Below are 72,089 nucleotides of genomic sequence, written 5' to 3' on the forward strand. Positions count from 1 at the left end.
TTCAAGAAATTCAGAAGAAAATTGAATTGAACCTGTTGAGAAAATGCAAGGGATGACTAAGAAAATTGTGAAAACACCAAGAAGTTTAATATTTTGGTTAACAAAGTTAAATTTCTTGCCACTTTCTCATATAACTCAAGCTGTTTCATGAGTTGTAAAGATTCTTTAAATGATTAAGGCTCAAATATTTATTTATCATCACATGACTTATACTGGTTTAGGCTTATAAACAATGCTTGCCTGTTTCCTTGCATAAGAAGGTGGTTGTGAATTTTCTGTCTATATGCTATTTAGTCCATTCATTTGCCATTATTTTTTATTTCAGTTGAAAAATCTTTTGTTTTGTTACCAAAATGCTAATAGTTTATTGCCTTTTGTTACCAAAATGCTACGTGGTTATTGCCTTTTTCATTGTTACCAAAATCTTTTGCATTTTGATCATTCCCTCTTGATGCGGGAGTTCTAGTGCAACTCTGGTTTTCCATTTTTTCTGGGGTTTGAAGTGGAAGTGGGAGTTTGGGTGATTTGGATTACACCCGAGAGAAGGGGCTGGTTGATGCAGCTTTTGGTTAAATAATTAAAGGTTCATTTATGCTCAGTTTTGAAGATGCTGTCTGATCAGAGAAAAAAGGTAAACTTACTCGGCTCATATGTCTATTTAGATTCATATGTATGTATCTTAATATGTTTTGGATTGGTTTTGACTTTAGAAAAGTCAAATAATGCGATTAATGTGATTGTGATGCTATTGATATGTTTCCTTTCATGGAGTTTTGCTTTGATGCATTACTTTAGTGTTTGTGAAATTCAGGGCATGGATTGGATCTATGTGTAGTTTGAACTAGCCCTACTTGAGCATTTCCTTTGGATGGTAAATGATTGGTTTTGTTTATCAGTTTATAAGAGTTTATCAATTAAAAATATTATCAGTTGGCATCACTTTTGGCGGTCCGGCAATACTCCGCTATAAGGATCGATTTAAAGAAGCTGTCTTCTTGCCTTTTGACTCACCATCCTGGAAGATTTTATTCTCTCTCAAGCTTGTTGATAATAGTCTACTAGTACATATCTGACCTTGGTTATTCTCATTCTCAATGACAGGTTAATGGGCTGCTGATCATCTTCTACGATCCCTTCTTGGAAGTTAGGTTCATTATTATCCAATAGATCAGTACAGGTATGTAGATAGCTGGTTGTGTGAGTTTTATTGTGTTTTATTAGGGTGTGTTTGCGAATTCTAGGGGAAAGAAAGTGCATGTTTGGTATCTAGTGAATCTTTGTATCTTTGCATTGCTTCCAGAATTACTCAGACCTCTGTCAGAAGGGTAATTTGTTTCCTAGTCTCTTGTAATATCTAGTGAATCTTTGTATCTCTGCATTGCTTCCAGAATCTGCTTAAGGGCTCTAAGATCCTTTCCTGAATTATTAAACTGAAGATATGAAATCCTTTTCTCAATTTCACCATATACAGAGTGGGAGGGTTTTGAAGCTGTTGTCAAAGTCTCACTTCCCTTGGAAACTTGTAAATCAGGATCTTGGCTTGCATCAGGTTGCCTCCATGGGATTGGTTCAAGTGAAAATTGTGAATTTCCGATTAAGGCATTGTCCCTTCTAGAAGTCCCCAAGCACTGGTTTCTTGTTATGGGGGAAACTGGACTTTGGTGTTGGTTATATCCATCACTCATGCAAGACATTTGCGAAGAAGTATCACAAGCTTGTGTGCAATCTAGGAGTTCTTCCAGTCCCATTAACTTTGCTACAACACTCGATGCTCTCTTAGGAGTTTCTGGTTCTTACTGTTGCTGCCTAAATATAACTGTATACAAATTTAAGTTGAGCATAAACAGGGAGCACTTTTATTTATCACAGAAACATGGGTGTCTATTGCTCAGAAGCTTTGAAATATTTGTGGAAAATCCCAAATCTTATATTTGATATATTATTGTTATTATTTGTAGAATCATGTATCACTTGGGAATGTATAAATTCTTCTAGGCTTTATAAGAACTTCAAGTGCTCAACACTTATAGGCAATCAAATCATTGAAAACTCAGAAACAGGAGAAACTTTTTTTTGATGCATATGTTTGTAGTTTTTATGCTTCAGCTTCATATGTTGTGATTGTGTTGGTGAAAGTGCATATTTTTAGATTTTGTTTTGCATTTGCTTTGATTACTATACACATTATTGATTTATTTGATTGCATTGGCAGCTGTCTCGCTTGAAAATTCAAACCCAAAAACCAAGAGCATTGCTGAAGTTAGTCTCATGTGGGAGATGTATCTCTTCAAAATCTCCAAGATAGTTTTGGGAATCTCTCAGAGGATCTATCCCACTGCCATTGTAATTTGTATTTGCCTGTATTTAGGCCAGTTTTTTTTTCCTCCTCGTGTTATAGGGTCCAATTTCATAAGGCTAATCCTTATTTTCATTTAGTCTAATAGAAAGCATATAGTTATATATCTAATGAAGAAAAATTAGGAATGTAGTTGATGTAGTTATTCCATTTTAGCGATAATATGTTGTATATTTTTCCTTCCAAGCATAAATTTGATGAGAAATTTAAATTTAGATTCAATTCAAAATTTTATTAACTACTGTAGTAGTATCTTTTGTTGGAGCTCTATTAACTGGTCTCAATTATTGCTTTGGTTGTTCTGTTGAATAGAAAATGTAAGCAAGAACTTGTCTTATTTCAGGACAAATCTGTGAGTTCAGTCTTGTGTCTTGAACCCATTTTTTTTAATTTGGTTTTATATCATATTGAGTAATGATAGAGGACTATAAAAGTGTGCATATAAACAGTGGAGTTAGATGACTCAAAATTATCCATTGAGTTTTTTTTTTTCAGAATCTATACTCCCCTTTTATAATATTTAACATGACTCAGAATTAGATGAACAAAATCAGAGAGTTATATTTATTACATAAATAAAAAACCAGGATTAAAAGGGATTAGGGATAGACTGTAATAAAATGCGAGTCAATCAGAAAATGGTTTGGACAAACTTTGCAGATTGAGCTCTTGCTTTCAGAGTATCCTTCTTTGATCTCGCCTCCTGTATCTTACTCTCCAGAAGCTACAGGCAATTAACAAAGCAAAAATGGGATAAACTTACATCACTAGTTATAACAAAAAATTTCTGCACTATAATTAAAATAGTCCAACCATTTTCAATAGCTTATAGGATTCTGGGAAGATGCAATTTCTTACAAAAACAAAGTTACTAGCACACTATAAATTTTGGTTTCCAAGCATACCAAAAACAAAGCTGCTGCTCTTTTTCTTTAAAAAAACAAACAAAACATAAAAAAACTGGAAGGGCAGAACAAAGTTTGTTTCTAAGAATAAGCATAGTCTAGAAGGAAACAAGAATTAATTTCAGTACAAGAAGATATCCCAGAACTTGTTACCTCAGGTACATAATGCATCAACATATTTTCAATGCTGAATTTCAAAGTCACCGAAGAGCTTGGGCACCCACTACATGCTCCTTGCATCTTAAGTTTTACTATTCCAGTATCCCTAGATAAAAACCACAATAAACAAATTAACTTGGTACAAATATAACTCTATAGTGCCCGTAGTTGGACGCTCTTCCTAAAAGTTTCATCCATGTGCTTCAAAACCAAAATAACAAACTATTAAGAACTTCCAGATCAAATCCTCGATATTCAATGTCTCCACCATCATCTTTAACAGCTGGCCGAATATGAGTCTCCAACAATTCCTTGATCATTGCAACAATTTCAGAATCATCCTGTACAAAACACATGCATACTACCATTTAGTTTAGGCCTCTCAAATATTGTTGAGTACATACTCAAATGTACTCCAGGGTTAAAACATTTTCATACTACAAGGTACTTAGATTAATTAGATACAAGTATAGAGTATGCTAAGGAAAAAACCATCTGAACTGAGTAGGTGAGGCACAAGGTAGTGAATGCCAATTTAGTGGGGAAATGGTGCCTTTATATCAAACCCAAGAAGAACAAAAAGAAAAAAGAAAGGTACAAGAACAGAGACAAGTTTTCTTCCAGTTGGCACAACACAAAAAATTACCAGAAGGGAAAACGATGCCTAACTTAGCAAAATGTTTGATGACTACAGTGATTAACCAAACTTAGTAGCATCTCATACATGATAGCAAGGAAAAGCAAAAGTTATTATATTATTGATATAAATCTAGCATTAGTCTTTATGCAACCAAGTGAAATAAAGGATTCAGTGACAAATACATAAATATTAATTTAAGGATTAAGTAACTAAAACAGAAGCATTAGAATAATTAAAAATAACAACAAAAATAGGCTTCTAAAGTGATGATTGAACAGCTGAGACATTATCTATTATCTCCTTGAATAGGATTGATTATTGGCTTATGCTATGTGTACCAGAGAGAGTAGCAGAAATTAAAGCTATGTAACAACCTGCACTGGATACCTATGAATGCAATCTTCCCAAGGAGACTTGGGTGAAGCCTTGACATGCCTAAGTGACTGCCACACTGCCCTGTTACACTTAAATCCACTTCCAAATGCAATCTGCCACACCCTATTCCCCTTCCTCATTCTTCCCTTGGCTTCAGTGTATGCCAACTCATACCAAATAGAGCTTGAAGAAGTGTTCCCAAATCTGTGAAGTGTCATTCTAGAAGCTTCAACATGCATAGGCAGAAGCTGAAGATTCTTCTCAAGCTCATCAATCACAGCTCTCCCATCAGCATGAATGCAGAAATGATCAAATGCAAGCTTGAAATCATGTATATAAGGCTTCACTTTTGCATTCAGATGCTTCTTAAAAACCAAAGTAGCAAAGAACAGAAGCTGTTCACTTATTGGAAGAACAAGAGACCCCAAAGTTGTGATGTTAGTCTTCAAAGCCCCACCAACAATAGCCATAAGATCCTTTGAGAGAGAAACACCAGTTTTGCCATCATCATCTTGTTCTTGATACACACACCTGAAAGCTTTATCATCAGCACCCTTATGAGTCATCACAACATGAACAAGCTTGTACTTTGCTCTTCTCTTAACAGAGCCTTTGTTGGACAAGAAAACAGCAGAACCACCAACACAGAACAAACAATTTGGGATCATCATAGATTTCTTGTTCCCAAAGTACCAATTCTGAGTAATGTTCTCAATGCTAACAACAACAGCATAAGTGTTCCTATGAACTTGAAGCATGTCCTTAGCAAGATCAATGGCTATAACTCCTGCACTACAACCCATACCACCCAAATTGAAGCTTCTAATGTTACCCCTAAGCTTGTACTTGTTCACAATCATTGCAGAAAGTGAAGGAGTTGGGTTAAACAAACTGCAATTCACAACAAGAACACCAATATCCTTAGGCTTAATCTTTGTATTAGCAAAGAGATTATCCAAAGCACCAAACATAACATTCTCAGATTCTTCTCTTGCAGCAGCCATGGAAGGAGTTGGAGGGATATGATGCATGACTTCGGGTACATACTGACTATCGAAGTCTAAGGTTTTGTTCTTGGTTGAGCTTCTGCTCTTTGAACTCGAAGGAAGGAAACTGGAATGGAGATGAGTTTTTCTACTGAGCAGTCTGAGAAGAGGGGGGCAGAATCGTGATGGAGACAGAGGCCAGGCGACGAACACAACTCAGAAGACAGTGGTGGGTTGGAAGAATCTGCAACGACCAGACGAAGACGATGGTGACTGAGCGCCCGACGGACGGTGGCAGGAGCGCGATGGAGCAGATGAATACCAGGAACTGACGCGCCGAGGTCGAGGAAGAAGAAGCTGTGATTCTTGAAGGAGGAAGAAGCACGGACGACCAAACGACGATGGTAGTGCCTGAGAGCGACGGACGGCGGCAGTCCTTGCGGCAGTGGTGGAGAAGCTAGGGTTTAGGGGAGAAGTTGTTAAGATAGGGGTATTCAAAGGGTATTTTTGTCTAATCAAATAAAGGAATGATGTTTAAGTCTTTTCATTAAAATTAAATAAAATTTATTTTTTATTTTTATTTAATTAAAAGGGTGTTTTAGTAAAAGTGGTGATATATTATATATTTAAAAAAGAAAAAATTAAATGCTGACGTGGAAAATAAATTCCATTTGTCTTATTGTTATTTGTCCACATTTTAAATGTATCGGTACGTATTAATTTATCATCGTACCGTAGCAAACACCTTAAATCAATTCAGATACATTCACAATCTCCTTCTTCGAGCTGGTATGCAACACTCCAAACCAATAAATACACCTATAATAAAATGGGAGCCACTCAGATAAAGACACCTAAAATGTCTTTTTTTAAAGATGTTTTTTAGTAATTAAAATTTAATATATAATCTATTAAATCGTATTATTTTTGTCAAAATTAAGCTAGACAAATTGATTTGACCCAAAAAATAGTAAATCAAATGTTGAACTGATCTAAATTAATATTATTTTTTATAAAAAATAACTACAATACCCTATTATAAAAAATGACTAAAATACTTCTATTATATATATATATATATATATATATATATATATATATATATATATATTAATTTTGAGAATTCTAAATTCTAGTCTTTTATTTTTTTGTTGTCATAGGGTTTGAATTTAGAATTTTTAGAATATATATATATATATATATATATATATATATATATATATATATATATATAAAATAGGAGTATTTTAGTCATTTTCTATAATAAGAGTATTGTAGTCATTTTCTATAAAAAAATCATATTAATTTAGATAAATTCAAAATTTGATTCATCATTTTTCATTCAAATTAATTTGTCTAACCTAATTTTGACAAAAATAACACGATTTAATTGATTATATATATTAAATTTTAATTATTAAAAAACATCTTTTAAAAAAGACGTTTTAAACGTCTTTATCTGAGTGGCTCCCATAATAAATACTTTAAGAATACATTTTAATAATGGGAACCCCTTTAAAAGTCCTACATTGTATTGTTCTATAGTAGAGGGGTTGCAGTATATAACAATCACAAGGTCAGATATTACTATATTAGTTACTCAGACTGAAAAGTAAACCACCCCGAATTCGTGGGGGATATTAAGATACAGAGTTATCAATTTCTTGAAATAATAAGAAACAATTTTTCTAGTATGTACCATATATGTTTTTACTTGTATAAGGTAAATACAAAGAGCAAATAATACTTTATCAATTCAATTTTCTTTTAAGTTTGGTTTTCAATTCTCTTTTCATCTCTTTACATTATTTCTATTTAAAAAAGTACTGAATTTAGAGTTTAGTTTATAAAGTTTATTTAATTATCTAAAACCTTTTAATATCTTTTAATTTTGTAAGAAAAAAAAAGACACTTATTTTCTTGAAGATTAAAGGTTAAAAAAGGCTTTCACATTTTTTAATTTCATTTCTTTACTTTGATGCGCTCATACATGCTTGCTAAAATGGCCACTCGGATTTTGTGTCAAAGTTGCCGGCATTACAAACAAATTACATAGATAATGACTGATTGCAATTTTCATTGACAATTTCAAATTTAAAAAATAAGAAGGCGGTGATAATGCTGTTGTCAAGTTCCCACTTATTAGCTGTACTATACTAATTAAAATTAACGCGTAAATCTTTAGCCTTTTTACTTGGTAATATAGATACGATTCTTCTTTATATAATTGATTGGCCTTTTTATTTGAAGTTTGAACGGCATTTAATTTTAGATACCATTTTTCTTTGGATTTGGATTTTCTGAAATTTAAATTTTATTTTAGAGAGTAAAATATGATTTTTTTATTATTTATTTTATAGATGAAATCAAAAATAAATATAAAAAAAATTATTCAAAAATAAAAGATCATATTTTACTCTCTAAAATACAAATTTAAAATTTAGAGAATCTACATTTTTTTTATATAATTAATTGGCCTTTTGTTTGAAATTTGTACTGCATTTAATTTGTCTGTTCTTACTTAGTTACTTTTAGAATTTTCCTTTATATTTGGGATTACGAACATGTGCTCAAAAGACATATTTTATAATTTTAAAAATATTATAAAAATTAATAAAAATTAATAATTTTATATTTTTAATATATTAAATACATAAAAAATTTATATATATATATATATAAGTGTTCACATGCAGATTGTCCAAGTATTCAATGACGATTTAGATGTGGGCAGCAAAAAGACCATATTTTTCTTCTCTTTTTATATCACATTTATTAGCTCTTTTATTTTACATCATATTTAAATATTTTAATATAATTTAAATATTTTAATTTATTGTAAATTTTTTTAGGTTGAGGTATTATTTAAAATTTAAGTGTGTTTTGGGCTTGAACGTGAAGTTCAAACGTCTAATAGTATTTTTTTCTAACATTTTTGTCTGGACGATAATAAAAGTGTAAAATCCAAAAAAATTATGAAAAGATTAATTGAAAAATTAATTATTAAATTAAAATAATTAAAACGCACTTGGACAGGATTGAAAATCAAAAATTAAGAATTCAAAAATTTAACGATAATAATTGGATTCAGTGAAATTTTTTTAGTGGGAAAATATAATTTTCTGCGAAAAAACGCGTAAAAACAAGTTCTGGTACTTTTGCCAGTTGTATTAGCTTAAATCTGCCTGTTACTATGAGTGAGAAAATTAATTTAGGAGTAAAATTTAAAGTTAAAATTTATAATTTGGAGAAGTGAAAATAATTTGAATACAAATTATAACACTAATCTTAAACAGTTTTGGTTCAAAATCAGGCCAACGGACTAAAACGAGTCAACTGAACTTAAATAGGCCCAAACCCACATATATAAACACTCATCCACACACTTAATACCATCACAATCCAAATTTCATTGAGAAAGAGAGAGAGTTCCACGGAAAGAGAGAAAGGAACTACAAAGTCAAATTCATTATTCACCTATAATTTTAATCACCTATAACTTTTGATTCGGAGCTCTAATTGATAAGTCATTTGCAGTCATGTGTTGCTCTCCTCATCCTCTTCAATTATATCTAGGCATTGTAGTGAGTCCTTCGAAGTTCTCTGCCCAATTTTATTTTTCTCTTTCAATTTGCATTTTAGTTTGGTGTATATTGAGTTAATGAGATTTTGGTTATTTAAGGGTTCTCTAGTAGGAGTTATTACTTGGTTTCATCATAAATCTCAGTGGGTAAGCTAAGAAATTATTAAACTCTCGTGGTTAGTTGAATTTGATAAATTCTAGTGTTTGATTTTGGTACAATATATGAATTTAGATTGAATGTATGCTAATTAGAGTTGATATGGTGAATTGGATTGTTTGGAGTTGAACTTTATGTGGCTAAACTTTTGAAAGCTTGTGAGGAAGAGGTCCTTTTTGGTGGTATTGATCTTGGAGAAAAATTGGCTAAAGTACGGTTTAGGTTTCATTTAAATATCATGTAATGTGACATGAAGTTAGGCTAGATGCCTCTAGGAATAAGTTTGAATTGTGTGATTGGGTAGAATTAAAATATTGTAATTGATGAAGTGTTGGTTTTAATTTTGATTTGGTGATTGGTTGTTTATAAGTTGTGAGAATGTGGTATGAGCTTGATGATTGAAATTATAATTTGATGAAATAATGAATTATTGAGTTGATGAGTTAATGAATGTTGGACTAGAGACTATAAATTTTGGACCTCAGGCAGTGACCAGGTAAATTTGGGTAAGTGTGATTGATTGGAGTGTATGAATTTGGTGAGATTATGTTTGGATTTGCTATCTATTGCATTTGGTATTAAATACGTGAAAAGTAGTTGGATTTTTGAGTTGTTGATTGAAGTGGTTTGCAATAAATGATTAGGCTTGGAATTGGATGGAAATGGGTGATTTGTGTTATAAATAATTTGATATAATTTGAGAGTGTTGATGGATTATTGAGGATGTTTAGAATGTAGTTTGAATTGGTTGTGGATATAATGAGGATTTCGTGGCTTTTGAATGGGAATTATTTGATGGATTGATAAAGTGGAAGTTAAATTGTTAGGTGATGAATGGTTAGAGAAGTAGAGAATGAAGGAATCTATGTTGAGATTGTTTAAGAATGAATGTGGTATGGCTTTGGTTTGGTTTGGATTGTGAACCTCTTGGAAATAAGTAATTTTCTATTTTTGGGTAAAAAACAAGTTTTTAGCCAACTTTGGCGGGCTGTAACTCGGTCCTCGGAGTTGAAAATTTAACAAAATTAGATTTTTATGAAAATTTTTTCAATATCTCTTCAATGGTTCAAGAATGGTTGAAAAATAAATTTTGCAGAAATAGTTATAAACGTTTGAAAATTTGGTTTTAAAACTGAATTCTACAGAAATTACAGAATTATGAGGTCATGCGTAAACACGACCCATGCGTATAATGCATGCGCATCTTTAGTAGTTTTTAATTGTTATTTCGTTAAATAGTGCTGGTGATTTAGTGTTTTATTTGGAATTTCATGTTTTTAATCTATGTTCTTAGCATTTCTTTTCTTAAATTCAAGTTAGAGATTTTTCTTACTTTAATTGAGATTTTTGGTGCTTTGATCAAAGCTCTTTGGAGTTGTTTTGTGCTTTGATAAGTGTAAGAAATGAAACAAAGATCAAAAGAACAAAGGAGGAAGCCAAGGACAAACTTTGGAAGAAAGGACACACTCTGAAGGCTTGCGACACACTTTTTCCAAAACCAAAAGTCAATATATTTAATCCTGGAAGCTTTGCCGTCCAACGTGGTGATAATGGCGTCCAACGGCATTTGTGCATACGCATGCCCCATGCATATGCACAAGTCGTGAATTCAACAAAGTCATGAGTACGCATGACCTCCGTTTCTTGTCCCACGCCAGTTTTGTGACTTCCCACGTTGAAGTAAAACAAAGCATAGTTTGGGCCATAAATTGGAGCAACGTTGCAGGCGTTTTACGCCCCTCTATTGGCGTACCACTGCAAAATAAACAGAGGCTAAATTAGGCTATTCTTTAAGAAGCAAAGTATGCCATTCAACTTGATTTGCATGCTACTCAATGGTTCATCCTTAAGCTCAACCTCCAATGCTCAAATTTCCTTATTCATTCTTCAATTATCCAAGGATCAAAAGAGTGGATCAAGCCTATGGAATCAATCTCCATTTAATCTTGAATTTAATGTAATTTGAATTTGTAATTTAGATAGGTTACAAATAGAGGATGAATGGGACACTTTAGGGGATCAGAAATCTCTCTGATCACTCTTCCTCCACTCTTCTTCTGTTCTTTTTTTCATATTTTGTAAGTGACTAATTTCCTGTTCATTGGGAAAAGAACTTTATTGAATTTAATGGATCTATTGTGATTTACTCTTCATCTTCAATTCATCTTTCATTTACTTCTTTAAAAAGAATCTTCGTCCTTCATTCCAAGGATTCAAATCTATTGAAAGATAGTTTGAATCTTATTTGAATTCTTTGAAAACTTGAGAAAGGGATCACAGGAATTGAGCTAAAAGGTCTTTCCCCCAATTTGGTGATTCTGGGTTTTGGAATTGATATGTGACATATAATTAACCCATTGATTGATTCATGAAATTGTGTTGCTCTAAATTAGAGACCAATCTTCATCTCTTCTCATGAGCAATTAGATCAAAGAATTGACAATTGATCAAGTTAAAAGAGATTCAATTACCAAGACATTGAAATTTAATCACTTATGAATTGCCAAGAGATCAATGATTGCATGATTGAAGTAGAGATGAAGAACTATTTGATCCAGAGAATTCAATATCTCTGTACCCCAATAATCTTCTCTTATTCTCTTATTTCCTTTTTTTTTATTAATTTCATTCAATTAATGCACATTTACATTGCTTCTTTTATATTCTTGCAATTTACTTTTTTTGTAATTTACTTTCCCAGTATTTATATTTAGCAATTTATATTTATGTTCTTTATTTCCAAGTCATTTCTTGCTTCCCTTTACTTATTGCTCAGGTCATTTACATTTCATGTTTCTATTATCAACTGTTCCTAATCAAATTAAGAATTGCCTAACTAGAATATTCAATCAATCATTGCTTACTTAATTCCTTAATTCTCGTGGGATCGACACTCACTCACCGTGAGTATATTATATAAAACGACCCAGTACACTTGCCGGTAGTTATGTCAGATTGTAAAATCCCATATCAGCATACGCATGATTGGCATTTCAGAATTAAAAAAATTTCGTACGAATACCATGCATACGCGCAAAAGTGGACTCGTACATACGCATGAGGCATGCGTACGCACAACCACCCAATTTTGTAAAAAATTTATTTTTGTGTTTTTAACTATTTTTTGAGTCTTTTAAACCTCTGTAAACCATGTTTTGAGCTTAGGACTGGTGAAATAGAGGGTAGAGAAACCAGAAATGAGATTGAATAAGTTGAGATAATAATTTGAAGAAGGATGGATCCTGAGATTGAGATATGATGATAATGGTTTATGATTAAGATATAATGAGGATGATTATGAGAATGAGAGAGGATATGAGAATGAGAGAGGATGATGATCGAGTATGAATGAGATATGGTGATGGCTGATGATGATTATGATTAAGAACGGAGTGAAATGCAATTGAGAAAGAAGTCGATAATGGAATTAACTCTGATTTGAGATGTACTTGCCTAGGTAGATGCAATAGAGTGATTCTACTTGCTCTGGGATGTGGTTGAGATGTACCTGCCTGTAGTAATGGCAATTGAGCCCAATACTTTAGAGATGGCTCTAAACCCTTTAAAATAATTTCAGCCCACAGCCCCATGAATTATAAAAACATATTTATAACCCTGGCTCTAATTAAGCCCCACAAAAAAATTAAAATAGGACTGGCCCTACAAGTCCTAAAAGCCCTTATTTTGGTACGCTTGCATTCAGCTCTTATTCAAGAATTGACCTCTTCCTCCCTCACTCCCTGAGACTTGCGCTAAACATGAAGACTGAAGATGAATTCGTGCACTGAAACCTGATGCAGTGAAGCCGAACGTGAATGCGATGCTTCTCGTCCGCCTTGACGTGGTTTTCCTCCTCCTCCCTGACGCGGTGCTCCTCTTCCTCCCTGACCTCGTAACGCGGTGCTCCTCCTTCTCCCTGACGTGGTGCACTTATTTTTGCTTTAGAGAGAGTGTGTTTTTGCTTCAGAGCCCTAAAGATGACTTTCTTCTTCTTCTCTCCTTCTCTTAGAGATTCTGCCTTTCTAGTTTGCTTATTTCTGCTTGATTTCAAATGGAATTTTTCAAATTAGTTTGCCATTGATTTTAGGGAAAAATTGGTCATTGATTCAGGGTACCCTATTCATAATGAAACCATTAAAGAAGAAAATGAATGCTTGTTGTCATTTACATTGCTTTTATTCTGAAGAAACCAATATGCTAACTAAATTTGGAATATTTAGTTTGTAAGTAGTAATGGAACAAAGTATTTTTGAGCCTCCAATATTCGGTTTGTGCTTTCTTTTGATTGTAATTATGAAATTTCTTCAGAACCAATAATGTCGTTTGTGAAAGCATCAATTGTCATTGGAGGGTATCACTGTATCAGTTGGTTGATAATCTTTTAGTCTTTGATTTGGATTCATCAAAATTAAGCTTCAATTCCTCACTATAATTTTGTACATTTTAAGTGAAAATGTTTTATTTTGAGAGTCAAAAAAGATATAGAATTCTTTAATAAGTAGAAATTATCAAGTTAACTTTGGATTTTAAAGTCTTTTATGCAGATGGAAAAATTTATGTGTTGATATTTTGGATCTATAAGGCTTGATTTATTCATTCTTTGTACAATTATATTCTCTTAAATGTCAAATTAGAGTTCCTTTGTTGTTTCTTGACTTCTTAGGATGAAAAAGGCTTGTTCAGTAAAATATTTAGAAACATATTTTGTTCTTATTTAGAACAATTGATTATAAAGTGCAGTTTGGTGCAAAAGGTTATAAAGTGGGTTGTTGTTGTTGTTGTAGAATTTTAAATTTTTAATACAAGTATTTCATAATCAATGAATGTTGTTGTTATTGCTATAGAATTTTAATACACATTATTTGGATATGATTAATTGGTTGATTTTAGATGATGAAATTGGTGAAATTCATGAAGAAGAAGTATCAACGGAATCGATGCATTTCCCTCAACATTCATGATTTTAGATGATGAATTTTTGTGTAAACTTTATTTTGATTTTCTAGAGACATTATTGATGGTGGATACTAAGGAGTAAGAAGAAGGGTGATGAGATAGTGAATGTCATGTTTGATTTCTTGATGTATATAGTTAAAAGTTGGATTTAATATGATCAATGCACATTATTAACATTTATTTTTCAATTTCTTTATTTTTTACACATAAAAATGACAAAGGGATAGAACAAGCTAATGACTTTTAATAAGTTTTATGTGTGTTGTTGAGATAGAGAACAATGTAAAAAAAAAGGACCAGGTGGCTCGTGGGTTGGCCCTAGAGCTTTTGGCTCGTGAGGGCTTTTGGCCTTAAGGGCTTTCTAAAAATTTAATCCTATTAGTTATAGCCTTTTATTCTTCTGGCCCTATAAAGTAGGGCCAAAGCCCTATAGGGCCAAAGATATTGACACCACTACTTGCCTGGGTAGATGCAGTAGAGTGATTCTACTTGCTCCAGGATGTAGTTGAGATATACCTACCTGTGTAGATGCAGTAGAGTGATTCTACTTATTCTGGGATGTGGCTCAGATGTAACTACTTGGGTAGATGTAGTGGCATGGTTCCACTTGCACTGGGTTAAGTGAGGACGATAGTTTTATCTCGCTCGTGGAGATTATGAGTTTTGACCTAGCAAGGATTGTAGTGGTGCACTGCTTGCCCAATGTCGTTATAAATATGGGGATCGTGGTGGTTTACTGCCTACGAGTTTTTCAATTAAAAATCTTATGAGGATCGTGGTGGTGTACTGCTCACAATGGTAGGGATTATGGTGGTGTACCACTCACCAGTTGGAAATTATGGTAGTTTACCACACACCAGTTTTAAAGAAGACAATATCCGGGTTAGTAATGCGTGAGCATCTTTTCACTATTTTTTTATTATTTTAGATATGAATTTATTGAGTTTTATTGAGATTTTAGTGTTTGAAGCCTGTTTGGATACTACTTTGAGGTGCATTGTGGTTTTATTTATTTCAAAAAAATCTGGGTGAGTTTGACAGAGTTCGTACAGAAGAAAAAGGAGAAAAATTGTTCTGCCAAGCTGGCACTAAACGTCACTACCTGGTGTTTGGTGCCAGGCATCTTGTGTTGCGTGCAAGGTCTCTGTTGGTGTGGCGCTAAACGCCCTAACTTGGCATTTAGCGCCAAGTGGTCCTAACTTGTGCAAGGATCTCACGCTAGTGGTGCTAAATGTCGAGCCTGGTGTTTAGCGCCAGGAAGACAACAATGCCACCAGTAGCACGAATTTGGTTTGTATGGAAGGCTTCATTTGTGGATTTAGATACTACTTAATTAATTATTTATTTTCTTTTCCTTAGTAGTTAAAACGAAGCACAGTCTTTTGGGCCTTTAGTAGTTATGATTTTATTTTATTTTCAAATCAATTAGGTTAGATATAAAAGGGGAAAAGATTTAGCCATTCGGCCTTTTCTATTCTCTCTTTCTCATTCCGCACTCTACACACCCTTTGAAACCCTAGATTTTCTATGAGTCATGAGCAACTAAACCTCCTGTGTTAAGGTTAGGAGCTCTGTTTATTCTATGGATTAATACTATTGTCACTCTATTTTAATCAATGTATTGATTTATATTCAAGGATTACTTTCATTCTTCATCTTATGAATTTGAGTTTATTGAAAGATAGCTCTTTTTCTACATAAATTATTGTTCATTCTTGGAAAAGTTAACTTACTTGAATAATAGCTTGAAAGTAAATCCTCCTAAACTACTAATCACCTGGACTTAACATGATACGTGACATATAATCATATTATATATGGGTAATTAGGATTTTTGTGGCTAATAAACTAGAATTGGCCTAACCCTTTAATCTTAATTAAGTGACCAAGGATTTGGCGATTGATTAGGTTAAAGGAGAAATCACTAAATAATTAGGGTTTAATCAATTAAAGTTTGCCATGAATTGAATTTTGCATGATTAAAGTAATTGGTAAGAACCATTAATCTAGAAAAATAAATATCTCTGAAACCTTAACTGTTCTCTCACAAAGTTTTCACACCAAATTTATTGTTTGCTTTCTTAATTCTTGAATTACTATTTGATGCTTTTGAAACCAAAACACTATTTTCTGCTTGTCTGACTAAGTGAATCACTCAATCATTGTTGCTTGATCCATCAATCCTCGTGGGATTGACCCTCACTCACTTGAGGTATTACTTGGTACGACCCGATGCACTTGCCAGTTAGTTTGTGGTTTTGAAAATCCGCACCATGTTTTTGGCGCCGTTGCCGGAAATTGCTGTGATTGACAACTATCTGTTGTTTGATTACTTAGATTAGATGTTTTTGCTTTAAATTTGGTTAATTTATTTCTTTAATTTCGAGAAATTAGCTTTAAATTATTTAAAATCTTAACTTAATTTCTGAAATTAAGTTTGGTATCCCTTTAGTTGTTTGATTTTATTTTTCCCAGTTATTTTCCTCTTATTATTTTTGAAATTGGTAGCTTATTTTTCTTTATTAATTTTTGAATTTTTTGTCTTAATTTATACAATTTATTTTATTTTATTTCCTTTACTCAGGTTATCTCACTAGAAATTCTCTTCACTATGACGTAGAGGTTTCCACTTTTTATTGTTTTCTGTTTGTTTATAAGCAGGAACAGGAACAAGAAGCCTCTTATTGACTTTGATCCTGAGATTGAGAAGACTTTGAGACGGCGTTTACAGCAGGCTAGAGCTTACAAGGCTATTGAGAATCTCAAGGATAATTTTGAGAAAGAATCTGGAGACGGCGTTTGCAATAATGTTGTTAATCCCAATGGTCTCAATGCTCCTAATATGCTTGAGCAACCTAGAAGGACACTGGTGCACGAAATTGTGATCATCAATGGCGCCATCAACATGGTACGCTCAATTGCAATCTCAACTCTTTATCACAACTTCGCACAACTAACCAGCAAGTGCACTAGGTCGTCCAAGTAATAAACCTTACGGGAGTAAGGGTCGATCCCACAGAGATTGTTGGTATGAAGCAAGCTATGGTCATCTTGTAAATCTCAGTTAGGCGGATTCAAATGGTTATGGAGGATTAATGATTAAAAGATAAATAAAACATAAAATAAAGATAGAGATACTTATGTAATTCATTGGTGAGAATTTCAGATAAGCGTATGGAGATGCTTTGTCCCTTCCGTCTCTCTGCTTTCCTACTGTCTTCATCCAATCCTTCTTACTCCTTTCCATGGCAAGCTGTATGTTGGGCATCACCGTTGTCAATGGCTACAGTCATGTCCTCTCAGTGAAAATGTTCAACGCGCTCTGTCACAGCACGGCTATTCATCTGTCGGTTCTCGATCATGTCGGAATAGAATCCAGTGATTCTTTTGCGTTTGTCACTAACGCCCCACAATCGCGAGTTTGAAGCTCGTCACAGTCATTCAATCCCTGAATCCTACTCAGAATACCACAGACAAGATTTAGACCTTCCGAATTCTCAAGAATGGCCGCCAATCGATTCTAGCTTATACCACGAAGATTCTGATTAAGGAATCCAAGAGATACACATTCAAGCCTTGTTTGCATGTAGAACGGAAGTGGTTGTCAGGCACGCGTTCATAAGTGAGAATGATGATGAGCGTCACATAATCATCACATTCATCATGTTCTTGGGTGCGAATGAATATCTTAGAACAAGAATAAGATGAATTAAATGGAAAATGGTAGTAATTGCATTGATACTCGAGGTACAGCAGAGCTCCACACCTTAATCTATGGTGTGTAGAAACTCCACCGTTGAAAATACATAAGAACAAGGTCTAGGCATGGCCGAATGGCCAGCCTCCCAAAGAGGGTTCAATCATTAAAACATGATCAAAAGATGATCCTAAGATTGAAAGATTTTCCCAAATACAATAGCAAAAGGTCCTATTTATAGAGAACTAGTAGCCTAGGGTTTACAGAAATGAGTAAATGACGTAAAAATTCACTTCCGGGCCCACTTGGTGTGTGTTTGGGCTGAGCATTGAAGCTTCCATGTGTAGAGACTTTTCTTGGAGTTAAACGCCAGCTTTTGTGCCAGTTTGGGTGTTTAACTCTCACTTTTGTGCCAGTTCCGGCGTTTAACGTCGGGAATTCTGAAGCTGATTTGGAATGCCTGTTTGGGCCATCAAATCTCGGGCAAAGTATGGACTATTATATATTGCTGAAAAGCCCTGGATGTCTACTTTCCAACGCAATTGAGGGCGCGCCAATTGGATTTCTGTAGCTGCATAAAATCTACTTCGAGTGTAGGGAGGTCAGAATCCAACAGCATCTGCAGCCCTTTTCAGCCTCTGAATAAGATTTTTGCTCAGGTCCCTCAATTTCAGCCAGAAAATACCTGAAATCACAGAAAAACACACAAACTCATAGTAAAGTCCATAAAAATGAATTTTGAATAAAAACTAATAAAAATATAATAAAAACTAACTAAAACATACTAAAAGCATACTAAAAACAATGCCAAAAAGCGTATAAATTATCCGCTCATCACAACACCAAACTTAAATTGTTGCTTGTCCCCAAGCAACTGAAAATCAAATAGGATAAAAAGAAGAGAATATACAATGAATTCCAAAAACATCTATGAAGATCAGTATTAATTAGATGAGCGGGGCTTTTAGCTTTTTGCCTCTAAACAGTTTTGGCATCTCACTTTATCCTTTGAAGTTCAGAATGATTGGCTTCTATAGGAACTCAGAATCCTGATAGTGTTATTGATTCTCCTAGTTAAGTATGATGATTCTTGAACACAGCTACTTTATGAGTCTTGGCCGTGGCTCAAAGCACTCTGTTTTCCAGTATCACCACCAGATACATCCATGCCACAGACACATAACTGGGTGAACTTTTTCAGATTGTGACTCAGCTTTGCTAGAGTCCCCAATTAGAGGTGTCCAGGGTTCTTAAGCACACTCTTTTTGTTTTGGATCACGACTTTAACCGCTCAGTCTCAAGTTTTCACTTGACACCTTCACGCCACAAGCACATGGTTAGGGACAGCTTGGTTTAGCCGCTTAGGCCAGGATGTTATTCCTGTAGGCCCTCCTATCCACTGATACTCAAAGCCTTGGATCCTTTTTATTATCCTTGCCTTTTGGTTTAAAGGGCTATTGGCTTTTTCTACTTGCTCTCTTTTTTTTTTTGAATTCACTGCTTTTTCTTGCTTCAAGAATCATTTTTATGATTTTTTCAGATCCTCAGTAACATGTCTCCTTTTTCATCATTCTTTCAAGAGCTAACAATTTTAACATTCATGAACGACAAATTCAAAAGACATATGCACTGTTCAAGCATACATTCAGAAATAAAAAATATTTCCACCACATCAAAATAATTAATCTGTTATAAAATTTGAAATTCATGCTATTCTTCTCTTTTTCAATTAAGAACATTTTTCATTTAAGAAACGTGATGGATTCATAGGACATTCATAACTTTAAGGCATAGACACTAAGACACCAATGATCATAAGACACAAACATAAATAAAATATAAAGCATAATTTTCGAAAAACAGAAAAATAAAGAACAAGGAGATTAAAGAACGGGTCCACCTTAGTGATGGCGGCTTGTTCTTCCTCTTGAAGATCTTATGGAGTGCTTGAGCTCCTCAATGTCTCTTCCTTGCCTTTGTTGCTCCTCTCTCATGATTCTTTGATCTTCTCTAATTTCATGGAGGAGGATGGAATGTTCTTGGTGCTCTACCCTTAGTTGTCCCATGTTGGAACTCAATTCTCCTAGGGAGGTGTTGATTTGCTCCCAATAGTTTTGTGGAGGAAAGTGCATCCCTTGAGGCATCTCAGGGATTTCATGATGAGGAATTTCCTCATGTCCATGAGTGGGATCTCTTGTTTGCTCCATCCTCTTCTTAGTGATGGGCTTGTCCTCATCAATGAGGATGTCTCCCTCTATGTTAATTCCAACTGAATTACAGAGGTGACAAATGAGATGAGGGAAGGCTAACCTTGCCAAGGTAGAGGACCTGTCTGCCACCTTATAAAGTTCTTGGGATATAACCTCATGAACTTCTACTTCCTCTCCAATCATGATGCTATGAATCATGATAGCCCGATCTATAGTAGCTTCGGACCGGTTGCTAGTGGGAATGATTGAGCGTTGGATAAACTCCAACCATCCCCTAGCCACGGGCTTGAGGTCATGCCTTCTCAGTTGAACTGGCTTCCCTTTTGAATCTCTCTTCCATTGAGCGCCCTCTTCACAAATGTCTATGAGGACTTGGTCCAACCTTTGATCAAAGTTGACCCTTCTAGTGTAGGGGTGTTCATCTCCTTGCATCATGGGCAAGTTGAATGCCAACCTTACATTTTCCGGACTAAAATCTAAGCATTTCCCCCGAACCATTGTAAGCCAATTCTTTGGGTCTGGGTTCACACTTTGATCATGGTTCTTGGTGATCCATGCATTAGCATAGAACTCTTGAACCATTAAGATTCCGACTTGTTGAATGGGGTTGGTAAGAACTTCCCAACCTCTTCTTCGGATCTCATGTCGGATCTCCGGATATTCACTCTTTTTGAGTTTGAAAGGGACCTCGGGGATCACCTTTTTCATGGCCACAACTTCATAGAAGTGGTCTTGATGCACCCTTGAGATGAATCTCTCCATCTCCCATGACTCGGAGGTGGAAGCTTTTGCCTTCCCTTTTCTCTTTCTAGAGGTTTCTCCGGCCTTAGGCGCCATAAATGGTTATGAAAAAATAAAAAGTAACGCTTTTACCACACCAAACTTAGAAGGTTTGCTCGTCCTCGAGCAAAAGAGGAAAGAAAAGAGTAGAAGAAGAGGAAATAGAGGAGATGGAGGGGGAGAAGTAGTGTTTAGGTTGTGTGAAAATGAAGGAGTGAAGTAGGGTTTATAAAGGGGTGGAGAGAGGGGTAGGGTGTGACCATTATGGGTGGGTTTGGGAGGGGAAGTGGTTTGAATTTGGATGGTGGGGTAGGTAAGGTTTTATAAAGGATGGATGTGAGTGGTGAAGAGAATGGTGGGATTTGATAGGCGAGGGGTTTTTTTTTTTTGGGGAAGAGGTATTGAGGTGATGGGTGAATGGGTGAAGAAGAGAGAGAGTGGTGGGGTAGGTGGGGATCCTGTGGGGTCCACAGATCCTGAGGTGTCAAGGATAGCTCATCCCTGCACCAAGTGGCATGTAAAATGCCCTTTCTACCAATCCTGGCGTTAAACGCCGGGTTGCTGCCCTTTTCTGGCGTTAAACGCCAGTTTGGTGCCCCTTTCTGGCGTTAAACACCCAGAATGGTGCCAGACTGGGCGTTAAACGCCCATTTGCTGCCCTTACTGGCGTTTAAATGCCAGCATGCTTTTCCTCCAGGGTGTGCTGTTTTTCTTTCTGTTTTTCATTCTATTTTTACTTTTTCAATTGTTTTTGTGACTTCACATGATCATCAACCTATAGAAAACATAAAATAACAATGGAAAATAGATAAATATAACATTGAGTTGTCTCCCAACAAGCGCTTCTTTAATGTCAGTAGCTTGACAGTGGGCCCTCATGGAGCCTCACAGATGTTCAGAGTAATGTTGGAACCTCCCAACACCAAACTTAGAGTTTGAATGTGGGGGTTCAACACCAAACTTAGAATTTGGTTGTGGCCTCCCAACACCAAACTTAGAGTTTGATGTGGGGGCTCTGTTTGACTCTGTTTTGAGAGAAGCTCTTCATGCTTCTTCTCTATAGTTACAGAGGGATATCCTTGAGCCTTAAACACAAAGGATTCTTCATTCACTTGAATGATCAATTCTCCTCTGTCAACATCAATCACAGCCTTTGCTGTGGCTAGGAAGGGTCTGCCAAGGATGATGGATTCATCCATGCACTTCCCAGTCTCTAGGACTATGAAATCAGCAGGGATGTAATGGTCTTTAATCTTTACCAGAACATCCTCTACAAGTCCATAATCTTGTTTTCTTGAATTGTCTGCCATCTCTAGTGAGATTCTTATAGCTTGTACCTCAAAGATCCCTAGCTTCTCCATTACAGAGAGAGGCATGAGGTTTATGCTTGACCCTAGGTCACACAGAGCCTTCTCGAAGGTCATGGTACCTAATGTACAAGGTATTGAGAACTTCCCAGGTCCTGTCTCTTTTGAGGTAATCTCTGCCTAGTCAAGTCATCCAGTTCTTTGGTGAGCAAAGGGGGTTCATCCTTCCAAGTCTCATTACCAAATAACTTGTCATTTAGCTTCATGATTTCTCCAAGGTACTTAGCAACTTGCTCTTCAGTGACATCTTCGTCCTCTTCAGAGGAAGAATACTCATCAGAGCTTATGAATGGCAGAAGTAAATCCAATGGAATCTCTATGGTCTCAGTGTGAGCCTCAGATTCCCATGGTTCCTCATTAGGGAACTCATTGGAGGCCAGTGGACGTCCATTGAGGTCTTCTTCAGTGGCGATCACTGCCTCTTCCTCCTCTCCAAATTCGGCCATGTTGATGGCCTTACACTCTCATTTTGGATTCTCTTCTGTATTGCTTGGAAGAGTACTAGGAGGGAGTTCAGTAACTTTCTTACTCAGCTGACCCACTTGTGCCTCCAAGTTTCTAATGGAGGACCTTGTTTCAGTCATGAAACTTTGAGTGGGTTTGATTAGATTAGAGACCATGGTTGCTAAGTCAGAGTGGCTCTGCTTAGAATTCTCTGTCTGTTGCTGAGAAGATGATGGAAAAGGCTTGCCATTGCTAAACCTGTTTCTTCCACCATTATTGTTGTTGAAACCTTGTTGAGGTCTCTGTTGATCCTTCCATGAGAGATTTAGATGATTTCTCCATGAAAGATTATAGGTGTTTCCATAAGGTTCTCCCACGTAATTCACCTCTTCCATTGATGGGTTCACAGGATCATAAGCTTCTTCTTCAGATGAAGCGTCCTTAGTACTGCCTGGTGCAGCTTGCATTCCAGACAGACTTTGAGAAATCATATTGACTTGCTGCGTCAATATTTTGTTCTGAGCTAATATGGCATTCAGAGTATCAATCTCAAGAACTCCTTTCTTCTGATTCGTCCCATTGTTCACAGGATTCCTTTCAGAAGTGTACATGAATTGGTTATTTGCAACCATTTCAATGAGTTCTTGAGCTTCTGCAGGCGTCTTCTTCAGATGAAGAGATCCTCCAGCAGAGCTGTCCAATGACATCTTGGACAGTTCAGACAGACCATCATAGAAGATACCTATGATGCTCCATTCAGAAAGCATGTCAGAAGGACACTTTCTGATCAATTGTTTGTATCTTTCCCAAGCTTCATAGAGGGATTCACCTTCCTTCTGTCTGAAGGTTTGGACTTCTACTCTAAGCTTACTCAATTTTTGAGGTGGAAAGAACTTTGCCAAGAAGGCATTGACTAGCTTTTCCCAAGAGTTCAGGCTTTCTTTAGGTTGTGAGTCCAACCATATCCTAGCTCTGTCTCTTACAGCAAAAGGGAATAGCATAAGTCTGTAGACCTCAGGGATAGAGATTTGCAAGAATTCAGCTAAAAACTAATGAGGATCTTCCAATGGAAGTCCATGGAACTTACAATTCCGTTGCATTAGAGAAACTAATTGAGGCTTAAGCTCAAAGTTGTTTGCTCCAATGGCAGGGATAGAGATGCTTCTCCCATAGAAGTCGGGAGTAGGTGCAGTAAAGTCACCCAGCACCTTCCTTGCATTGTTGGCATGTTGTTGTTTTTGGCTGCCATGTCTTCTTCTTGTTTGAAGATTTCTGTTAGGTCCTTTACAGAGAGTAGTGCTTTAGCTTCTCTTAGCTTTCGTTTCAAGGTCCTTTCAGGTTCAGGGTCAGCCTCAACAAGAATGCTTTTGTCTTTGCTCCTGCTCATATGAAAGAGAAGAGAACAAGAAAATATGGAATCCTCTATGTCACAGTATAGAGATTCCTTGAGATGTCAGAGGAAAAGAAGAATAGAAAGAGGAGGTAGAAGAAGAAGAATTCGAACTTATCAAGGGAGATATAGTTTGAATTGTTGATAGTTGAGGAGTGTTAGTTCTTAAATAGAAGGATGTGAGAAGAGGGGAAGAATTTTCGAAAATAAATTAAAAGATTTTGAAGAAATTTTGAAAAATTGAAGAATGATTTTTGAAAATTAAAGTTGGGAAAGAAATAAAGTGATTTTTGAAAAAGATTTTGAAATTAGAAATCAAAAAGATTGAAAATTATTTGGAAAAAGATGTGATTAAGAAGATATGATTGAAGAGTTATGGTTTTAAAAAGATATGATTGAAAAGATATGATTGAGAAACATTTTAAAAAGATTTGATTTTTAAAATTAATGACTTGGCTAACAAGAAATTTAAAGGATATGATTCAAACATTAAGCTTTTTTAACAGAAAAGGCAACATACTTGAAATGTTGAATCAAATCATTAATTGTAGGCAAGTATTTTTGAGAATGGAAAGAAATTGATTTTGAAAATATATGATTGAAAAGATATGGTTTGAAAAAGATTTGATTTTGAAAAATTATGAAAACTTAAAAAAAATTTGAATTAAAAACAAAATCTTCCCTCTTGTATCATCCTGGCGTTAAACGCCCAGAATGGTATCCATTCTGGCGTTTAATGATGACAAGTCATCATATACCCATTTTTCAAGCTAATTTCACTTGTTTCACTAGTCTTTATGCACTTTCTTGCATCCTAAGTAAGCAATTTGGAATGAAAATGCATAACTTCTTTAAATCAAACAACCACCATTAAATTGATGCTAAATCATGAGGTTTGAGCTAAAATTTATTGATTTTTAATGAATTATAAACCTTATGAGTCTAGAGATACTTTGATTGGTTGTTTTGGTTTCTTGTAGGTGAAGAAAGGAAGAAAAGAAGAAAAACATGGCTTAAGAAGTGTGGCCAAGAGAAGAAAAGTGTGGTGCAACATAGAAGAAGGAAACAAACACTGCCCTCCACGAGAGCACACTACCCTCCAGGAGAGCAGCATAATGAACCAAGCCTTTAAAAGCATCACTGCCCTGCCCACAACAAGAGCAGACCACAATTCTATTCCAAGGACCAAAGGAAGCAAAAACTCTGCCCTGCCCTTCTCAAGAGCAATATCGGGCTTTCATGAAAAATAATTCAAAGGAAATTGCTTCCTAGTGTTTCCTATGGGTTTCGAACCCAAGAACAAGGAGGAAAGGAGTAGCGCTCAAATACAAGGAAAACAAGCAAAACTTGGCTTGTTTTCAATCTCCAAGAATCAAACACAGCACCATGAGGAAGCAAGGAACTAGGCGTTACTTTGGTGCCAAGAAAACCAAGGAAAAAGGAGCAGCGTGTGCCTCCACCAAGTTTCGAACTTGGGACTTCACCAAGTGGCAACATTGCCCTGCCATCCAAAAGGGCAGGGCAGCATTTTTTTGGTGCATGGCCCGCACACAAATTGGCACGGGCAGCACACAAGGCGCGCACCAAGCACGCAGGGCCAGGAGCATCACGCGCAACTTGGAGGCACGGAAGGCGCACCATGGCAACACTGCCCTGCCCTCCACAAGGGCAGGGCAGCATCCTGACGCATCACACGCACCAAGCATGCACGCAATGAGGCCGCATGCACCATTTCCTGCTCTGCCCTCCACAAGGGCAGGGCAGCCTCCTGGAAGCTACTTTCTCATGGGCTGAAAAATTGGATTAAAAATCCAATTTAATTTATTTCTTCACCAAATCAAAATCCCATCCAAATTCCAAAAATCCAAGAATAGAAAGTGTATAAATAGGAGATAGTTTGATGTAATTAGCACCTTCTTTTTTATTTTTGAATTTTCACATCTTCAGACTTGATTTTGAGAGCTTGGAACTGAGATTTTAGAGAATTGGGAAGGAGAATTGATCTCTCTTCTTCCTCATTCTTGCTTGAGCACTTTTTACTTTTCTTGTTTGAGTCTTGGGTGTGAAGAATTGAGGAATTTCTGTCTCAATCTCCATTCAAGATCTCTTTAATTTCCCTTCTGCATAATTGAGTTGAATCCAATTTCCTTTACTGCTTCATCTTTAATTTCTTGTTAATTGCTTTGTGAACTTGGATCTGGGAAGGCAATTGAGATCTAGACTTTGCTATCTAGTCTTTGGAGTCCTGAGACCCAATTTTCTTTTTGGTTCTTCTGTTGAACCACTACTGCGATTACATTCTCACTTCCTGTTTGAATTCTAGTTACTTCCAATTTATCTTCTGCTTTATTAATTGCTGCAATTTAATTTTCCTTGCTTAAATTCTGAATTCTCAGTCCTCAAATCCTTTTTCCATTCAAGCAATTTATATTTCTTGCACTTTAAGTTACTGCAATTTACATTTCTTGCACTTTAAGTTTCGGTCATTTAATTTCTTGTCCTTTAAGATTCAACACCTTTACTTTCAATTCTCTTTAATTTCTGCAATCATTCCCTCCCCCTTTACATTTTCTGTCATTTACTTACTGTTGGATACAAAATCACTCAACCAATACTTGATTCGCTTGACTAAATCAACCACTAAACTAAAATTGCTCAATCCTTCAATCCATGTGGGATCGACCTCACTCCCGTGAGTTTTATTACTTGATGCGACCCGGTACACTTGCCGGTGAATTTTGTGTTGGATCATTTTCCACACATCATTTAACGCCCAAAATGCTACCCTTTTGGGCGCTAAACACCCAGCCAGGTACCCTGGCTGGCGTTTAAACGCCAGTTTTCCTTCTTCATTGGGCGTTTTGAATGCCCAGCTTTTTCTGTGTAATTCCTCTACTGCATGTTCTGAATCTTCAATTCTCTGTATTATTGACTTGAAAAGACACAAATTAAATTTTTTTTTTGAATTTTTAATGATGAGGAATAATCAAAATGCAACTAAAATCAAATAAACAATGCATGCAAGACACCAAACTTAGAAGTTTGTATACTATTGACACTAACAAATTGAGAATGCATATGAAAAATAACAAAACACTCAAGACAAGAGAATTTAAAGATCAGAGCAAGGAAATAATCAAGAACAACTTGAAGATCAATGAAGAACATAATGCATGTAATTTTCGAAAATTAGAAGAATAAAGACATGCAATTGACACCAAACTTAAAATTAGACACTAGACTCAAACAAGAAACATCAAAATATTTTTGATTTTAAGATTTTATAATTTTTTTGTGCTTTTTCGAAAATTGAGTGGAAAAGAAAGACAAGGGTTCAAAATTCTTAATGAGAATTCCAGGAATCATTGCAATGCTAGCCTAAAGCTTTAGTCTAAAGAAATTAGACATGGCTAGCCAAGCTTCAGCAGGACATTACATTCAACAACTAAATTGATGAGAATCAATCAGCTTTTGTGATGATAAGAACATCACTTTGAAACTCTAGAATTCATTCTTAAAAATTCTGAAGAAAAATACCTAATCTAAGCAACAAGATGAACCGTCAGTTGTCCAAACTCAAACAATCCTCGGCAACGGCACCAAAAACTTGGTGCACGAAATTGTGATCATCAATGGCGCCATCAACATGGTACGCTCAATTGCAATCTCAACTCTTTATCACAACTTCGCACAACTAACCAGCAAGTGCACTGGGTCATCCAAGTAATAAACCTTACACGAGTAAGGGTCGATCCCACGGAGATTGTTGGTATGAAGCAAGCTATGGTCATCTTGTAAATCTCAGTCAGGCAGATTCAAATGGTTATGGAGGATTAATGATTAAAAGATAAATAAAACATAAAATAAAGATAGAGATACTTATGTAATTCATTGGTGAGAATTTCAGATAAGCATATGGAGATGCTTTGTCCCTTCCGTCTCTCTGCTTTCCTACTGTTTTCATCCAATCCTTCTTACTCCTTTCCATGGCAAGCTGTATGTTGGGCATCACCGTTGTCAATGGCTACAGTCCCGTCCTCTCAGTGAAAATGTTCAACGCGCTCTGTCACAGCATGACTATTCATCTGTCGATTCTCGATCATGTCGGAATAGAATCCAGTGATTCTTTTGCGTCTGTCACTAACGCCCCACAATCGCTAGTTTGAAGCTCGTCACAGTCATTCAATCCCTGAATCCTACTCAGAATACCACAGATAAAGTTTATACCTTCTGGATTCTCAAGAATGGCCGTCAATGGATTCTAGCTTATACCACGAAGATTCTGATTAAGGAATCCAAGAGATACACATTCTAGCCTTGTTTGCATGTAGAACAGAAGTGGTTGTTAGGCACGCGTTCATAAGTGAGAATGATGATGAGCGTCACATAATCATCACATTCATCATGTTCTTGGGTGCAAATGAATATCTTAGAATAAGAATAAGATGAATTGAATGGAAAATAGTAGTAATTGCATTGATACTCGAGGTACAGCAGAGCTCCACACCATAATCTATGGTGTGTAGAAACTCCACCGTTGAAAATACATAAGAACAAGGTCTAGGCATGGCCGAATGGCCAGCCTCCCAAAGAGGGTTCAATCATAAAAACATGATCAAAAGATGATCCGAAGATTGAAAGATTTTCCCAAATACAATAGCAAAAGGTCCTATTTATAGAGAACTAGTAGCCTAGGATTTACAGAAATGAGTAAATGACGTAAAAATCCACTTCCGGGCCCACTTGGTGTGTGCTTGGGCTGAGCATTGAAGCTTCCATGTGTAGAGACTTTTCTTGGAGTTAAACACCAGCTTTTGTGCCAGTTTGGGCGTTTAACTCTCACTTTTGTGCTAGTTTCGGCGTTTAACGCCGGGAATTCTAAAGCTGATTTGGAATGCCTGTTTGGGCCATTAAATCTCGGGCAAAGTATAGATTATTATATATTGTTGGAAAGCCCTGGATGTCTACTTTCCAACACAATTGAGAGCGTGCCAATTGAGCTTCTGTAGTTTTAGAAAATCCACTTCGAGTGCAGGGAGGTCAAAATCCAACAGCATCTGCAGCCCTTTTCAGCCTCTGAATCAGATTTTTGCTCAGGTCCTTCAATTTCAGCCAAAAAATACCTGAAATCACAGAAAAACACACAAACTCATAGTAAAGTCCAGAAAAGTGAATTTTAAATAAAAACTAATAAAAATATAATAAAAACTAACTAAAACATACTAAAAGCATAGTAAAAACAATGCCAAAAAGCGTATAAATTATCCGCTCATCAGACACTTAGCTCATACACTGCTCCTAATCCTAACTTCTATGGAAATAGCATTGTTGTACCTCCTATTGGGGCTAATAAATTTGAGTTAAAAACTCAACTCATCTCTCTGGTACAACAAAATTGTCAGTTTTATGGACTCCCGCAGGAAGACCCAAACTTGTTCATCTCAAATTTTCAGCAAATTTATGATACAGTGAAGATCAATGGAATTCACCCTGATTTTTATAAGCTGCTTCTCTTTTCATTTGTTGTACAGGACAGAGCCAAGCAGTGGCTTAATACACAGCCTAAAGAGAGCTTGGATACTTGAGACAAGTTGGTTTATAGATTTCTGACCAAGTTCTTTCCACCTCAGAAGTTGACTAAGCTGAGGATTAATGTTCAGACTTTTAGGCAGAGAGAGGGTGAGTCTCTCTATGAAGCTTGGGAGAGGTACAAGTTGATGCTCAGAAAATGTCCTCCTAACATGTTTTCAGACTAGATTCAGTTACAGATTTTCTATGATAGAGTCATTGAGGTCGCCAAAATATCTTTGGATAATTCTGCAGGCGGATCCCTCCACATGACAAAGACCCCTGAAAAGGCTATGGAATTGATTGAGATGGTTGCCAACAACCAATATCTGTATTCTTCTAAAAGGACCTCTATGAAGAAAGGAGTCAGGAAATTGGATGCTTCGGATGTAATTCTTGCTCAGATCAAGGCCATATCTCAACAAATTAGTGCTATTACTCAACACTTGAGTGGGTTGCAAGTCTCAGCCATCAATACACAAGATACTTCCTATGACATGAGTGATGGCTTCCCTCAAGGTGAGAGTTATGATTATGCTTAATTTCCTCCTGAACAAGTTAATTACATTAGCAATTCCTCTAGAACCCCTACTAATGATCTATATTCTAAAACTTTTAATTCGGGGTGGAGGAATCATCCTAATTTTGGATTGAAAAATCAACCACATAGGCAATAGAATTTTGGCAACAATTCTTAGGGTAATTTCAATCAGAGCAACTTCAACAACAGTCAGTTTAAGCCCTTTCAACCTCAGCAACCCCCTTCTTATTCTCAGAAGCCATCTGACTTAGAATCTGTAGTTACAGAACTCTCCAAGAGCACTCATAGTTTTATGCAGGAGACCAGAGCTTCACTTAGAAACATGGAGACTCAAGTGGGTCAGTTAAGTAAGCAAGCACTTGAGAGGCCTCCTAATACTCTTCTTAGTGACACAGTGCCTAATCTAAGGGAAGAGTACAAGGCCATATATCTGAGAAGTGGTAAAATAGCAGGTTCAGAAGCAAAGATTAGTGAAGAGCCAGTTGAAAAAGAAGCTCCGAAGGAGGTACAAAGTAAGGAGGAGCACACCCCCTCTAGACACCCGGACAACCCCTTTTCGGTTGGTCTTGGGAAATATCCGACGTCGCCTAAGGCACCTGAGTATAAGTGGTGCACGAAATTGTGATCTCTACTTTTCACAACTCAAACAATCCCCGGTAATGGCTCCAAAAACTTGGTGCTCAATACCATGGTCTAAACATAATTTCACAACTTCGCACAACTAACCAGCAAGTGCACTAGGTCGTCCAAGTAATAAACCTTACGCGAGTAAGGGTCGATCCCATGGAGATTGTTGGTATGAAGCAAGCTATGGTCATCTTGTAAATCTCAGTCAGACAGATTCAAAGGGTTATGGATGATTTATGAATAAAGCATAAAATAAAGATAGAGATACTTATGTAATTCATTGGTGAGAATTTCAGATAAGCGTATGGAGATGCTTTGTCCCTTCCGTCTCTCTGCTTTCCTACTGTTTTCATCCAATCCTTCTTACTCCTTTCCATGGCAAGCTGTATGTTGGGCATCACCGTTGTCAGTGGCTACAATCCCGTCCTCTCAGTGAAAATGTTCAACGCACCCTGTCATGGCACGGCTAATCATTTGTCGGTTCTCAATCAGGTTGGAATAGAATCCATTGATTCTTTTGCGTCTGTCACTAACGCCCAGCCTTCAGGAGTTTGAAGCTCATCACAGTCATTCAATCATTGAATCCTACTCAGAATACCACAGACAAGGTTTAGACCTTCCGGATTCTCTTGAATGCCGCCATCAATTCTAGCTTATACCACGAAGATTCCGATTAAGGAATCCAAGAGATAAACATTCAAGCCTTGTTTGCTTGTAGAACGGGAGTGGTTGTCAGGCACGCGTTCATAAGTGAGAATGATGATGAGCGTCACATAATCATCACATTCATCAAGTTCTTGAGTGTGAATGAATATCTTGGAATAAGAATTACATGAATTGAATAGAAGAACAATAGTAATTGCATTAATACTCGAGGTACAGCAGAGCTCCACACCTTAATCTATGGTGTGTAGAAACTCCACCGTTGAAAATACATAAGAACAAGGTCTAGGCATGGCCGTGAGGCTAGCCCCCAAAACGTGATCAAAAGATTCAAAGATCTAAAGATGATCAAAGTTCCAAAGATAAAAATACAATAGCAAAAGGTCCTATTTGTTGAGAACTAGTAGCCTAGGGTTTACAAAGATGAGTAAATGACATAAAAATCCACTTCTGGGCCCACTTGGTGTGTGCTTGGGCTGAGCATTGAAGCTTTCATGTGTAGAGACTTTTCTTGGAGTTAAACGCCAGCTTTTGTGCCAGTTTGGGCATTTAACTCCCATTCTTGTGCCAGTTTCGGCGTTTAACGCCGGTCAGTTTTGAGCTGATTTGGAACGCCGGTTTGGGCCATCAAATCTCGAGCAAAGTATAAACTATTATATATTACTGAAAAGCCCTGGATGTCTACTTTCCAACGCAATTGAGATCGCACCAATTGGGCTTCTGTAGCTCCAGAAAATCTACTTCGAGTGCAGGGAGGTCAGAATCCAACAGCATCTACAGTCCTTTTCAGTCTCTGAATCAGATTTTTGCTCAGGTCCCTCAATTTCAGCCAGAAAATACCTGAAATCACAGAAAAATACACAAACTCATAGTAAAGTCCAGAAAAGTAAATTTTAACTAAAAACTAATAAAAATATAATAAAACTAACTAAAACATACTAAAAACAATGCCAAAAAGCGTATAAATTATCCGCTCATCAATAAGCCTAAGATGCCATAACCTCAGAGGTTTCAAAAGGCCTCTAAAGATAAGCAATTTTCCAGATTTTTAGAGGTTTTCAGGAAGCTTCAGATTAATATTCCTTTTACAGAGGCCCTTGAGCAAAAACTTGTTGACTAATAAGAGGAACTGGAAAGAGAGTTAAACAGTGGTCCTAACAAAGGAATGTAGTACAATTCTTCAACAGGATCTCTCTGAGAAAATGCAAGATCCAAGAAACTTTTTAATTCCTTGCACCATTGGAGACATCACTATTCAGAGAGCCTTATGTGATCTTAGAGCTAGCATCAACCTCATGTCACTTTCTTTGATGAGAAAGCTCCAAATTAATGAGGAAAAACCCACTCGTATTTCTCTTCAACTTGCTAACCGTTCAATTAAATTTTCTCTTGGAGTTGTTGAGAATTTACTTGTGAAAGTAGGACCATTTAGTTTTTCTGCTTATTTTTTCATACTGGATATGGAAAGGACAAAAATGCCTCTATTCTTTTGGGGAGACCCTTTTTAGCTACAGGGAGAACCCTTATTGATGTTCAAAAAGGTGAATTGACTTTAAGGGTCAATGAAGAGGAAGTTTTTCTTAATGTGCTTGAGGATTTGCAACACCTAGTGATCCTGAGGGGTGTATGAGAATTGATCATCTTGAGCCACTAATTCAATAGATATTTGAAGCTGAAGAGCTTGATGAAGTTTTGGAACCCCCTTTATAGGATGATTTAATTTAGATTGATGAATCACCATCTCAAAAGGGGGAACCACACGTCATTCATAAAGAGGAAGGGCCTCCGAAGCTTGAGTTGATGCCCTTGCCTCCCTCTTTGAAGTATGTATTCCTAGGTGAGCATAATTCTTATCTAGTGATTATTAGCTTCTTCTAAGACATGAGGAGGAGGAGGAATTACTTGAAGTTCTCAAGTGTATGCACAAGATCTTGCTTGAGGATGACGCTAAACCGGTTGTGCAACCATAGAGGCGACTAAATCCAGCAACGAAAGAGGTGGTCCAAAAAGAGGTAATGAAGCTTTGGGAAGCTAGGATTATTTACCCAATTTCTGACAATCTATGGGTGATTCCTGTGCAAGTGGTTCCCAAGAAAGGAGGGATGACAGTGATCAAGAATGATAAAAATGAGCTTATTCCCACAAAGATTATCACAGGGTGGCGTATGTGTATTGATTATAGAAAACTCAACAATGCAACAAGAAAGGATCACTTTTCCTTGGCTTTCATTGATCAGATGCTTGAGAGGTTAACCGGTCATACTTTTTACTGTTTACTAGATGGATATTTTGGCTATAATCAGATTACAGTGGATCCTCAAGATCTAGAGAAGACGACATTCACATGCCCCTTTAGAGTTTTTGCTTACCGAAGGATGCCGTTTGGACTGTGTAATGCCCCAGCAACTTTTCTGTATTTGGTAATTCTTTTAATTCTTGCCTTAAGCATCTTTCTTTAGTCTTGAAATGGTGTCAAGAAACAAACCTTGTTTTGAATTAGGAAAAATGTCATTTGATGGTAACTGAAGGTATTGTTCTTAGATACCGCATTTCAAGTAAAGGGATTGAGGTTGGTAAAGCTAAGGTAGAGGTAATTGAAAAATTGCTACCACCCGCTAATGCAAAGGCAATCCGGAGTTTCTTGGGACATGCATGATTTTATAGAAGATTTATAAAGGGTTTTTCTAAAATTGCTAAACCTTTAAGCAACCTCTTGGTTGTGGACATTCCTTTTAATTTTGATGATGATTGTTTTGCATGCCTTTGAAACTCTGAAAGCGAGGCTTGTCTTTGCTCCCATCATAGCTCCTCCCAATTGGGATTTACCTTTTGAATTGATGTGTGATGCCAGTGATTATGCTATAGGAGCTATCTTGGGACAAAGACAAGACAAGCTTATGCACGTCATATACTATGCTAGCCGTGTGCTAAATGATGCACAAAAGAATTACACAACTATAGAAAAAGAGTTATTAGCTGTAGTGTATACATTTGATAAGTTTATGTCTTATTTAATTGGTTCTAAGGTTATTGTTTATACTGACTGTTCATACCCTGGGTCTAGCTACGCGACCCGGGCCAACTGAAGACACGAGCGATCGACCTCTTCAGGTTGGTCACCACCGACCTTCCTAAAAAAGTTCGGTCAAATCACTATAGAGGCCCAAGCAGGCCCAATCCAAGGAACAAAGCCAACTCTAAAGACGGCTAGGCCCCTAAAAAGATAAGGCGGTTCACCTAAAAGATAAGATAAGATAACTATCTTATCTCAAGGAAGGCCACTCAACACTACTATAAATACACTGGAGCACCCAGGTATAACTCATACTCTGATTCTACACAAAATCCTACCTAAATCACGTGCTAACTTAAGCATCGGAGTCTCTTGCAGGTACTACCACCCTCCGGTGACAAAGGATTAGCAGCACCGCCAAGTCTAACAAGTCAGACACGACAGCTCCAGCCGCAACAGCAGATCTCATCCGAGATCGACCTTCAGTTTCAGGTAACCCTCGGAACATTAGCGCCGTTGCTGGGGAACCTGGAAGTCATTCCATCATCATGGCAGACAACCTTGACAACGACCGCAATTCTGATTTGGAAAATAGGATGCCGCATAAGAACGCGGACATCACACCGAAAGATACACCTTAACAAAACAGAGACAAACATTCTCCAAAATACAAAAATTTTAGATGCCCTCTGAGAATAGCAGGAACGTCTCAAGCAGCTCGAACAAGAGGCCGAACACCAGCGCGAAGCCGAAAGAGATCTCCGGAGGGAAACAAGATGACGTCGAGAGTTAGGGGACAAGCTCCTAAAGCTCGAGGCTAACCTTAAAACCAAAACCATTCGATCCGGTCATAAAGACAGCTCCCACAAAGATCAAGATCCATTCACCAAGAGATCATGAAAGCTAAAGTCCCAAAGGACTTCAAAGCTCCTGACATGACTCCATACAATGGTACATCGGATCTAAGCCATCATCTCAGCAATTTAGAAGTAGGATGTATCTCACGGATGCCTGATGTGAGATTTTTATGCCGGTATAGAAATGATCAATAAGTCCAATCGTGAGTATAGTCTAACTGACACGCAAATTTCACATCAAAGAATTCTAAAATCTATAACCGATAGTATTAGTCACGAGTCGTCTTCCCTAGGAATTGCCTTAGAATGCACATCATTGATTAGGAAGCCTTTTGTAGTTTTGAGAGTTTGGTGTAAGAATTTTAGCTAACAATAATGAACAACAATCAATCAAGATAAAAGCCTTGGCTAACGATGAGCATTGGAAGTTCCATCATTATAGCTTCCATCAATTGTGACAACAATCAATCGTTGCTTCACTTAGTTGACCTCTAATCATGGAGAAAAGTCAAGTGAAAGTAATTATCTTGAGGCACAAGTTCTAATGAAGTATAGCTCTAGTGGCCTACAAGTTAATTAACAATTCTCAATTGATAGTCAACAATTGATACTAACTATTCAAGTGTTTCCAACACTCAACCCCTAAGCCAAGAAAGAAGAATCTACTCCATAGTTAGGGTTGTCATTTCCTCAAACAATTGGTGAGCAATAGTAAAAGACATTATGAAATCAAGAAAAGGAATTGAATTCAAGCTATCTAATTCACATCAAACATCAACAATCAAATAATTGAATAAAATTCCTCACTTCATTGATCAAAATCAAAATAGCAAAGTCACAAACCAAAGATCCAAAGTGAATGAATCAAAAGAACACTAATTGAGAGTAGAAGAATTAGATCTACAACTTGAATCAAAGTAGAAGTGAATTAGCAATTGATCTCACCAAAGGAATCCAAGAGAAATTGGAATGGAGAGAGCAAAATCTTAGAGAGAGATGAGAGTTTCTCTCTCTACAAAATGTAACTAACTAAGAAAATATCTAAAATGTGTGTAAAATGAGTGAATGGATGTGGATCCCTCAATCCTTGGTCCTCTTATGCTTTTTCTGCCAGAAATTCTACTCCAAATAGGGTCTGTAACTGCTCTAAAATCGCTGGTCACGTTTTCTCTTTAAAAATCACGTGCGGCATCGACGTGTACGTGTCCCTAGAGCTTTACAATCCACGCGCATGTATCAAGCGTGCGTGCGCGTCCATGAGGTTCAGGCTTATCCATGCAAATGCGCCGACTTCTGGCTTTGGCTTCTTCGCGCCAATCTTGGTAGCACGCATGCACGCGTACGCGCAAGGCACGCGCACGTGTTGCTGCTCTAAACTCCCAAGCTCCATTTTCCATGCTCCCTTCCTTTATGCATGCTTCCTCCCTCTCTTCCAAGCCATCCTTGCCCTATAAGCTCTGAAATCACTTAACAAACAGATCACGACATCGAATGGTAATAGAGGAGGGTTAAAAGATATCTAATTTGATGTAAAAGAAGCATGTTTTCATCCATGAAGCAAAGTTGAGAAAGGAACACAAAATCATGCATTTTTATATGGATAAGTGTGAAGGACCATTGATAAAACCCTAAAAAATTCATACAAGATAAACCCTAAAAACGGGGTTTATCAACCTCCCCACACTTAGACTATAGCATGTCCTCATGCTGAAGGAAAGCAAAAGAACAAAGGATTACAAGAGAATGAGATTCATGAAATGTAATTTATCTATATGAATGCAACTAAAATGAGTGTTATTATCTACTTGGTCACAAGCAAATCAATCTTCCAAGAGCATATATAAGCACGTAGGGCAAAATGATGAGCAATGCATGAATTCTACCAATTTTAATCATCAAAGTGAAATACTCACAACTTGCATGAAGAACGTTTGTGAGGGCCGGGAACAAGGAATTGGGCTTCGAACCCTCACCGGAAGTGTTTGTACTCTATTCGCTCAGTGTATAGGGTTAATAACTCAATTCTCCTCTATTTCATGCTTTCCAAAATTTGTTCTTCCGCTAACAATCAACAATTATTATATGCATGCATACATATATCATGAGGTCTTTCCTTAGGTTGTAATGGGACTAGGGTCAAGGTAGGGTTATATATTTGGCTAAGTGGACTAAAATTTGAGTTCTTTGATTAACCTAAGCTTCCCACCTAACCTATATAACATCTTATACAATTATGTACTAACCTAACTACCCATTTCTCACTTTTTTACATACTCATGCATTCACTCTTGATCACTACACATATGCATTGATTGTTATTGAGTCATACTTTGGGCATTTTGTCCCCTTTTCCTTTCTTTCTTTTCTCTTTTCTTTTTCTTTTCCTTCTATTTTTTTTCATTATTCATTCTTTTTCTTTTCTTTTTGTTTTTCTCTTCTTTTTGTTTTTCTTGTCAATGCATACAATCTACATTTTTAGTCAACACATGAGTACGTATCCACTTCCCCATATTTTTAACACAAACAACAACATGCTCTTACCTCAACCAATATCCCCCCATTTCCCCACACTCAAATAACACACACAACTAGCCTAAGCTAATCAAAGATTCAAATAAGGACATTCATGGTTTTCTGCTTTTGGCTTGTAATATGCTAAAATTAAGAATAAGTGGGTTAAGCATAGGCTCGAAGTTGGTTACAAAGGTTGTTATAAGGTAAGGCAATTTGGGTAAGTGGCTAAGCGAAATGATGGCCTCAATCATATACATGTATTCATACATACAACAATGGACATATAGAGTCAAACAAATTAAGGATCACAATCATAGAGAGAGAACAATGCACACAAGAAGAAAGATAAGTGGCTATAAGATGTAGCCACGTAATTAGGCTCAAAACTCACTTGCTTGTGTTCTCAACTCAAAATCCATATTCCAAATTACATTCTTCAAACAAGCTTAGCATTAAAAATGTTCAAAATTGGTAGGGTTGCCCTAAAACTCTAGTTTCTTAGGAAAGAAGTCATTACTCTAACCAAGTAGACCTTAACAAGACAAAACCATCATGCAAATGGTGAAAGAAAAAAACAAAAACCTAATCATGCAATCTATCCTAATTAGCAAAAGGGATTTAAAGTTTATTCGGGTGTTACCTATGGAGATCGGTCGACCGACCTCCCCACACTTAAAACTTAGCACGGTCCTCCGTGCTATGAGTGATGCGCAATGGACGATTGGCTCTGGAATGTCCATCATCTCCCTCATCATTGGTACCTTCACTTGAGGTTGTGGTAGATTTGGAGATATCCGATTCCTCCATAGGTGGGGTGACAAAACTTAAAAGCCTCTTCACATAAGCACACCGGCGTTGGTTTCGCCGTTCATAACGATCTATCTTCTTGTGAAGATCCTTAATGTGTTGGTGGGGTGATCTTGGTGGTGCGGATGAAGCAGTGAAGACGCCCGCGAGGATGGCTATGTCAAGGTTACCGGTGTCTGCTGGAGGCTTGAGATATCTCCTGGTCGAAACAACATTACCATCAACCGGGATCATGGCTCTCCGATCCTTAGTCTCTCGGGAAACACCTGCCGCGGCAACTAACTCCGTCACTAAAGTGGGGAAGGGTAAGTTCTCTTTGGCATGGATACATCCCATGGCTTGACGGATGATAGATGGGATGTTGACCGATTTCTCGGTAAGAATGCACCAAATCAATAAGGCTAGCTCTGCGGTGATGGATGACCCATGGGTGTTTGGGAGCACATAATGGGCTAAGATTTGGGCCCATGCTTGAGCCTCTATAGTGAGATAACATGCGTCAATACCCTTGGGCCGGGGTCTCATCCTCCCTCGGATCCAAACCGCTTCAGGTATGGTGATGACCTGGAGAATGGCATCCCAATCAAAATCATATTCACAACGTGCTGATAAGACCTGTTGGTAAGCGTCAATCCCATCCGCTAATGGCCCGGTCCTAAGCACTCCTTGAATAGCTTCCTCCGTGATGGGAACTTGCTTCCGACGCACAAAAACTGATACAAGAGAATGTAAGTGGTAGTTGGAGTAAAACTCTACCACCCAGGATAGGTTGGCCTCCTTTGGTTGTCTCATGAGGAACCCCTATTGCCGCCGCTCGATGTGGGGTATCACGAACGGAACAACATGAGTCGGAGGGGCAAGAAGAGGCTCCGCGTGATAGTTCCTTTCAATTATCATGGGGTAGACAAGCTCACAGTACCGGTTGAGGAACTTGGTTTGATCCCTCGGAGGGTTATCCTTTTCTAGTGCATCAATATTAACAATGCTCCTTGCCTTCTTGAGGAGGGGCTTAGCCATAGGTGCTTGGTGCACCCTATTGGTGGGTCCTTGAGGTGCCTTCTTTGTGGCCGGTTTCTTCGGTGGCTTTCCCTTATCCTTCTTGATGACCATCCTATAAAAGTGGTAAAGGAAGAGACATTAAACTCAAAGAAACACTCACAAATGGTAATCATGCAAGTGAAGAAGAATGCCATAAGAGAATAAGTGTCTCAGGTACATGACAGCTGTAACATGTAACTAAGACAACAATGGTCACAATGGCAAGTCATTAGCATGTGATGCAAGAGTGATATAAGCATGCAAATAAGAGGCATGAGAAGCATATACTCAAACATCAATAACAAGAAGCAACTCATAAGGGTTGAGCATGTGAATATGGAGCATGAAGAGAAATAGGCTCAATGCACATAGGAATAAGCAAGTGAGTGAGAAAGGGCACTAAGTGGAAAGTATTAGGTCAAATTTGAAAGAAAAGCTTATATGTGCCTTTCGTTAAACACTTAGTGTGCAACCCTTAAGCAACATACAAATAGAGGTAATGCAACAATGTAGCATCTCACAAAGCATCAACAATCATCATAGAGCACCACATATTGCAAGGAAATCAAATACAACAATTGAACTCACTAATGCAAGAGAAATCTCTACCCACAACACCCATGAAAAATCGTAAAAGGAAAGAAAAGCAAACAAACATGTAAGCATGAATAAGAAATTAACTAAGAAAGAAAGCAAGAAAATGCAACTAAAGGAAGAAAGAGAAAGAAGTAGAACCAAGAAAAAGGATAGGTAAGAGTACCTTGAGAAGGAGAAGATGGTAATAGAGAATGTGGGTGAGAGAAGAGGAGAAGAAAAGTGGAGAAAGGGAAGAGAGAGAAGAGTGTGGGACCGCCGGAAGTGGTGGTCATCGGTGATTAGTGCCGCCGGTGAGAGGGGCTGAGAAGGGTGGTAGGAGTAGTTGAAGAGGGGGTTAGAGTAGAGAAAGAAGATGGGAGTGGAAAGAAGGGGAGAATGGTTTGAAAAAGGCGTGCTGAGGTGTTTTCTGCATCGTAGCATCGATGCACGCACGCCATCCACGCGTATGCGTGGTGTGTACGCGTGGATGGGAAGAAGACAGCAAGGACGCAGAAGCGTCTCCCACGTGTACGCGTGGGCAGCAAAACAAAGAGGGACGCGTACGCACTAGGTGCACACACGCGTGAGTGGTAGTTGTGCTAGTGGCACAATGCGGGCCTAAAACTTGCTAAACTCTCGGGAAAAATGTACCAAGAGTTGGCTGCAGTAGGATTAACGCGTACGCACACGGTGCGTGCACACGTGGATTGGTAAAGAGCAGAGGGATGTGCAAGCGACATGTACGCCTGCGCGTTAGTGGGGGTTGTGCTACTAGCATAGTCTCTCGGGAAAATTGTACCAAGAGTGCGAGTGGCGCGATCGGCATGGACGCGTCATGCACGCTCACGCGTCGATCTACAAAGTAACAGGAGGATGCGTACGTGTCAGGTGTGCGCACGCGTGAGCAGCGTTAGGCGCAAGGCATAATGTCTACCCAGAGTTTGCCTAACTTTCGGGAAAGACATACTAAGGGTGCAGATTGCGCCATCGATGCAGACGCGTCCAGCACGCGCACGCGTAGGTTGCGCGCTCAGAAGCATGGATGCGTACGTGCCAGGTGCGCGCACGTGTGAAGGGCGTCAGGCGTGGAGCTCAGTGTTGGCTCAATTCTCGCATAACTCTCTAGATTTTTGTACCAGGAGTTGTGAGGGCCATCGACGCGGACGCGTCTAGCACGCGTACGCGTGGACCCCCTCCCCCCCGGTCCCCTTTTTTTTTCTCATAGGCATGAGGAAATGCATTCTTATCACAAATTCAGTAGGCAAGTAAACCAAAGGGAACAAAAACTCCCAAAATATCATGCAATACCTAAAAATGGGGTGTGTTCCTCTACTTATCAATATTCCTACTTAAGGTCAAATGCAAATCTTCATGAACAACTTATCTAGAGCAACCAAAATCAAATCTATCCAAACAATTCTATAGCTAAGGTAGATCTTACCATGGTGGGGTGTCTTCCACCTAGCACTTTTGTTTAATGTCCTTAAGTTGGACTTTCACTAGCTTAATTTTCTTTGTCATGAGATGCATCTTCCAAAAGGAATATCTCAAGCTCTTTTTTTCTTTTCAACTTTTCATCGTGATACAACTTTAGACGATGTCCATTAACCTTGAAGATTTTGGAACTTGATGGATGGCGCAAATGATAGACCCCATAAGGTTCCGCATTCTCTACCTGATAGAGTCCTTCCCATCTTGACCTTAGTTTTCCAGGCAACAATCTTAATCTTGAATTGTAGAGAAGGACTACGTCGCCGGCTCTAAATTATCTTCTTCTTATACTCTTGTCATGCACGGCTTTCATCTTCTCCTTGTAAAGTCTAGAGTTCTCATAGGCTTCTAACCTCAAACACTCCAATTCCACTAATTGTAGCTTTCTCTCAATTCCGGCCCTTCCCAAGCTTGAATTGCATTCCTTAGTGGCCCAATATGCTTTATGCTCTACCTCCACCGGTAAGTGACAAGCTTTGCCATATACCAATCGAAAGGGGTCATGCCAATTGGCATCTTGTACGCCGTTCGGTAGGCCCAAAGCACATCGGAAAGCTTAGCACTCCAATATTTTCTATTAGGCTTCACAATATTTTCCAAGATGCGCTTAATCTCCCGATTGGGAACCTCGGCTTGGCTGTTCGTTTGTGGGTGGTAGGCAGTGGCTACTTTATGTTTGATGCCGTATTTCATCACGAGTACTTCCATTCTCTTATTGCAAAAATGTGAACCTTGGTCATTCACAATTGCTCGTGGCGACCCAAAGCAACAAATTATGTTATTGCTCACAAAAGAAAGGACTACATTAGCATCGTCCGTCCGGGTGGATATCACTTTCACTCATTTGGACACATAATCAACGGCAAGTAGAATGTAGAGAAAGCCATTAGAATTTGGGAATGGCCTCATGAAGTCAATACCCCACACATCGAAAATCTCACAAACTAGCATGGTTTGTTGGGGTATTTCATCCTTCTTGGAGATATTACTAAATCTAAGACATTGAGAACAAGATTTACAAAAGAGAGTAGAATCCTTGAAAAGAGTTGGACACCAAAATCCACAATCTAGGATTTTTATTGCCGTCCTTTGAGGTCCATAATGACCACCTCCTTCGGAGGAGTGGCAAGCTTCCATGATTGATTGGAATTCGGTTTGTGGAATGCACCTCCGAATTACTTGATCCGCACCACATCTCCAAAGGTATGGGTCATCCCACACATAGTATTTGGATTCACTTTTTAGCTTATCCTTTTGATGCTTGGAGAGATTAGGAGGGAAGGTGCGGGAGAGCAAGTAATTGGCTATTGGTGCATACCAAGGAATGACTTACGAGATTGCTTGCAAGCCCTCAAAGGGAAATAAATCATCAACAGGAGTGGAATCGCCCTTTGTGTGTTCAACGCGACTTAAGTGATCCGCCACTAGATTTTGTGAACCACTCCTATCTTTGATTTCCAAGTCAAATTCTTGCAATAATAAAACCCATCTAATCAATCTCGGTTTCGATTCCTTCTTAGCCAACAAATATTTTAATGCCGCATGATCCGAGTACACTACCACCTTGGAGCCAAGTAAATAACCTCGGAATTCATCCAAAGCAAAAACAATAGCCAATAGCTCTTTCTCGGTGGTAGTGTAATTGGATTGTGCTCCATCCAATGTTTTTTATGCATAGGCTATGACATATGGATTCTTACCCTCGTGTTGTGCTAATGCGGCTCCCACCGCATAGTTTGAAGCATCACACATTATTTCGAACGGCTGACTCCAATCTGGCCCTTTCACAATGGGAGCTTGGGTCAATGCAACCTTAAGCTTGTCAAAATCCTCCATGCATTCTTCACTTAGGTAAAATTCAATGTCTTTTTGCAACAATCGAGATAGTGGCAAGGCTACCTTATTAAAGTCCTTTATAAATCCTCGGTAAAAACCTGCATGTCCAAGGAACGAACGGACTTCCCTCTTTGAGGAGGGGTAAGGCAAGCTATATATAACATGGATCTTTGTTGGATCTACTGAAATACCATCTTTGGAAACAATATGTCCTAAAACAATGCTTTGCCTAACCATAAAATGACACTTCTCAAAATTTAAGACAAGGTTTGCTTTAGTGCATCTTTCCAAAACTTTCTCAAGGTTATCCAAGCAATGATCAAAAGAGTCCCCATAGAAACTAAAGTCGTCCATGAATACTTCCATGCATTGCTCTAGAAAATCTGCAAATATGCTCATCATGCACCTTTGGAAAGTTGCCGGTGCATTGCATAAGCCAAATGGCATACGCTTATAGGCATAGGTTCCAAAGGGGCAAGTAAATGTAGTTTTTTTTCTTGGTCCTCTAAAGCAATGTGTATTTGGAAGTACCCTGAATAGCCATCTAGAAAACAGTAATGAGATTTACCAGATAACCGATCTAGCATTTGATCGATAAACGGTAGTGGAAAATGATCCTTTCTAGTGGCCGTGTTCAATCATCGGTAGTCAATGCACACCCGCCATGTGTTTTGCACCCGTGTAGCTATGAGCTCCCCATTTTCTTTCTTGATGGTGGTCACCCCGGACTTCTTTGGCACAACTTGGACGGGACTTACCCATTCACTATCCAAAATGGGGTATATGATGTCCGCTTCTAATAACCGGGTGACTTCTTTTTTCACAACCTCTAAAATTATAGGATTTAGTTGCCTTTGAGGTTGTCGAATGGGTCTAGCTCCTTCCTCTAGGAATATTCGGTGCTCGCATTCTTGGGGGCTTATGCCCACTAGATCTACCAAGCTCCAACCTATGGCCCTTTTGTTCTTCCTCAAAACATGGAGCAAGTTTTTTCTTCTTGTTGAGGATTGAGTTCCCTTGCAACAATCATTGAGAACTTGTGGGCTTCATCAAGGTAGAAGTACTTTAGGTGGGGTGGTAGTGGCTTCAATTCCACATTTTGTTCTTGACTTGACACTTGAACTTCCGGTGGTTCCGGATAGGGTGAGGTGTTTTCTTCACTTGGTTCTTCAATCATACTCTTCTCATCCAGCTTTGCGTAATGCACTTCGGCCACAATGTTGTCAATTAAGTCACACCGGAATATGGAATGCTTTTTCGGTGGGTGCCTCATTGCTTCATCTAAGCTAAAACTTACGACTCTTCCGTCGATCTCAAATGAATAAGTTCCCGAGTGGGCATCCAATTTGAATTTAGAAGTCCTTAAAAATGGCCTCCCAAGTAGGATGGATGATGTCCTTTCGGATTCACTTGGTGGCATCTCAATGATATGAAAATCAATTGGGAATATCAAACCCTTTATGTTTACGAACACATCTTCCACAATACCCATCACAGTTATTATGCTTTTTTCCGCTAAGACAAACCTAGCCGCCGACCGCTTCAATGGTGGTAGCTTCAATATATGGTAAACGGAAAGAGGCATAATACTAACACATGCACCAAGATCATACATACAATCAATGAATTGAACACCATCTATGGTACAAGTAACGATGCACGGGCCCAGATCACCATATTTTTCCGATAATGCTCCCATCAAAGCCGAAATAGAACTCCCCAAAGGAATAGTTTCTAACTCATGGATTCTATATTTGTTTATAAATAAGTCCTTAAGAAACTTCGCATATTTAGGTATTTGATGGATAGCATCAAAGAGAGGGATTGTTACCTCAACTTTCTTGAAAATTTCCACTATTTTGGGGTCAAGTTCCACACGCTTCTTAGCTTTCCCGCTAGTGTAGAAAATGGGATTGGTTGAGCAATTTCTTCTTTCACAACCTTCTCATCTTTGGCGGCTTCACTTCTTGGCTGAGGGGCTTTATCTTAAACTATCTCTTGTGCCTCATCTTCCTCTTCAACTTCTTCTATCTCAATTCCCTCCTCATCTTGAGTGACTATTATTGGGCTTGGTCCCTTTGGTCTCTTTTCTTGCAATTTAGTTCCGAACCTCAAGGTAATGGCATTAATTCCACCCTTGGGGTTGGCTAGAGGTTGAGAGGGGATGGCACTAGAACTAGAAGCTTGAGGAGTGGAGGTAGAAGGTGGTTCCAAGTGGGCTACAAGGGCTTGAAGAGTGGATGTAAGACCGGTGAGACTAGATATGAGTGTATTTTGAAGTTCTCTTTGTCCTTGGAGGATGGAACGGAGGCTCTCTGATAAACCATATTTCATGGTTTATCTTGTACTCAATTGAGTGGTTTTTTATCTACTCTTTACCTACTTATTCATACTATTTGCATGTTTTATATTTTCCTTCCTAATTATGTGCTTTGATTGAAAACATGCTTCTTTGACCTTAATTTTATTAATATTAATTCTCCTTTTATACCATTAGATACCTTGATATGTGTGTTAAGTGTTTTCAGAGATTACAAGGCAGGAATGGCTTAGAGGATGGAAAGGAAGCATGCAAAAGTGGAAGGAATACAAGAAGTTGGAGAAACTGCTAAGCTGTCCAGCCTGACCTCTTCGCACTCAAACAGCGATAACTTTAGCTACAGAGATCCAAGCGATGCGGTTTCAGTTGCGTTGGAAAGCTAACGTCCGGGGCTTCGATTTGATATATAATTTGCTATAGCTGCCTCGACACCAGGTGACGCGAATGCGTGAGTCACGCGGATGCGTGACCTGGCAGGAACGCAACCCACGCAGCCGCGTGAGCCATGCGGCCGCGTCACTTTTCCGCGACCTGTACGGACCAGAAAGCGCTGGAAGTGACTTCTGGGCTGCTTTTGACCCAGTTTTCAGCCCAGAACACACAGATTAGAGGCTATAAAGTGGGGGAATGCATGTATTCATAATTATTCACTCATAATTCACTTTTCATGTTTTAGATGTAGTTTTAGAGAGAGAGGCTCTCTCCTCGCTCTCTCTTAGGATTAGGATTTAGGACTTCTCTTAGTTTTTAAGAGTGACTCTCGATCCCAGGTTCAATATTCCTTTTACTATTTAATTTCTCTTCTATTTTTGTTTACTCTGAAGCTTTTATTGTGTTTGATTGATGTTGCCCAATTGGCTGTTGATATTGTCCATGTTAGAATTGACATTTTTATTTAATATAATTTGAGGTATTTCAGTTTATGATTGTCCCTTTTTATTATCCCTAATCTGAAGATATTGTTATTCTAGTAGACTTAATTTCCTTCCTTTTGGTCTTGGTTAAGAAATCAGTAACTCAGGAGTTATCTTAGCTCAACATAATTGATAACTGTTATCTTTGCTAATTGAACTGAACTTCAATAATCCCAACCTTTTCTTAGAAAATAAATAGGATTTGAAGGACAATTAATTAGTCCCTTGACTTTCCTTTGCTTTAGCAAAGGTTGACTAAGTGGAATTAAGATTCAACTTTCATTATTATTGATAAGAATAACTAAGTCTGGATTTCCAATTTCTCGTACCTTGCCAAAGGATTTATTTTACAGTATTTATTTATTTTAATTGTCATTTAAATTATTTGCCATATTTATTCCTCATTCTCAAAACCCCGAAATCACAATTTTCATAGCCAATAATAAGAACATACCTCCCTGCGATTCCTTGAGAAGACGACCCGAGGTTTAATACTCGGTTATCAATTTTAAAGGGGTTTGTTACTTGTGACAACCAAAACGTTTGTACGAAGGGATTTCTGTCGGTTTAGAGACTATATCTACAAGGCGACTATTTTTATGAAATTCTTTACTGGCAAAAATCCCGACGTCAAAAATGGCGCCGTTGCCGGGGAATTGCAAACGTGTGCCTAATTATTGGTTATTGTAAATATTTTTCAAAAAAAAAAATTTTCAGATTTCTATTTTAAATTTTTTTTATCTTATCTTATCTTTTTCAAAAATCATATCTTTTTCAAAAATATTTTCATATCTTTTTTCAAAAATTATATCTTTTTCAAAATATTTTCTTTTTATTAATTTTTGTTTTTATTTTCTCTTACTACCATGAACTCTCACCCCTTTGGCTATGAGTCTGGTTACAATTATGTTACAGGAAGAGGAGATTATAATGACAACATGCACCATGGTTGGAACAATCAAAGATGGGAGGAGCCACAAGGATTTGATCAACCCTCTTGGCAACAACCACCTCCAATGGACTATCAACAACCATTCTGTGATGCATATCAAGATGATGGCTATGGTGAGCGCTCTTTTGATTATCAACAACCACCACCATATGCCTATGAACCCCTTCCTCAACATGACTTTAGACCACCATACTCACAAGCCCCTTTCCGCCATTCACCTCCATATAACCCTAACCCTCTGATAAACCCCAATTTGACGGTTTATCTTGTATTGAATTTAGAGTATTTTGATGACCTTTACCCACATTTATTCAATGAAATAGCATGGTTTTATAACTTCTTTTTTAATTGTGCTTAAGAGTGAAAACATGCTTTTTAGGTCTTAAAATAGTTAAATTTAATTCACCTTGATTCCATTAGATGCCTTGATATGTTTGTTAAGTGATTTAAGGTTTAGGAGGCAAAGATTGGATCAAGGGAATGAAGAAAGAAAGCATGAAAAGTTGGAAAACTCATAAAGAAATGAAAGAACCGGAAAGCTGTCAAGCCGACCTCTTCGCACTTAAATGACCATAACTTGAGCTACAGAGGTCCAAATGATGCGGTTCTAGTTGGGTTGGAAAGCTAACATCCGGGGCTTCGAAACGATATAAGATTTGCCATAGTTGCTACACGTATGGTGGCGCGCACGCGCATAGTACGCGCACGCGCCGTTGCTGCCACCTAGTTCACTTAAAGCAAAACGTGGCCAGCGAATTCTAAAGCCTTGTGGGTCCAATCCAACTCATTTCTGATGCTATTTAACCCAAGAAATGAAGAGGGAAACACATGTTAGTTACCATTAGCTTAGTTTAGAGTTTAGAAGTAGTTTCTAGAGAGAGAAGCTCTCACTTCTCTCTAGGATTAGGATTAGGATTATGTTTAGTTCTTAGATCTAGGTTTTAATTCATGCATCCTTCTACTTCTACCTTTCAATTCCTTGTTGTTACATTCATCTTCTTCTATTCTTTTGTTGTAATTTCCTTTATGTTGTTCTTACATTTTGTTGTAGATCTACTTTTGTTCCTTCCATTTTCTTCCAATTCAATAAGAGGTAATTCATAATAATTGTCCTTTTTTTGCTTTTCCATTGTTGATCTCTTATTTTTGTAGTTGTAGATTCCTTTAATTCTTGCATTTAATAATGTTTACTTCTATTGCACTCTATGTGTTTGTTGAAATGCCTCTTCTAGATATAGTGTAGATTTTGTTCCTCTTGGCCTAGGTAGAGTAATTAGTGACACTTGAGTTATCTAATTCCTTTGTTGATTGATAATTGGAGAGATTGCTAATTGGTTTGGAGTGCACTAAAGCTAGTCTTTCCTTTAGGAGTTGATTAGGACTTGTGGCTCAAGTCAATTCATCCACTTGACTTTCCTTTATTTAGTAAAGGTTAACTAAATAGTAGCAATGAACAATTCTCATCACAATTGAGAAGGATAACTAGGATAGGACTTCTAATTTTCATACCTTGCCAAGAGCCTTTTATAGTTGTTAGTTTATTTTCATTGCCATTTACTTTCATGCTTCTTATCCAAAACCCCAAAACACATTTCTAACCAATAACAAGACACTTTATTGTAATTCCTAGGGAGAACGACCCGAGGTTTGAATACTTCGGTTTATAAATTTTAGGGGTTTGTTTTAGTGACAAACAACTTTTTGTATGAAAGGATTAGTGATTGGTTTAGAAACTATACTTGCAACGAGAATTCATTTGTGAATTCTGAACTGTCAAAAATCCAATCATCACCCTCAACCACCATACCAACCACCTTATGAGCCATATGAACCATATATAGAACCACCCCAATTCCAACCCAATTACTCACAAGAACCACCACCTCAATATTCCCCATCTCCATATAATTATCAAGATGAACCACCTTCCTATTATGAACTCTTTCTCCCAACCAATGAACCCTCATATCCATCCCAACCTCCAATGGATGACAGACTTCGTGTTTTTCTTCAAAATACTTCAGAAAGGCAAGAAAAGATGAATAAGAGTATGCAAGATTTTGCGGACACCTTAGGCGAGTTAGTAAATACAATAGTTTCCCAATATCTGAGCACTCAAAAAACTCCCATGGCTACATGTGGAGAATCAAAAGAAGAGCAAAGCATGAAGGAGATACTCGAAACTTCGGCGGACAATGAGGAACATGGCTTTGTATTGGAACAAGAGGAGGAAGCCATAATAATTGCAGAAGAAGAAGTGGTTGAAGACTTAGGAGATACAGAACCTCCATGGGAAAGTCCAGTCATAGAACCCCCTTCCAAGACGTTTGAAATTGATGCTGAGGAGGGTGTACAACCTCCAAGGCATATCACAGTTGAAGCCTTGGAAGAGGTTGATCAAGAGATGGAGATTCAAGAAGAAAAGAAGCACAACCTCCCATGCCCTTGGAAAGCAATGAAGAGGAGATTGAATTGGAAGGGAGCTACCAAGAGGAAGAGGTTGAAATTGAAGAAGCTTGCAAAGAGGTGGCAGTTATCCGAAAAGAGCACAAGGGAGTAGAGCTTGCAATTTCATTAAAAATACCTCCCCCTAAGTTGCCATCATCCTTCACAACATTCAAGTGGGTAAAATTCGTATCCCTTAGCTTTCTAATTCCACTTGAATATGGGCTACTGGAGACGGATGGTCAACTTAGAGCTCTTTGTGACATTAAGAGTAAGAGGAAGATGGCCGGTGGTAAGAATTGTCCTGCAAGGTTCATCATGGTTGGAAGCTTTAAGTTTAAACGTAAAGGTTGGTATAGAGCTCAATTGAATGGGTCTAGGAAGTTGTTTGGCCGCTTACATGAGAATTCAGACTGCTTGCCACCCGGATGGAACAATATTGCTCAACCAAAAGACGGGTGCAAAGGCAAGGTCTGGGACCCCGGAATCCATTCTACCAATCACCACTCTTGGGACCTTGTCACTTGCTTTAACTTACTTGAAGGCCTTCTGCGCCTAGTTTGGGATCCCGGAGGACACGGGAATCACAAACATTGGTGGAGATTCCTCGATGAGTTCAAGCACAAGCCACCATAACAGGAAGCTCCTCAAATGTCCAACTTAAGGACTTTAACTAAAAGTGCTAGGTGGGAGACAACCCACCATGGTATGATCGTTCCTTTTTCATTTTTTTATTTAGTTTTATTTGTTTTCGAGTTTTATTTTATTTTATTATATTGAACCTGGAGTTTTGCATCACATTCATATTAACACTGCATCCTGCATTTTATATATAAAAAAAGGATTTTCGCAGGCGACGCGGACGCGTCGGCGCGTTTGGAAGAAAATAAAAACGAACAGAGAGTCACGCTGGAGGCGTGCCAGTGGCACAAATCGACCCACGCGATTGCGTCGCTGACGCGTCCGCGTCACATGGGCATAATGGCCTCCCACGCGACCGCGTGACTGATGAGCGGATAATTTGTACGCTTTTTGGCATTGTTTTTAGTATGTTTTTAGTAGTTTGAGTTGAGTTTTTAGTATATTTTTATTAGTTTTTAGCTAAAATTCACTTTTCTGGACTTTACTATGAGTTTGTGTGTTTTTCTGTGATTTCAGGTATTTTCTGGCTGAAATTGAGGGACCTGAGCAAAAATCTGATTCAGAGACTGAAAAGGACTGCAGATGCTGTTGGATTCTGACCTCCCTGCACTCGAAGTGGATTTTCTGGAGCTACAGAAGCCCAATTGGCGCGCTCTCAACGGCGTTGGAAAGTAGACATCCTGGGCTTTCCAGCAATATATGATAGTCCATACTTTTTCCAAGATTTGATGGCCTAAACCGGCGTTCAAAGTCACCTTCAGATTTCCCAGCGTTAAACGCCGAAACTGGCACCAAAATGGGAGTTAAACGCCCAAACTGGCACAACAGCTGGCGTTTAACTCCAAGAAGAGTCTCTAAATGAAAATGCTTCATTGCTCAGCCCAAGCACACACCAAGTGGGCCCGGAAGTGGATTTTTATGTCATTTACTCATCTCTGTACACCCTAGGCTACTAGTTTTCTATATATAGGACCTTTTACTATTGTATTTTCATCTTCTGATCTTTGGAATCTTTTGATCTTTAGATCTTTTGATCACTTTGGGAGGCTGGCCATTCGGCCATGCCTAGACCTTGTTCTTATGTATTTTCAACGGTGGAGTTTCTACACACCATAGATTAAGGTGTGGAGCTCTGTTGTACCTCGAGTATTAATGCAATTACTATTGTTCTTCTATTCAATTCCGCTTGTTCTTATTCTAAGATATTCATTCGCACTCAAGAACTTGATGAATGTGATGATTATGTGACGCTCATCATCATTCTCACTTATGAACAAAGTGACTGACAACCACTTTTGTTCTACAAGCAAACGAGGCTCTAATGTTTATCTCTTGGATTCCTGATACACGATGCATGGTTGATCGCCTGACAACCGAGCGCTCGCCTGACAAACGAGCCAGCCATTCCGTGAGATCAGAGTCTTCGTGGTATAGGCAAGAACTGATGGCGGCATTCAAGAGAATCCGGAAGGTCTAACCTTGTCTGTGGTATTCTGAGTAGGATTCAATGATTGAATGACTGTGACGTGCTTCAAACTCCTGAGGGCGGGGCATTAGTGACAGACGCAAAAGAATCACTGGATTCTATTCCGGCCTGATCGAGAATCGACAGATGGATAGCCGTGCCGTGACAGGGTGCGTTGAACATTTCCACTGAGAGGATGGGAGGTAGCCACTGACAACGGTGAAACCCTTGCATAAGCTTGCCATGGAAAGGAGTAAGAAGGATTGGATGAAGACAGTAGGAAAGCAGAGAGACGGAAGGGACAGCATCTTCATACGCTTATCTGAAGCTCTCACCAATGATATACATAAGTATCTCTATCTTTATCTTTATGTTTTGTTCATCATCTATATCCATTTGAGTCTGCCTGACTAAGATTTACAAGGTGACCATAGCTTGCTTCATACCAACAATCTCCGTGGGATCGACCCTTACTCGCGTAAGGTTTATTACTTGGACGACCCAGTGCACTTGCTGGTTAGTTGTGCGGAGTTGTGATAGAGAGTTGAGATTGCAATGAGCGTACCATGTTGATGGCGCCATTGATGATCACAATTTCGTGCACCAGTGACCCACGTGGCTGCATACCCTGATTTTCGACGTCAAAAAGGTGCATGGCCGAAAGTTGTGCTGGAATTGGGCTGGACTCGTGCTAGAAGCCCAAGCCCTCCCACGCGACCGCGTGCCCTACGCGACCGCGTCATTTTCCAAAAATGGCCATCCACACGATCGCGTCACCCTATTTTGACAAATAAATTAATTTAAACAGAGAGTTGTGCTGGCGCGAAGCTGCACTCGCGCCAGAAGCATAACATGGGTCACGCGACCGCGTGACCGACGCGACCGCGTGACCATACTTAAAGCGCATCCACGCGAACGTGTGCCCCACGCGGCCGCGTCGCTTGCGCCGCACAGCTCAACCTCAATTTGCCAAATATCTTATCTTTTCTTTCCCAATCCTAATTTTTCCCTTCTCCTTTCTACTCAGTTCTTTTCTCATTCTCCTTATCTTTCATTTTTTTACTTAATGCATTTGACAATTATATATTACTTTTTAAAAGGATTGCTTGCATGTTCAATTTAATACTTTCAAATAGCTTATTTATCGTGCATGCTATGTGTTTGTGAAAACGCCTGTATGGCATTGTGCACTATTTTTAAGATTCTTTTAATCTACTACTATAAATGCCCGCTTTTCACAAATTCCCTTTACTATTTTATTAATTAAAATATTGTTAATACAAAGGTTATTGTTAGTTTCTCACGACTAACAATACATTAAAAGATTTTGATGCTTGATCTATGCTACTCATGCCCTTGCCGGCATGCTAATAAACATCTTGCATCCAATACTCCCCATGCCTGCTGCTATATTTCCATTGATGAACTGATCACATGGAATCGCGACCATGTCTTTCATTCACTATTTCTTTTGCTTGGCATGATTATCACTCGTACCGCCCTCCTCTTTGCTCCACCCCTTTGACTTCATGTGCCTTTCTCTTCTCTCTTTTTCAGGCTGGCCACCAAAACGGGTTAAGAAAGCCTCTACAAGAGAGCACCAGCTGAGGAAACCACAACCCCCATCCACCTGCACATCTCAGCATGCACCGAGGACGGTGCAATCTTTAAGTGTGGAGAGGTCATACCGATCTCCATGGGTTAGTACTTTCTTGTCTCAACACCAATGTTTAATTTTCTTTGTAGATTAGTGTTGCATTTGCATGTTTAATTGTTTTTGTGCATATTTTACTACTTGGTTAAATTAATATTCTTCTTTTCAAGAAATTTTTATAGTATTTCACTAATTTGAATAAAACTTTTTGAAAAACTTGTTTGAAGAAATATTATTTTGGAACATAGTTTAGAGCTCGAACACAAAACCAGTGAGATTTTGAGCCTATTTGATTGGTTGCATTTTACCAACCAATAATTTATTTTTGGTGTGTGTTGTTCTCTCTCTAAAAATGTGATCTTTGTCTTGCTTAATTCTATATTTCCATTTATTTGATGTATGCATGCACTTACATGATTGAGGCCTTTGTTTCACTGAGCTTACATCCATAATTTAATCATATGCATTGAGATATATATTATATATATATATATATAAGAGCAAAATAAGTGAAAGGGACAAAATGCCCCAAAGTAAGCGGTGAAAGCAATGCATATGAGTTATACTTGAAATTAGAATGCATGAATATGTGGAAAACATGGTTAATGGATGGTTAGATGTTGTATTATGATTACATGGATTGTTTAAGTTAGGTGGAAAAATTTAAGTTAATTAAGGATTCAGATTTTAGTCCACTTGGCCAAATACAATCCTCTCTTGAATGCAATGTCCTGCTGAAGCTTGGCTATTCATGTCTAATTCCTTTAGACTGAAGTTTTAGACTAACATTACATGATTCCTGGAATTCTCATTAAGAGCTTTGATATCTTTATTTTCTTTTCCACTTAATTTTCGAAAAAAAAAAACAAAAAAAAAATTACAAAATCATAAAAACCAAAAATATTTTATGTTTCTTGTTTGAGTCTAGTGTCTTATTTTAAGTTTGGTGTCTTGCATGCATTGTTTATTTGATCTTGGTTCTATTTTCAAGTCAATAGTACAGGGAACTGAAGATTCAGAACATGCAGCAGAGGAATTATACAGAAAAAGCTGGGCGTTCAAAACGCCCAGTGAAGAAGGACAGACTGGCGTTTAAACGCTAGCCAGGGTGCCTGGTTGGGCGTTTAACGCCCAAAAAGGTAGTGCATTGGGCGTTAAACGCCAGAATGTGCACCATTCTGGGCGTTTAACGCCAGGATGGCACAAGGGGGAGGATTTTGTTTTCAAAATCAATTTTTTTTTCAAGTTTTCAAAGTTTTTCAAAATCAAATCTTTTTCAAATCATATCTTTTCAATCAAATGTTTTCAAAATCAATTTCTTTCCTCTTTCAAAGATACTTGCTAACAGTTAATGATTTGATTGAACATTTCAAGTATGTTGCCTTTTCTGTTGAGAGAGGTTTAATGTTTGAATCATATCTTTTCTTGTTAGGCAAGTCATTAATTTTTAAAATCAAATCTTTTTAAATTGTTTTCAAATCATATCTTTTTCAAAATCTTTTTCAAAAATCACTTGATTTCTTTCCCACTTGTAGTTTTCGAAAATTATCAATCAAATTTTCAAAATGTTTTTAAAATCCTTTTAATTTAATTTTCGAAAAATCTCTTCCCCTCTTCTCACATCCTTCTATTTATGGAGTACCACTCCTCCTCAATGCACAATTCGAACTCTATCTCACTAAGTTCGAATTCTCTACTTCTTCCTTCTATTTTTCTTTTCCTCTGACACCTCAAGGAATCTCTATACTGTGACATAGAGGATTCCACATTTTCTTGTTCTCTTCTCTTTCATATGAGCAGGAACAAAGACAAAGGCATTCTTGTTGAAGCTGACCCTGAACCTGAAAGGACCTTGAAGCAAAGCTAAGAGAAGCTAGGCACAACTCTCTGTAGAGGACCTAACAGAAATCTTCAAAGAAGAAGAAGACATGGCAGCCGAAAACAACAACAATGCAAACAATGCAAGGAAGGTGCTGGGTGACTTTACTGCACCTACTCCCGACTTCTATGGGAGAAGCATCTCTATCCCTGCCATTGGAGCAAACAACTTTCAGCTTAAGCCTCAATTAGTTTCTCTAATGCAACAGAATTGCAAGTTCCATGGACTTCCATTGGAAGATCCTCATCAGTTCTTAGCTGAATTCTTGCAAATCTGTGACACTGTCAAGACTAATGGGTTGACCCTGAGGTCTACAGACTTATGCTATTCCCTTTTGCTGTAAGAGACAGAGCTAGGACATGGTTGGACTCACAACCTAAAGAAAGCCTGGACTCATGGGAAAAGCTAGTCAATGCCTTCTTGGCAAAGTTCTTTCTACCTCAAAAATTGAGTAAGCTTAGAGTGGAAGTCCAAACCTTCAGACAGAAGGATGGAGAATCCCTCTATGAAGCTTGGGAAAGATACAAACAATTGATCAGAAAATGTCCCTCTGACATGCTTTCTGAATGGAGCATCATAGGTATTTTCTATGATGGTCTCTCTGAACTATCCAAGATGTCTTTGGATAGCTCTGCTGGAGGATCTCTTCATCTGAAGAAGACGCCTACAGAAGCTCAAGAACTAATTGAAATGGTTGCAAATAACTAATTCATGTACACTTCTGAAAGGAATCCTGTGAACAATGGGACAAGTCAGAAGAAAGGAGTTCTTGAGATTGATACTCTGAATGCCATTCTGGCTCAGAACAAGATATTGACTCAACAAGTCAATTTGATTTCTCAAAGTCTGTCTGGAATGCAAAATGCACCAAGCAGTACTAAGGATGCTTCATCTGAAGAAGAAGCTTATGATCCTGAGAACCCTTCAATGGAAGAGGTGAATTACCTAGGAGAACCCTATGGAAACACCTATAATTCTTCATGGAGAATCATCCAAATTTCTCATGGAAGAATCAAGAGAGACCTCAACAAGGTTTCAACAACAATAATGGTGGAAGAAACAGGCAATGGCAAGCCTTTTCCATCATCTTCTCAGCAACAGACAGAGAGTTCTAAGCAGAACACCTCTGACTTAGCAACCATGGTCTCTGATCTAATCAAAACCACTCAAAGTTTCATGACTGAAACAAGGTCCTCCATTAGGAATTTGGAGGCACAAGTGGGACAGCTGAGCAAGAAAGTTACTGAACTCCCTCCTAGTACTCTTCCAAGCAATACAGAAGAAAATCCAAAAGGAGAGTGCAAGGCCATCAACATGGCCGAATTTGGAGAGGAGAGAGAGGAAGTGAACGCCACTGAGGGAGACCTCAATGGGCGTGCACTGACTTCCAATGAGTTCCCTAATGAGGAACCATGGGAATCTGAGGCTCAAAATGAGACCATAGAGATTCCAATGAATTTACTTCTGCCATTCATGAGCTCTGATGAGTATTCTTCCTCTGAAGAGGATGAGTATGTCACTGAAGAGCAAGTTGCTAAATACCTTGGAGCAATGATGAAGCTAAATGACAAGTTATTTGGTAATGAGACTTGGGAGGATGAACCCCTTTTGCTCACCAAAGAACTGGATGACTTGTCTAGGCAGAAATTACCTCAAAAGAGACAAGATCCTGGGAAGTTTTCCATACCTTGTACTATAGGCACCATGACCTTCAAGAAGGCTCTGTGTGACTTAGGGTCAAGTGTAAACCTCATGCCTCTCTCTGTAATGGAGAAGCTAGGGATCTTTGAGGTACAAGCTGCAAGAATCTCACTAGAGATGGCAGACAACTCAAGAAAACAAGCTTATGGACTTGTAGATGATGTTCTGGTGAAAGTTGAAGACCATTACATCCCTACTGATTTCATAGTCCTAGAGACTGGGAAATGCATGGATGAATCTATCATCCTTGGCAGACCCTTCCTAGCCACAGCAAAGGCTGTGATTGATGTTGATAGAGGTGAACTGATCATTCAAGTAAATGAAGAATCCTTTGTGTTTAAGGCTCAAGGATACCCCTCTGTCACCATGGAGAGGAAGCATGAAGAGCTTCTCTCAAATCAGAGTCAAACAGAGCCCCCACAGTCAAACTCTAAGTTTGGTGTTGGGAGGCCACAACCAAACTATAAGTTTGGTGTTGAACCCCCACATTCAAACTCTAAATTTGGTGTTGGGAGGTTCCAACATTGCTCTGAGTATCTGTGAGGCTCCATGAGAGCCCTCTGTCAAGCTACTGACATTAAAGAAGCGCTTGTTGGGAGGCAACCCAATGTTATATTTTATCTATTTTCTTTTGTTCTTTTATGTTTTTTTGTAGGTTGATGATCATGAGAAGTCACAAAATCAGTTGAAAAATCAAAAACAAAATGAAAAACAGGAAGAAAAACAGCACACCCTGGAGGAAGATGTTGCTGGCGTTTAAACGCCAGTAAGGCTAGCAGTTGGGCGTTTAACGCCCAGTCTGGCACCATTCTGGGCATTTAACGCCAGAAAGGGGCACCAGACTGGCGTTAAACGCCAAGAAAGGGCAAGAACCTGGCGTTAAACGCCAGAAATGGGCACCAGCCCGGCGTTTAACGCCAGATTTGGCACAAAACGCAAATTTTCTTGCCACTTGGTGCAGGGATGACTTTTCCTTGACACCTCAGGATCTGTGGACCCCACAGGATCCCCACCAACCCCACCACCCTCTTCCTTCTTCACCCCTTCATTTTCACACAACCTAAACACCACTTCTCCCCCTCTTTGGCCGAACACAAAGCCATTCCCTTCTTCCTCATTTCTTCTTCTTCTACTCTCTTCTTTCTTCTTTTGCTCGAGGACGAGCAAACCTTTTAAGTTTGGTGTGGTAAAAGCATTGCTTTTTGTTTTTCCATAACCATTTATGGCATCCAAGGCCGGAGAAACCTCTAGAAAGAGGAAAGGGAAGGCAAAAGCTTCCACCTCCGAGTCATGGGAGATGGAGAGATTCATCTCAAGGGTGCATCAAGACCACTTCTATGAAGTTGTGGCCTTGAAGAAGGTGATCCCCGAGGTCCCTTTTTCACTCAAAAAGAGTGAATATCCGGAGATCCGACATGAGATCCGAAGAAGAGGTTGGGAAGTTCTTACCAACCCCATTCAACAAGTCAGAATCTTAATGGTTCAAGAGTTCTATGCCAATGCATGGATCACCAAGAGCCATGATCAAAGTGTGAACCCGGATCCAAAGAATTGGCTTACTATGGTTCGGGGGAAATACTTGGATTTTAGTCCGGAAAATGTAAGGTTGGCATTCAACTTGCCTATGATGCAAGGAGATGAACATCCTTACACTAGAAGGGTCAACTTTGATCAAAGGTTGGACCAAGTCCTCACTGACATTTGTGAAGAGGGCGCCCAATGGAAGAGAGATTCAAGAGGGAAGCCGGTTCAATTAAGAAGGCATGACCTCAAGCCCGTGGCTAGAGGATGGTTGGAGTTTATCCAACGCTCAATCATTCTCACTAGCAACCGGTTTGAAGTTACTCTAGACCGAGCCATCATGATCCACAGCATCATGATTGGAGAAGAAGTGGAAGTTCATGAGGTTATAGCCCAAGAACTTTATAAGGTGGCGGACAAGTCCTCTACCTTGGCAAGGTTAGCCTTTCCTCACCTCATTTATCACCTCTGTTATTCAGTTGGAGTTGACATAGAGGGAGACATCCTCATTGATGAGGACAAGCCCATTACTAAGAAGAGGATGGAGCAAACAAGAGACCCCTCTCATCATGAGATCCCTGAGATGCCTCAAGGGATGCACTTTCCTCCACAAGACTATTGGGAGCAAATTAACACCTCCCTAGGAGAATTGAGTTCCAACATGGGACAACTAAGGGTGGAGCACCAAGAATATTCCATCCTCCTCCATGAAATTAAAGAAGATCAAAGAATCATGAGAGAGGAGCAACAAAGACAAGGAAGAGATATTGAGGAGCTCAAGCACTCCATAAGACCTTCAAGAGGAAGAACAAGCCGCCATCACTAAGGTGGACCCGTTCTTTAATCTCCTTGTTCTTTATTTTCTTGTTTTTCGAAATTTTCATGCTTATGTTTGTCTATGTTTGTGTCTTATGATCATTAGTGTCTTAGTGTCTATGCCTTAAAGTTATGAATGTCCTATGAATCCATCACTTCTCTTAAATAAAAAATTTGTTCTTAATTGAAAAAGAAAAGAATTGCATGAATTTTGAATTTTATAACAGTTTAATTATTTTGATGTGGTGGCAACACTTTTGTTTTCTGAATGTATGCTTAAACAGTGCATATGTCTTTTGAATTTGTGGTTCATGAATGTTGGCTCTTGAAAGAATGATGAAAAAGGAGACATGTTACTGAGGATCTGAAAAATCATAAAAATGATTCTTGAAGCAAGAAAAAGCAGTGAATACAAAAAAAAACGAAAAAAGGGAGAAAAAGAAAAAGAAAGAAAAAGAAAGAAATAAAGTTGTGATCCAAGGCAAAAAGAGTGTGCTTAAGAACCCTGGACACCTCTAATTGGGGACTCTAGCAAAGCTGAGTCACAATCTGAAAAGGTTCACCCAATTATGTGTCTGTGGCATGTATGTATCCGGTGGTAATACTGGAAGACAGAGTGCTTTGGGCCACGGCCAAGACTCATAAAGTAGCTGTGTTCAAGAATCATCATACTTAACTAGGAGAATCAATAACACTATCTGGATTCTGAGTTCCTAAAGAAGCCAATCATTCTGAATTTCAAAGGATAAAGTGAGATGCCAAAACTATTCAGAGGCAAAAAGCTAAAAGCCCCGCTCATCTAATTAATACTGATCTTCATAGATGTTTTTGGAGTTCATTGCATATTCTCTTTTTTTTATCTTATTTGATTTACAGTTGCTTGAGGACAAGCAACAATTTAAGTTTGGTGTTGTGATGAGCGGATAATTTGTACGCTTTTTGGCATTGTTTTTAGTGTGTTTTTAGTAGTTTGAGTTGAGTTTTTAGTATATTTTTATTAGTTTTTAGCTAAAATTCACTTTTCTGGACTTTACTATGAGTTTGTGTGTTTTTCTGTGATTTCAGATATTTTCTGGCTGAAATTGAGGGACCTGAGCAAAAATCTGATTCAGAGACTGAAAAGGACTGCAGATGCTGTTGGATTCTAACCTCCCTGCACTCTAAGTGGATTTTCTGGAGCTACAGAAGCCCAATTGGCGCGCTCTCAACGGCGTTAGAAAGTAGACATCCTGGGCTTTCCAGCAATATATGATAGTCCATACTTTGTCCAAGATTTGATGGCCCAAACCGGCGTTCAAAGTCACCTTCAGATTTCCCAGCGTTAAACGCCGGAACTGGCACCAAAATGGGAGTTAAACGCCCAAATTGGCACAAAAGCTGGCGTTTAACTCCAAGAAGAGTCTCTACACGAAAATGCTTCATTGCTCAGCCCAAGCACACACCAAGTGGGCCCGGAAGTGGATTTTTATGTCATTTACTCATCTCTGTACACCCTAGGCTACTAGTTTTCTATATATAGGACCTTTTACTATTGTATTTTCATCTTCTGATCTTTGGAATCTTTTGATCTTTAGATCTTTTGATCACTTTGGGAGGCTGGCCATTCGGCCATGCCTAGACCTTGTTCTTATGTATTTTCAACGGTGGAGTTTCTACACACCATAGATTAAGGTGTGGAGCTCTGCTGTACCTCGAGTATTAATGCAATTACTATTGTTCTTCTATTCAATTCCGCTTGTTCTTATTCTAAGATATTCATTCGCACTCAAGAACTTGATGAATGTGATGATTATGTGACGCTCATCATCATTCTCACTTATGAACAAAGTGACTGACAACCACTTTTGTTCTACAAGCAAACGAGGCTCTAATGTTTATCTCTTGGATTCCTGATACACGATGCATGGTTGATCGCCTGACAACCGAGCGCTCGCCTGACAAACGAGCCAGCCATTCCGTGAGATCAGAGTCTTCATGGTATAGGCAAGAACTGATGGCGGCATTCAAGAGAATCCGGAAGGTCTAACCTTGTCTGTGGTATTCTGAGTAGGATTCAATGATTGAATGACTGTGACGTGCTTCAAACTCCTGAGGGCGGGGCGTTAGTGACAGACGCAAAAGAATCACTGGATTCTATTCCGGCCTGATCGAGAACCGATAGATGGATAGCCGTGCCGTGACAGGGTGCGTTGAACATTTCCACTGAGAGGATGGGAGGTAGCCACTGACAACGGTGAAACCCTTGCATAAGCTTGCCATGGAAAGGAGTAAGAAGGATTGGATGAAGACAGTAGGAAAGCAGAGAGACGGAAGGGACAGCATCTTCATACGCTTATCTGAAGCTCTCACCAATGATATACATAAGTATCTCTATCTTTATCTTTATGTTTTGTTCATCATCTATATCCATTTGAGTCTGCCTGACTAAGATTTACAAGGTGACCATAGCTTGCTTCATACCAACAATTTCCGTGGGATCGACCCTTACTCGCGTAAGGTTTATTACTTGGACGACCCAGTGCACTTGCTGGTTAGTTGTGCGGAGTTGTGATAGAGAGTTGAGATTGCAATGAGCGTACCATGTTGATGGCGCCATTGATGATCACAATTTCGTGCACCAGTGACCCACGCGGCCGCATACCCTGATTTTCGACGTCAAAAAGGTGCATGGCCGAAAGTTGTGCTGGAATTGGGCTGGACTCGTGCTAGAAGCCTAAGCCCTCCCACGCGACCGCGTGCCCTACGCGACCGCGTCATTTTCCAAAAATGGCCATCCACACGATCGCGTCACCCTATTTTGACAAATAAATTAATTTAAACAGAGAGTTGTGCTGGCGCGAGGCTGCACTCGTGCCAGAAGCATAACATGGGTCACGCGACCGCGTGACTGACGCGACCGCGTGACCATACTTAAAGCGCATCCACGCGAACGTGTGCCCCACGCGGCCGCGTCGCTTGCGCCGCACAGCTCAACCTCAATTTGCCAAATATCTTATCTTTTCTTTCCCAATCCTAATTTTTCCCTTCCTCCTTTCTTACTCAGTTCTTTCCCTTCTCATTCTCCTTATCTTTCATTTTCTTTTACTTAATTGCATCCTTTCATTCATTGCATTATTTTCATTGGTGTTGGAATTTTATTTGGGTCATTGATTTTCTATATTTTTGTGGATTATTTGACAATTATATATTACTTTTTAAAGGATTGCTTGCATGTTCAATTTAATACTTTCAAATAGCTTATTTATCGTGCATGCTATGTGTTTGTGAAAACGCCTGTATGGCATTGTGCACTATTTTTAAGATTTCTTTTAATCTATTACTATAAATGCCCGCTTTTCACAAATTCCCTTTACTATTTTATTAATTAAATATAATTGTTAATACAAAGGTTATTGTTAGTTTCTCACGACTAACAATACATTAAAAGATTTTGATGCTTGATCTATGCTACTCATGCCCTTGCCGGCATGCTAATAAACATCTTGCATCCAATACTCCCCATGCCTTGCTATATTTCCATTGATGAACTGATCACATGGAATCGCGACCATGTCTTTCATTCACTATTTCTTTTGCTTGGCATGATTATCACTCGTACCGCCCTCCTCTTTGCTCCACCCCTTTGACTTCATGTGCCTTTCTCTTCTCTCTTTTTCAGGCTGGCCACCAAAACGGGTTAAGAGAAAGCCTCTACAAGAGAGCACCAGCTGAGGAACCACAACCCCCATCCACCTGCACATCTCAGCATGCACCGAGGACGGTGCAATCTTTAAGTGTGGAGAGGTCAATACCGATCTCCATGGGTTAGTACTTTCTTGTCTCAACACCAATGTTTAAATTTTCTTTGTAGATTAGTTGTTGCATTTGCATGTTTAATTATTTTTGTGCATATTTTACTACTTGGTTAAATTAATATTCTTCTTTTTCAAGAAATTTTTATAGTATTTCACTAATTTGAATAAAACTTTTTGAAAAACTTGTTTGAAGAAATATTATTTTGGAACATAGTTTAGAGCTCGAACACAAAACCAGTGAGATTTTGAGCCTATTTGATTGGTTGCATTTTACCAACCAATAATTTTATTTTTGGTGTATGTTGTTCTCTCTAAAAATGTGATCTTTGTCTTGCTTAATTCTATATTTCCATTTATTTGATGTATGCATGCACTTACATGATTGAGGCCTTTGTTTCACTGAGCTTACATACCCATATGGCCTTACCTTTCATTATCCCTTGCAAACCAATGTTGAGCCTATTTTACCCCTTTATTCTTTACTTTAGCACATCATTAACTCTAAGCGAAAAATAATAATGTCCTTAATTTGAATCCTTGGTTAGCTTAGACTAGTGAGAATGCTTATGAATTAAGTGTGGGAAAAAGTGGGTTTGGAAACATTTGGTTTGAAAATTGAGTATGTTAGAATTTTCTAAAAAAATGTGAAAGAAATGTTTGGGACATAATTCATGCATCCAATAATTTAATCATATGCATTGAGAATATATATATATATATATATATATATATATATATATATATATATATATATATATATATATATAAGAGCAAAATAAGTGAAAGGGGACAAAATGCCCCAAAGTAAGCGGTGAAAGCAATGCATATGAATTATACTTGAAATTAGAATGCATGAATATGTGGAAAACATGGTTAATGGATGGTTAGATGTTGTATTATGATTACATGGATTGTTTAAGTTAAGTGGAAAAGTTTAAGTTAATTAAGGATTCAGATTTTAGTCCACTTGGCCAAATACAATCCTACCTTGACCCTAACCCCATTACAACCCTTAAAAGACCTCTTGATATGTGTATTTATGCATTAAATTTATGTTGATTGTTAGATGAAGAGCAAGTCTTAGAAAGCAAGGTTAGTAGAGAATTGAGAGAATCGAACCTAAAACACTTGAGTGATTAGAGGGATATACACTACTAAGTGAGGGTTCGATGCTCGATTCTTTGTTCACAACTTTCATGAGCTATTTTCTTCTACAAGTCTATTTGTACTTCATTTTTATGATTTGAATTAGTGAAATCCAGTTCATATTTATTCTTGGGGATTTATTTGCTTTTAACCAAGTAAGTAGAAACATTTTTCATTTAGTTGCATTCATAGGTTGCATCTCATACATTCTATCATTCCTCTTCATCTTTATAGTTTCTCTTGAGCTTAGCATGAGGACATGCTAATGTTTAAGTGTGGGGAGGTTGATAAACCCATATTTCATGGTTTATCTTGTGCTCAATTGAGTGGTTTTTTTATCTACTCTTTACCTACTTATTCATACTATTTGCATGTTTTACATTTTCCTTCCTAATTATGTGCTTTGATTGAAAACATGCTTCTTTGACCTTAATTTTATTAATATTAATTCTCCTTTTATACCATTAGATGCCTTGATATGTGTGTTAAGTGTTTTCAGAGATTACAAGGCAGGAATGGCTCAGAGGATGGAAAGGAAGCATGCAAAAGTGGAAGGAATACAAGAAGTTGGAGAAACTGCTAAGCTGTCCAACCTGACCTCTTCGCACTCAAACAGCGATAACTTTAGCTACAGATGTCTAAACGATGCGGTTTTAGTTGCGTTGGAAAGCTAACGTCCGGGGCTTCGATTTGATATATAATTTGCTATAGCTGCCTCGACGCCAGGTGACGCGAACGCGTGAGTCACGCGGACGCGTGACTTGGCAGGAATGCAACCCACGCGGCCGCGTGAGCCATGCGGCCGCGTCACTTTTCCGCGACCTGTACGGACCAGAAAGCGCTGGAAGTGACTTCTGGGCTGCTTTTGACCCAGTTTTCAGCCCAGAACACACAGATTAGAGGCTATAAAGTGGGGGAATGCATGTATTCATAATTATTCACTCATAATTCACTTTTCATGTTTTAGATGTAGTTTTAGAGAGATAGGTTCTCTTCTCTCTCTCTCTTAGGATTAGGATTTAGGACTTCTCTTAGTTTTTAAGAGTGACTCTCGACCCCAGGTTCAATATTCCTTTTACTATTTAATTTCTCTTCTATTTTTGTTTACTCTGAAGCTTTTATTGTGTTTGATTGATGTTGCCCAATTGGCTATTGATATTGTCCATGTTAGAATTGACATTTTTATTTAATATAATTTGAGGTATTTCAGTTTATAATTGTCCCTTTTTATTATCCCTAATCTGAAGATATTGTTATTCTAGTAGACTTAATTTCCTTCCTTTTGGTCTTGGTTAAGAAATCAGTAACTCAGGAGTTATCTTAGCTCAACATAATTGATAACTGTTATCTTTGCTAATTGAACTGAACTTCAATAATCCCAACCTTTTCTTAGGAAATAAATAGGATTCGAAGGACAATTAATTAGTCCATTGACTTTCCTTTGCTTTAGCAAAGGTTGACTAAGTGGAATTAAGATTCAACTTTCATTATTATTGATAAGAATAACTAAGTCTGGATTTCTAATTTCTCGTACCTTGCCAAAGAATTTGTTTTACAGTATTTATTTATTTTAATTGTCATTTAAATTATTTGCCATATTTATTCCTCATTCTCAAAACCCCGAATTCACAATTTTCATAGCCAATAATAAGAACATACCTCCCTGCAATTCCTTGAGAAGACGACCCGAGGTTTAATACTCGGTTATCAATTTTAAAGGGGTTTGTTACTTGTGACAACCAAAACGTTTGTACGAAGGGATTTCTGTCGGTTTAGAGACTATATCTACAACGCGACTGTTTTTATGAAATTCTTTACTGGTAAAAATCCCGACGTCACTCTCATCTTGGTTGGGAGGGGAAGGATAGGTGAGTTGGGGATTTTGTGATTAGTTGGGTTGAGGTGGTTGTCTTCGGTATGGTGGTTGGTAGATTTGGTAGTTTTTTTCCTTGGTTTTGTTAAGGGTATGGTTGGTTTTGTGAGTATCAGTTTTGTGACTTGTTGTTGTTCTATCTTTGGTTGCCTCCATTGTCCCTACCCCCTTGTTGATAATTGTCCCGTCACCCTTGGTTGGCATTATCTCTCCAACCTTGGTTATAATTGCTACCCCCTTAATTGTAATTGCTTCCTTGTTGAGGATACCCTTGGTTGAAATTGCCCCCTTGTTGGTAGAATCCTTGATTCGGGCGGTCATAGAAATTATGGGTAGCCGTGAGGGTATTGTCTTCTTAGAGGTTTGGACACTCATCCGTGTAATGAGAGTAACAAGAGCAAATCCTGCACACACGTTGGAGAACCAATTGTTGACTTGATTGGTGTCGAGGGGATGGAGGTTGAGATTGTTGTTGAGGTTGTTGTTGTTGGCCAAGCTGGAGTTGCTTAAGAATGCTTGTCATCTCACCCAAGGATTTGGCAAGGGCAGCGGTCTCACTACTAGAAAATACTTCATTTACGGTCTTTGGATGGTAGGTCCTCCGTCTAGCATGTTGAGTGGACTCGGCCAAGTCGGTAATGAGTTGCCATGCCTCCTCCGCCGTCCTATACTTTGACAAAGAACCATTTCTTGAAGCATCCAATAGAGTCTTGTCTTGTGGTCTCATTCCTTGACACACATAGCTAAGCAAAACTCGATTATCAATCATGTGGTTGGGACATGAATCTAGAAGCTTGCGAAACCGCTCCCAATACTCGTATAGAGTTTCCGTATCGCCTTGGACAATGCATGAGATCTCTTTTCTTAGCTTGTCTGTTGCTTCCGAGAGAAGGAATTTATATAGGAACTCCCTTCTAAGCAAGCCCCAATTGGAAACAACCTCACTAGGTAAAGTATAGAACCACTCCTTGGCTCTTCCCTCAAGAGAGAATGGGAAGGCAAACAACCATATGGCAACCTCATCGGATCCTTCTCACCTAGTTTTTGAGCACACACCATGAAAGTCCATGAGGTGTCTAATAGGATTTTGTGCGGGAAGTTCGTGGAACTTTGGTAAAAGATTGATCAAGACGGTCTTAAGTTCAAAGTTTGCATTCAAGTTTGGGTGAAGCACATGAAGAGGTTGGAGAACAAAGTCTGGTGCACCCGCTTCCTTGAGAGTCACTCTCCATGGAGCGGCCATAGTGTCGGCACCTAGATCAAGAGAAGAACTATTAGTAGTATCAACGGAAGAGTATATAGTGCCTTCTTCAAATGACAATTCGGAATTGACCTCAGATGTGGTTGGTGAATTGGTAAAACCCTTTTCACCTTCCTCAAAGGCTAACCGCCTCCGAACTTGCCTAATGTGAAGCAAAGTTCTTTCAATTTCCGGATTAAATGGGGCTAAGCTCGGATCCGGTAGTGAATGCATCATACAAGGAAGGAGATATAGAGCTCATGACAACGAATTGAACTAAACAAAAACTAATCCTAACTATCAATCAAACAAACAAACAATCAAGAGAAAATGCAAGTATTCACATATTAACATATTCACACTAACCAATAACATGGCACACATATGCAATTCCCCGGCAACGATGCCATTTTGATGTGAGATTTTTATGCCGGTATAGAAATTATCAATAAGTCCAATCGTGAGTATAGTCTAACCGGCACGCAAATTTCACATCAAACAATTCTAAAATCTATAACCGAGAGTATTAGTCCCGAGTCGTCTTCCCTAGGAATCGCCTTAGAATGCACATCATTGATTAGGAAGCCTTTGTGGTTTTGAGAGTTTTGTGTAAGAATTTTAGCTAACAACAATGAACAATAATCAATCAAGATAAAAGCCTTAGCTAAGGGTGAGCATTGGAAGTTTCATCATTATAGCTTCCATCAATTGTGACAACAATCAATCATTGCTTCACTTAGTTGACCTCTAATCATGGAGGAAAGTCAAGTGAAAGTAATTATCTTGAGGCACAAGTTCTAATGAAGTTTAGCTCTAGTGGCCTACAAGTCAATTAACAATTATCAATTGATAGTCAATAATTGATACTAACTATTCAAGTGTTTCCAACACTCAACCCCTAAGCCAAGAAAGAAGAATCTACTCCATAGCTAGGATTGTCATTTCCTCAAACAATTGGTGAGCAATAGTAAGAGACATTATGAAATCAAGAAAAGGAATTGAATTCAAGCTATCTAATTTACATCAAACATCAACAATCAAATAATTGAATGAAATTCCTCACTTCATTGATCAAAATCAAAATAACAAAGTCACAAACCTAAGATCCAAAGTGAATGAATCAAAAGAACACTAATTGAGAGGAGGAGAATTAGATCTACAACTTGAATCAAAGTAGAACTGAATTAGAAATTGATTTCACCAAAGGAATCCAAGAGAAATTGGAATGGAGAGAGCAAAATCTTAGAGAGAGGTGAGAATTTCTCTATCTACAAAATGTAACTGACTAAGAAAATATCTAAAATGTGTGTAAAATGAGTGAATAGATGTGGATCCCTCAATCCTTAGTCCTCTTATGCTTTTTCCGCCAGAAATTCTGCTCCAAACAGGGTCTGTAACTGCTCTGAAATCGCTGGTTATGTTTTCTCTTTAAAAATCACATGCGGCATCGACGCGTACGCACACAGCACGCGTACGCATCCCTGGAGCTTTACAATCCACGCGCACGCATCAAGCATGCGTGCGCGTCCATGAGGTTCTGGTTTAGCCATGCAAATGTGCCGACTTCTGGCTTTGGCTTCTTTGCGCCGATCTTGGTAGTTCGCATCCACGCGTACACGCAAGGCACGCGCACGCGTCGCTGCTCAAAACTCCAAAGCTCCATTTTCGATGCTCCCTTCCTTTATGCATGTTTCCTCTCTCTCTTCCAAGTCATCCTTGCCTTATAAGCTCTGAAATCACTTAACAAACAGATCACGACATTGAATAGTAATAGAGGAGGGTTAAAATATATCTAATTTGATGTAAAAGAAGCATGTTTTCATCCATGAAGCAAAGTTGAGAAAGGAACACAAAATCATGCATTTTTATATGAATAAGTGTGAAGGACCATTGATAAAACCCTCAAAAATCCATACAAGATAAACCCTAAAAATGGAGTTTATCAACGCCTCAGATGCAATCCGCTGTAAAGCTTTCCCGACCACCTTAACCAAAGCGGCAATAAAGTGGTTCGACAGCTTGCCACCAAGGTCAATAGCAAGCTTCGATGACCTCGCCAAGAAGTTCCTAGCCAGGTTCTCCATCCAAAAAGACAAAGCCAAACATGCCCCAAGTCTGTTAGGGATTAAGCAAGGAGATCGGGAGAGCGTCCGCAATTACATGGAAAGATTCAACAAGGCATGTCTAGACATACAAAGTCTGCCAACAGAAGCAGCCATCATGGGTCTCATCAATGGCCTATGAGAAGGATCTTTTAGCCACTCAATATAAAAAAAAAAACCAATCTCTAAACGAGGTTCAAGAAAGGGCTGAAAAATACATCAACATGGAGGAAAACTCCCGATTAGGACATAACTCAAAGGCCGGATTCTCCTACCCACCTCGGAACCAGGATAAAGAATCCAGGAAGAAAGGAGACGAACCCACTGAGAAACCACAAAAATACCATAACTACACCCCTCTTCGGGTGTCTCTTGTGGATGTTTACCGAGAAATATGCAACACTGAGAAGATCTCACCACCTCGTCCAATAAAACACAAAAGAGGAGGGGGAAGTCATACAGAGTACTGCGAATACCACCGAATCTACGGACATTCTACCAACAAATGCTTCGACCTAAAGAATGTCATAGAAAAATTTGCAAGAGAAGGGCGACTAGATCGGTACTTAGCCAATAAAGCGGATGAACCGAGAAAAAGAAGAAGGGATGAAGAGGTCAGATGAGTTGAACGCCCACCTCACACCCCTGAGAGATATATTCATATGATAAATAGGGGATTCGTAGGAGGAAGAATCTCTAAATCATCTCGCAAAAGACACCTTAAAGAGGTATATCATGTCGGAGAAAGGGATAGGTCACCCGACCTCCCCACTATTACCTTTACCCAAGAAGACGCAACAGGCATCATCCCAGGGCATGATGATCCCATGGTCATTACCATCATACTCGCCAACGCTAATCTTCATTGAACGTTGGTAGACCAAGGAAGCTTCGCAGATATCTTGTTCAAATCTGCCTTCGACAAACTCGGCCTACAAGAAAAAGAGCTCAGAGCATAGGCAAAGCTGAACCACTTGTGTAATGCTGTGGCCACCTTGAACCCCAGATATCCAACATTCATACAAGGAATGGAAGAGCAAAGTGCTAGGCAAGAAGAGATATTAGCCAAGCACAAAGAGGATGAGAGGACCTACATGAGAAGGCTGGGTTTTTGGAAGCCCAAAGGCACCAAGGCACAAGAAGGATCCTCTAAAAAGGATAGTGATGTATCCTCTTCCAAGAAGAAAGACAAAGGAAAAGGGCCTATGCCTTGAAGCTGCTCCAAGAAATCAAAGGTTGTTGAGTCCCATGGTTGCAAAATTTCAATTCTGAATTTCTGTATTTTTGTTTAGTAGTTTTAGTATTTTGATAGTTGTTGCTTAGTTTCTTTATGTTTTTGAAGTATCTTTATGAGTCCTTTATGTTTGAGAAAGAAAATGTTGTTTAAGTTTTAGCACAATCAATAAAAGTAGTTTATTTTCATGAAAATCAATGGTGAGTTGTGCAAAAACAAGAGCAAAGAGACTAAGACCAAGTGAGATCATTCAAGGCTAAGAGATGAGGAAACAAGTATAGAACCTTGAATGAATTTGGAAGAAAATAAGTCATAATGAACAATTGGACTTAGAGGATATGACAAGTAGATGCTAAGGATGACCCTTGAATATCCATAGAACCAAGAAGTAGTAAGCAAAAGACCCAAGGCTCTGAGCATCAACTACTGGGATAAAAGAAAGAAATAAATAGCTCAAAGAGCCAAGATTTTAGTAGATTCTTGTGGTGAAGATGTGTCAAGAAGAGAGGCTTGGGCAAGTAAATTCTTATGGGTGTTTCAACACCTAGCACTTTAGAACCAACTGGTTTGGGAGTGCTAATTGAAAGCCTAATCTAAAGGTCATCTTGAGATAAAACACTTAGAGTCATGGTCAATTGAAACAATAAAAGAAAAGTGAAAAGAAAAGAACAATCAAAAAGAAAAATAAGCACAATTCTTGCTACTTCAAGGTGACAATCAATAGAAAGGGGCTCCTAAGGCAAGCACTTAAAAGAATCCTCAAGAGTCTAGGAATTCATTATGATATAAAAATAATAAAGTTCATACATGAGTTAATACTTAGCCTCTATCCTTGGTTATGAATGCATTTCTTTA

At 38.4% G+C, this 72,089-nt stretch overlaps 3 protein-coding genes and 2 non-coding genes across 5 annotated transcripts; 1 reads left to right on the forward strand and 4 right to left on the reverse strand.

Moving 5' to 3' along the window:
• Positions 1-2,987: 2,987 nt before the first annotated feature.
• LOC130980272 (nifU-like protein 5, mitochondrial) lies at positions 2,988-3,776 on the reverse strand. Its single transcript, XM_057903952.1, has 3 exons — positions 3,631-3,776; positions 3,415-3,526; positions 2,988-3,080 (listed from the first exon to the last, which is right to left on the reverse strand). The coding sequence occupies exons 1-3, from the start codon at positions 3,774-3,776 to the stop codon at positions 2,988-2,990; spliced, it is 351 nt and encodes a 116-aa protein (XP_057759935.1).
• A 516-nt stretch (positions 3,777-4,292) lies between these two features.
• LOC130941462 (3-ketoacyl-CoA synthase 4-like) lies at positions 4,293-5,484 on the reverse strand. The gene has a single exon (XM_057869976.1). The coding sequence runs from the start codon at positions 5,464-5,466 to the stop codon at positions 4,423-4,425; it is 1,044 nt and encodes a 347-aa protein (XP_057725959.1). The 5' UTR covers positions 5,467-5,484; the 3' UTR covers positions 4,293-4,422.
• A 17,892-nt stretch (positions 5,485-23,376) lies between these two features.
• Positions 23,377-23,484, forward strand: LOC130948436 (small nucleolar RNA R71). Its single transcript, XR_009073053.1, has one exon. It is a non-coding gene; the product is annotated as a small nucleolar RNA R71 (small nucleolar RNA).
• A 21,022-nt stretch (positions 23,485-44,506) lies between these two features.
• LOC130980283 (uncharacterized) lies at positions 44,507-45,235 on the reverse strand. The gene has a single exon (XM_057903974.1). It carries the CDS (start codon positions 45,233-45,235, stop codon positions 44,507-44,509), a length of 729 nt encoding a protein of 242 aa, XP_057759957.1.
• An 11,025-nt stretch (positions 45,236-56,260) lies between these two features.
• Positions 56,261-56,368, reverse strand: LOC130948911 (small nucleolar RNA R71). Its single transcript, XR_009073293.1, has one exon. It is a non-coding gene; the product is annotated as a small nucleolar RNA R71 (small nucleolar RNA).
• Between the last annotated feature and the right edge of the window lie 15,721 nt (positions 56,369-72,089).

This window comes from Arachis stenosperma, chromosome 1, assembly GCF_014773155.1.
Source record: "Arachis stenosperma cultivar V10309 chromosome 1, arast.V10309.gnm1.PFL2, whole genome shotgun sequence".
NCBI classification, from domain to species: domain Eukaryota; kingdom Viridiplantae; phylum Streptophyta; class Magnoliopsida; order Fabales; family Fabaceae; genus Arachis; species Arachis stenosperma.

Bases quoted from the DNA above. Each gene is read 5' to 3' on its own strand.
- LOC130980283 (XM_057903974.1), bottom strand. From the start codon at position 45,235: ATGGGAGCATTATCGGAAAAATATGGTGATCTGGGCCCGTGCATCGTT.
- LOC130941462 (XM_057869976.1), bottom strand. From the start codon at position 5,466: ATGCATCATATCCCTCCAACTCCTTCCATGGCTGCTGCAAGAGAAGAA.
- LOC130980272 (XM_057903952.1), bottom strand. From the start codon at position 3,776: ATGTGTTTTGTACAGGATGATTCTGAAATTGTTGCAATGATCAAGGAA. The intron at 3,527-3,630 runs GTTTTGAAGCAC...GTTTTTATCTAG, and splicing joins CTTAATAGTTTGTTATTTTG to GGATACTGGAATAGTAAAAC. The intron at 3,081-3,414 runs GTAACAAGTTCT...AATTGCCTGTAG, and splicing joins TGATGCATTATGTACCTGAG to CTTCTGGAGAGTAAGATACA.